Source organism: Anthonomus grandis, chromosome 5 (genome assembly GCF_022605725.1).
Source record: "Anthonomus grandis grandis chromosome 5, icAntGran1.3, whole genome shotgun sequence".
Taxonomy (NCBI): Eukaryota; Metazoa; Arthropoda; class Insecta; order Coleoptera; family Curculionidae; genus Anthonomus; species Anthonomus grandis.
Window position 1 is genome coordinate 19,625,617 of NC_065550.1, and position 60,948 is coordinate 19,686,564.

General features: G+C 32.7%; 4 protein-coding genes across 7 annotated transcripts in view; 2 read left to right on the forward strand and 2 right to left on the reverse strand.

The window, feature by feature from the left end:
- Positions 1–1,688, forward strand: part of LOC126736834 (protein ST7 homolog) — a 17,047-nt gene extending 15,359 nt beyond the window's left edge. For all 3 annotated transcript variants that reach the window (XM_050441387.1, XM_050441386.1, XM_050441388.1), the window contains one exon: positions 936–1,688. In XM_050441387.1, the coding sequence (XP_050297344.1) occupies positions 936–1,533 (598 nt within the window). In that variant the 3' untranslated portion in view covers positions 1,534–1,688. The remainder of the gene's footprint in view (positions 1–935) is intronic.
- Positions 1,689–8,507: 6,819 nt separating this feature from the next.
- Positions 8,508–15,832, reverse strand: LOC126736833 (venom allergen 3-like). Of its 2 annotated transcripts, XM_050441384.1 has the most exons (7): positions 15,652–15,832; positions 15,429–15,596; positions 15,278–15,374; positions 15,087–15,222; positions 14,784–15,037; positions 12,452–12,892; positions 12,183–12,401 (listed from the first exon to the last, which is right to left on the reverse strand). In XM_050441384.1, exons 1-7 carry the CDS (start codon positions 15,772–15,774, stop codon positions 12,205–12,207), a joined length of 1,416 nt encoding a protein of 471 aa, XP_050297341.1. In that variant the 5' UTR covers positions 15,775–15,832; the 3' UTR covers positions 12,183–12,204. The 2 variants fall into 2 exon arrangements, with proteins under 2 accessions (XP_050297342.1, XP_050297341.1); XM_050441385.1 differs by lacking the exons at positions 12,183–12,401; positions 12,452–12,892 and adding an exon at positions 8,508–8,668 and having other exon boundaries at positions 15,652–15,829.
- A 3,865-nt stretch (positions 15,833–19,697) lies between these two features.
- LOC126736835 (zinc finger protein OZF-like) lies at positions 19,698–45,296 on the reverse strand. The gene is made up of 6 exons (XM_050441389.1): positions 45,043–45,296; positions 36,667–36,966; positions 36,306–36,588; positions 35,963–36,256; positions 35,629–35,906; positions 19,698–35,574 (listed from the first exon to the last, which is right to left on the reverse strand). Exons 1-6 carry the CDS (start codon positions 45,175–45,177, stop codon positions 35,404–35,406), a joined length of 1,461 nt encoding a protein of 486 aa, XP_050297346.1. The 5' UTR covers positions 45,178–45,296; the 3' UTR covers positions 19,698–35,403.
- Positions 45,297–51,508: 6,212 nt separating this feature from the next.
- Positions 51,509–58,074, forward strand: LOC126736836 (mesoderm induction early response protein 1-like). Its single transcript, XM_050441390.1, has 2 exons — positions 51,509–51,646; positions 56,923–58,074. The coding sequence occupies exon 2, from the start codon at positions 56,981–56,983 to the stop codon at positions 57,899–57,901; it is 921 nt and encodes a 306-aa protein (XP_050297347.1). The 5' UTR covers positions 51,509–51,646; positions 56,923–56,980; the 3' UTR covers positions 57,902–58,074.
- The last annotated feature ends 2,874 nt before the right edge of the window (positions 58,075–60,948 follow it).

Below are 60,948 nucleotides of genomic sequence, written 5' to 3' on the forward strand. Positions count from 1 at the left end.
ACTGGATATGTCCTCGCGATTGCCCTTTTGGACTGCGGGAGTGTGCAGAGTGTTGTTGTGGATGAATCAAAGCAAAAACTGTAGAATATGCATTGCGAAACACTCTTCATACAGCTTAGAATTGTCACTTTGTGACTATCAAACTTTTTCCGTTCATGAAAGATGGATTTGAGAATTGCGATTTGAGAACGGCCAAGATATTGAGAATTTCATGCGCAATTGGTTGGTAACTCAACCTCTAAAGTTTCTACGAGCAAGGAATTGACAAGCTTCCAAACGGCTGGGAAAAATGTGAAGAGCGTAAAAGAGCTTTTTGTATTTTTTTCTTATTAAAAAAATCTGGCTTTTTTGTATTCATCCTCTTTGTCATATTCTTAGCAATGAGGAAATAAATAAATAATAAATACACTATTTAATGAAACAAAGATACCCTTGAAAATCTGAGCAAGGTCAACAACTCTTCACTATGGTCTTTCTCTCAAAGTAACTGCTATTAAAAATAGTTCTCTATACTCCAATTTTTCAGATATTAGTCTGTCTCGTTAAATGAACCAACCTGTATATCAAATAAATTAATTCAATTACTTAAATTGTAAATTTTTTGCCGTAACCCTTGTGTTCACAGTTGGTTCACTAAAATGTCTAAATGAAAAAGATGTCTTTTAAAACAGAATTGCCGTAAAATTAATTAGAGAAAACATAGATTATATTTTAATATTATATATAAGTTATTGCATAATTATCTAGCTCTTATTTTCTGTTTAGCACTGGAATATATTAATTTTGGGACGTCAATATCAACTATTAAAAGAGGATAAACAAATACGATATTTTACAAAATGTATTACTTGTTAAAGAAAACCTAAAATGCGCCATGTCAAACTACTTCTCATTGAGTATCGCTCTAATAAGAACACTGTCATATTCTCTTTTAGGAGCGTCGCAGATAAGTTCTCTCTTGACATTGCAAGTAAAAGAGGACTGTCAAGCGCAGAACTGCAAGCAGTAGAAGCAATTCACAGAGCCGTAGAGTTCAACCCCCATGTGCCGAAATACTTACTAGAAATGAAACCTCTTATCCTACCCCCAGAACATGTGTTAAAACGGGGAGACTCTGAAGCCATATCGTACAGTTTCTTCCATTTATCGCATTGGAAAGCTATTGATGGTGCCCTCAATTTACTACACTGCACCTGGGAAGGAACTTTTAGGATGTTGCCTTATCCACTAGAACGGGGTCATTTGTTTTACCCATATCCCACATGCACTGAATGTGCTGACAGAGAACTACTTCCGGCGTTTCATGAAGTGTCGGTATACCCAAAAAAAGAACTCCCGTTCTTTATTATTTTTACGGCGGGTTTATGCTCATTTACAGCAATTTTGGCTCTTTTAACCCATCAGTATCCGGAATTGATGGGAGTTTTTGCCAAAAGTGTTGTGAACTGGGTGTCGTTGCCCGTGTTTTATCTTTACGATAAAGTAGAGCATTTAATACCACCGAACTTGTTGCAGCAGTTTATGCGAATCTAAGTTTTCTGCTTGTTTGTTTTTATTTTTTTTGTGTGTTCCAGTACGCAGTACTTGTATACAGTGTTTCAATCGATTGATGTACTTTTTTGTGGTAAGAGATAATATTTTGAATCTCTATAACAGTATTGAATAATAAACGTTTGTATGATGCAGGAGTTTTTGTAATTATTGTTTATATATACTATATGCAAAAATAACGTAAATCAGCCCTGAAAAAAATTTAATTTGAACCCGGGTAAGTTCGTGAATCGTAAAATCTAAAAACAACAGCAAGTTTGCTTTTGTTTTGGACAAAAACAGTATATATTTTTACCCAAAAGGAAGTTTTTATTCTAATTTCAAAAATATATATTATATAGGGTATCCGCGAAAGGTTGGCAAATATTGATGCTAGAAATTCTACAGCCCAAAATATATAAATTGACCCAAACATACCTTAGTCCAAAGGTTGGTAGTTTGCCAGATACAGGGTGTCAAAGTTAAAATCTTATTTTCTATTTTATCATGAATGCTTAGGAAGCCTTTCAGATTTTGGCATAAAACTAGGCATGGGAAGGTTTTCTAGTATGAGAAACAAGGCTCTGTAACTTTTTATGGCCAAACTTCTAGACTCTACAAGGTGTTTACTATAAAAACCGCCAAACTTTAAGGGGTGATTAAACACGTCATTTACAACAAAAAAGTATAAAATTTTTTCGAAAAGTTGTTAGTTCTTCTGGTATTTAACATTTTTTGATTTTATCAATTTTTTTTGTTTTTTTTTTCATATAAACAATATCTCCGTTATTCTTACCACCACATAAAATTTAGATATACCATCTGAAAGAATTAAATTTGCTATAAGATGGATATATTTAAGTTTTTGAGTAATTTTTTTTCTACCGGGTGTTATCAGAAGTTAAATGTAACATTTGGAAAACGTGCAAAATTAGTGGTATCTTCTTCGTTGTCGTTTTTCTAAAATTTGGTAAATAGGGACATGTTTTTTTTTAGCAAAAACTACTGCATTTAATATGCTTTCTAATGATATACTTACTTTTGTGATAGCTATTTGTTTTCACAGCAATATTATGGGCAAAAGAAAGAAAACCACAAAAATTGAAAATTTTCAAATTTTATATTTCTTGATTGACCAAATTTAAAAAATCAAAATTTCATTAAACAAACCTAAAATTATAATATTTGTTCAAAATGTCTTCCCTCTTGTTCAATATATTTGATGCATCTTCTTCTGACACTATCAACAACCCGTTCAAGTTTAACGCGTTTTTGTCGCATTTCATTGCAAACACACACTAATTCGATTAATTAGTCCATCTCGAACATTAATGTTAATACTATAAACATTAGATTTTAATATGTCCCCAGACATAAAAGTCAAGGCGTAAGGTCAGGGCTTCTGGGCGGCCATCTTACCGGACCGTATCTTCCGATCCATTTCTCCAATGTGGGGAGTACTTCTAGATCTATCTTCTGTAACAGCTCTCATAATCTCAGGTTCTTGTCTCCAGCGTTGACCATTTTTTGACCACCTTCTCTAATCCGCAAACCTCGAAAGGAACCAGTTTCCCCACAGCGTCTGAACATTTCTGAAAATGTATTTCTATGGGGTTGCCGTCTATTAGGAAAACGAAGCGCATACTCCCTTGTTGCCTCCCGCGAGTTTCCACTTGCGACACCGTAAATAAATAAGATGTCCCGATATTCAATGTTTATGAAACCAGGCATTATTTTTTTAAACATTTTTCAATCAAATTACTTATTTGACTACTTTAATTCGAAGTGAAAACCTAATGACAGTTCTTGTCAAATTGTAAATATCTATACTTTTGTTTTAAAATCAAGTAATACATGGTTTGTGAATTTCCTTCTTTTGCGGATTCATTGCCATTTACAAAAGAAGGAAAACCTGCCTTTTTTCTTAAAGAATGAATATCGCGATATGTTATTTGTTTACGGCTTCTCTAATGGAAATTTATGGAGTTGTTGTGTTAGAGAAGATAGATCTACAAGTACTCACCGCATTGGTGCTCAAAAGATCAAGAAATATAAAATTTGAAAATTTTCAATTTTTGTGGTTTTCTTTCTTTTGTCCATGATATTGCTGTGAAAACAAATAGCTATCACAATAGTAAGTATATCATTGGAAAGCATATTAAATGCAGTAGTTTTTGCTGAAAAGAAAACATATCCCTATTTACCAAATTTTAGAAAAACGACAACAAAGAAGATACCACTAATTTTGCAATTTCCCAAATGTTACATTTATTAACTTCTGATAACACCCGGTATAAAAAATTACTTAAAAACTTAAATATACCCATCTTATAGCAAATTTAATTCTCTTTCAGATGGTATAACTAAATTTTATGTGGTGGTAAGAATAACGGAGATACTCTTGATTATATGAAAAAAAAAACAAAGAAATTTGATAAAATTAAAAAATGTTAAAGAACTAATATAACAGCTTTTCGAAAAAATGTTATATGACTTTTTTGTTGCAAATGACTTGTTTAATCACCTTAAAGTTTGGCGGTTTTTATAGTAGACACCCTGTATATTAATTATCATATTATATTAATCTCTTCTTACAGCACTATTTCGGTAAATAATTTATCATAACTTTTTTGTGCTACGTATGTAACGTATGTAACTACAAAACTTGTTCAAAGTGAGCACCACCTTGCCTGTTACACTCTCGAGCTAGGTGATTTAATCCTTGCTATACTCTTCAAATACTTTGGATCTTATGTTTCATTTTCTAGCTATGGCGGAAAATTCTTATTGTTAATTCTTATTGGCGTATCGTAAACGCATCATTTTAAATCGCCCTAGAAGGAGAGATCCATAGGATTTAAATCTGGTGATCTAGCCGGCCACGAATACAGAAACTGATCGGTCTATCCACTGGTCTGGCGCCGTCATGCATAAATCACATATTCATGCGTGTTTGTAATGGAACATCTTTCATCAGAATGGGCAGTTGTTCTCAAGAAATTGCAAATACAGTTAGTCTAGTTGGTATCTCAGCGGGTCTTATTAAATATTCTTCAATTATTCCTGCCCATAAATTAATTTAAAATTGTACTTAGTGGCGGGTTTGTCTTGCGGATTTTCGTCTGCATGAGTGTGAAGATTATGCTGATCGCCTCTTCGAAATTCTTTTTCATCCGAAAATAATATTAACGAAATAAATCCATTGTCGTGGTTCAACTTCCTTAAGAGCGATGACCAAAGTTCTACCCTTGCGGGGTAATTATTCGTAATTAAACCATGTTCTTTTTGCAGGTGGTATGGATGAAGCAGTTGCTCTTGAAAAATGGAATTTACTGTACATTTGTAAACTTGATATTCTCGAACTACATTCCTAACCTAAATTGTAGGATTTTCATAGCGTCTAAAATATTTTCTTCAACTTCTCTGAAGATTTTTTTTTAAAATTATGAAATTTTTAGCTTTTGCTATTAAATCGGTTGAAAATAAAAGTTTGATACGTCATAGGTTTTATAAAAATATAGGTCAACAAAATAAGGTAATAGAATCCAGGGTCGTATTTGAAAAAAAAAGTTGGTATCTCAAAAACGAAACGTCGTATTTTAATTCTGAAAACGCCATTTTGTAGAGGAGAAAAAGTGCCCTTAACAAAGTGCTATTTATTTTATTATACGATTTTAAATAACGTCATAAAAAAAAGATTTAAGATTTCGGGTTTTTCCGGATGTCTTCGAAACTATTCAAAATTTTTTAAATTTTAAAACGGCATTTTGTTAAGTATCAAATTTAGGAACTAATTGAATAAACTAAGCCATAATTTAACCGATCTTGTATCTCTTACGGTTTCCGAGATCCCAATAATGAGTGTCGAATTTGGGCCACCCTGTACGTACAGCTTTGGGAGATCCACTATGTCGGCCCATATTTTGAGCACAACTACCTAAAATCCAAATCGTTTTTACTACTCAAAAAAAAATGACTCTAAATAAGGCTATAATCATTTCTTATCACTTTCTCTAAACCGCTGATCCATACGTTGGAAAGTTTTTAGAAGAAGAATTTGGCAGGTGTCTATTAGGGAATCTGTCACAGCGTACAATCTTCGTGCTTTTAAAGCATTACATCTTGCCAATCCGTACATTAAATGCATATCAGAATATTCCACGAACGTATATTCCATGATATTAATATTAATTCCCATGTTATTATTATTATTCTAAATTATGACAAACATTAGAAACCATAGCAGCAACACTAGCCAGATAATATCCAAAGTAAGTTGATTATTATACTATAAAAATATTTTATCATGATTCTAACAAGTGGACCTTTTTTGTTGTAAAAATACATATGAGAAAATAAGATGTTTTGGTCAGTTGTATACAGGATAGCACCAAAACCTTCCTATATCGAGTTTTATGTCAAAATCTGAAATGCTTCTTAAGCAATAAAGAAAAATAGAAAATAAATTTGTAACTTTGATACCCTGTATCTCGCAAACTATCAACTTTTGGACTCCAGTTTATAGATTTCCCAAATTTTCGCGGACACCCTGTATAATCTGTACACCAATTAATTAATTTTACTAATTTAGTTTAATCTAACGTAACTAATCTAGTAACCTAGCATTATTTTCAATATATAGACCACCATTTTTAATAATCTTTAAATATCGTTCGTTGGTGGCATTTAAAATAAAATCTAGATGATATCTGTTGAGTAGTCTAAACTCTAAATTGAACGAACATTTCATGTTTAAATGGGTTTCTTAATATGGAAAGATTTTGAGATCTCTTATAATAAATTTTATTTTTTAGATGTAAGTACAAAGTCTTCCATTTCGGGCTGAGTAATATTGATTATTAATATTGACATTAAGATTTAATATAACAAAAAAATACTTCTGTTCTTGTTCGAAAAAAAACTTCTTTTTCCTTCTTGCAATCGTTTTTAAATTTTACGTTGCGCATTGGGTATTTTTTGGCAAAAAGGTAATAGAGGATAATCAACTTTTGTATAAAGAGTTTTGTTTTAATAATTATAGTAACCCCTGTAAGGACTTGGTGGCTTTATACCAAGCAGTAAGATCTGTATCCAGATGTAAAGATTACACGATTTATTTGACCAAGAGACTCGACACGAATCTGGACAGTTTCGCAAAGGATTGGAAACATCTTTGTCTGGACGAATTGAGCAAGGCCAAACTTTTTGGTGATTTTCTCTTGACTCACCTCGTACAATATACCCTTGATATCTTGTGCTTTTTCTTAATCGAACAGAACGTGAAACGTACCTGCAACAACAGGTTTAATATTATCAATTTTTAAAGCATACAGACTACAAACCAGTCGACAAATCATCAAAGTACAGGGTGATGTGTCCCATTTTGGATACTTTTGCGCGATATCTCCGTTATTTTTACAGATAGAGTTGCGATTTTCGCGACACTGTGCTGTGCTACTTTTTCGTAAAACTAAAGATGCTGTTAACAAAATTTTCATAGCCCTTTTATTTTTTAAGATACAGGGCATTTTTGAAATTTTTGCATTTTGGTACGCCCGTCGTATCTCCGGTATTTTTACAGTTTTTGTAAAAGTAAAAACTCATTCTTAGAGATTTTCCATAGAATCTAGTGGTATAGATATATTTTTTTTTGATTAATAGTTTTTGATTTATAACCCAAACTTATGTTTTTTTAAATGGACACTCTATATATTTATAGTTCAAAAAATTGGGTTTTTTTACCTTTTCAAAAATATATAACAGTATGGACTTATTTGCAAAAATACGCAACTAACTAAGAGTTTTCTAAATTAAATGCATAATTTAATAGTAGGCCATGAATAACAATATTATGCAAATAAAAAGTTACAAATTAATAACGACGAATGGGGAATTGCATCATTCTTATTTTTTTTGGTAATAAAAGAACATAAAAAGAAAATAAGAAAACAATTATATAACAAAACAAAAATGTAACAAAACAACATTTTTACAAGAGATGTTTAAAATGACCACCATTTTCTCTGATACAAAATTGGCACATCTTTGTAACCCTTTGAATAGCATTCAAAATAATAATTTGTCTCCTTTTAGATTTTGAAATGCTAAATGTTTTTGTTGTGTTTGTGCAAAATGCTTGTTTAAAATTTTACAAAAATTAAATAATACAAAAGATACTAATATTAATTCAACTTAAGCTTGATAATAGTATGACATAAATCAACGTTACCAATTAATTTAAAGAAACATGTTAATTTAATAAAAAACAATTTATTTGTAATTTTTTTTTGTTTCTTGTTATAAATAGCCATGGCCTCCCATTTAAATTATGAATTTGATCATTTAAATTTAGAAATTTGTAATTTTTTTGCTTTTTTTTTGAAAATAAGTTCGTACTCATATATATTTTTGAAAAGGTAAAAAAAGGGCTAATATTATGAACTATAAATATACAGAGTGTTCCATTCAAAAAAAACATAAATTTAGGTTATAACTCAAAAACTATTGATCAAAAAAAAATATATCTACACCACTGGATTCTACGGAAAAAAATCTATAAGAATGAATTTTTACTTTTACAAAAACTTTAAAGATAACGGAGATGCGACGGGGATCCCAAAATGCAAAAATTTCAAAAATGCCCTGTATCTTAAAAATAAAAGGGCTATGAAAATGTTAACAGCATTTTAGTTTTACGAAAAAGTAGCACAGTGTCGCGAAAACCGCAACTCTCTATCTCTAAAAATAACGGAGATATCCCGAAAAAGTACCCAAAATGGGACACCCTGTACAATTCGTATTCATAGTTTTGTAGTTTTTGAAATATCTACAAACATTTTTGGCTATTTCTGACTGATAAGGTTGAACTTTCTAGCAGTTTTTCAAACAATTTTCTGTGTACTTTGGGAATATTCATAATGGTAAGGTAAATCGCCTTGTGCTCTTAAGCTAAGTAATATAACTCACTAATAAACATATTATGTATCAAAATACGTTATATTATTAACGATGATTTACTTAAAATTTTTTTAATCTATTCTATACAAGCAGTTGCACATATCTCCATCAAAGTACCTTTCAAATTTGATCGACTCTCCTACAGCGTGAAGCCACTGGAAAATTTCAGGATCGTTGAGCGCTGAAAATTACACAAATTATTAGCACATATTAAACTAGCTTGCGTTACCTAGCTCCATCTGTAATATTAGCAGTTCGATTGATAACTGGATAATAAAAATGTTCAGTTGAGGACCAAATTACAGCAATCTGTGGTAAAAAAAATGAATATATTTGAAGCCACAATAAAATGAACTCTTAATATCTCATTTTTGGTAGGTTAAAATAATAGCAGTAGTTAAAAGAAAACAAAAAATAGGGGGACGGGGGCAGGTTGTAACAATTTATGGTTTATTTTTATTGTAGCAAAAACTTTTATTCTTACAAATTTCGTATTTTCCTACCATATTCTACAAACCTTAATAAATGTTATAAGAGACTTAATTTTTTATTTACTATAGTATTATTTTAAAAGTATTAAAAATAAAGCAGGCATGATTTTGGTACAATTTACCCCGCCCTTGGGGTAAGTTGTACCATTTTGGGGGTAAGATGTAACATCGTTTTCTACTTTAGAAAACTAGCTTAAATTATAGTTAAAGTAATGAGTATGAACATTTTGCTTAAGAGGAAAAAATAAAATGAAAATAGCTACAAAATAAACATTTATTTTTATTAAAAAAACATGTAATAGTCTAACAAAAGAAAACAAAAATAAAATTCTAACAAAATTTCAATAATATAATCTTCTTATATTAATAGCTTTTTAACGTAATAAGTAAAAAACATAACTCAAATAAAGATAAAGTTCAAAATATGCATTTGTAGAACGAACAAACAATGCAAATTGTATCGTCTTCATCAGATTCATCGTCAGAAGACTGAAGAACCTTTCTTTTGGCTACTTTAACCTTTGGCGCCAATGCTTTCCCTTTTTTTACAAGCTTTGCTTTATTTTCCGACTTTAAAGCCTCCAGTTCGGGCGTATCAGTTAAAACAGCAGACTTTCGTTTTTTCCGGCCTCTAGTTGTTTGTTTTTTTGGCGCAGACTTTGGAAATGGTCTCACTGCTGCTGGAGAAAAACTCAGCATCTAAGTAATTTCACAGGAAACGTGATTAGATGGTACAGCATGAGAGGTAGAAGGCAAGTCTTCAATTGCAGGTATTAAACCAGCCAGATGAAGAGCTTCATTCGGAGGATTAGTGGGTAAAGAACTTTGATTTCGTAAGGCACAACCATCATCAGGTACCGGCGGGACAGGTGGTACTTCTTCTTGTATGTACGGTCGATCAGTTACACTGGATAGCAAAAAATCATCTTCCCCAAAAATGTTCCTGTTAAATGGTTCAATTCCAGTACATTGAAAGCCTTTGTTAATGTTATTTTGTGAAAGTGCTAAAGGAAGTGCCTCACGAGCAAGTCCTGGAATATCATATATTGTCATAGATTTTCCAGGATGATTACGCATCCAGGAGTCTTGTTAGGACGTCATATATTTTTTTAAGGGACCATAAACTGACCGGTCAAGAGGCTGGAGGCGATGGGAACAATGAGGTGGAAATGATAATAACACAACTCCATTTTCTCTGTCAAATTTAACAGTTTGATATGCCGCGTGAGATTCATGGTTATCCAGTAGTAGTAGGATGGGTTTTTTGGTAGAAGGCCGAACATGTGAAATAAAGTGTTGAATAAATATAAAAGTCATCAACAGTCATCCAACCTGATCCATTGCCAGCTCCAATGCACCCTGGCGGACCATCTCGAGCGCTTTCGAGGAATGGTTACATCGGCGGGACGTGGTTACCAATAGCGCTTACTGCAATGCATAGAGTTACTAGAACCCCTCTTTCACTGGATGTTATACCCCCAACTTGTTTTGCGCCTTTTTCAGCTATAACTTTTCCTAGCCTTTGAACTGTAGTCAGCCCAGTTTCCATATGTCAGATGGAGTAAATTGAAATCTGTCCCGGACATTAGCAAGTTTGTCATAAAACAAATCAACATTTGTCTTATTAAAGTTTGTCACACGTCCAATACTGGTTGCCTCGGGAACTCGAATGGATAAATTAGGATGTTTTTTAAGAAAATTCGTTAGCCAATCTTCGCCTGCTGTCTTATTTTTAGACCATGACTTAGGCACTTTAACTTTAAATGCCATAGCACAATCATAAGCTAATTTTCTTACCTCTTTTGGAGAGAGACCAAAATAAAATTTTTGCGCACCGCAATAATGCTCAAGTTCATTCATTTGGGCATCTGTTAAAATTCGGCTACTGTTTCAACTTACCCCGTGTTGCAACGTACCCCGGTCTCCCCTATTTTTGTATAAGAATAAAGCGTTTTGTATTTAAAATTAAGATAAGACTTTGATGCTTATTTGTAAAACCTTTATTGGAAACTGCGACTGCACATCTTCGTGAAAGAATTCACAAAATTTTGATAAATAGATAATTATATTAACTTAATGTTCTGCTATAAATTTTCAATAGGATTAAGATCTGGGCTCTGTGCAGGCAACTCTAGCATATTATGTCATGTCCTTTCCAATTTTTAAATAATTAGGACATTTACATGTCCTAATCATTTAAAAATTGTTTACAAATGTGACTAGGATCTTTATAACGTATGCATACTTATTGGAATAGCATTTAATATTCTGCATAAGGGAGCATAATATTCTTATTTCAAAATATGTGTCACCATATTTAGTCGTTTTAATGATACATTTAGCCTGATAAGCGGTATTCAAAGGATGTTTTGCATATGTTATAGGCCACATAATGTTATTTATGTTGTCTTATTTAGTAATAGTACCTTTCGCGGACTTCTGGTGAACAAATTAGCATTTCTAAATCGATGCCTTCTAGTTCGAAAGATAAAATCCAGTCTGACTGTTCTGGAATTGTAAAGAGGAAGTAAATAGAATTTGCTTTCGCATTCTCGAATTAAAGTTTCATCATTCTTTTGTGTAGTTTTGCGCTTAGGTGTACAAGTTTTGTACTTGGGCTGCCATCTTAAAGTATTTTCAATAATTTTAGCTGAGATCTCCAATATTTCTTGCATTTGAAAATACAATTTTCTCTAAACTGGTAGTTTTCTTATAAATTCATGTTTTTCTTGAGTGTGATTTTTTTAACCATTCTTCTATAAAAAAAAATAATACAATATAAATATATAATATATACCTTTCGTAGATCCTGAGAAAAGTTATAGGATCATCTTATGTGGTATCATCCCTGTATATTGGCGGGATTAGAATTAAAATTTTTTAATCTCAAAGTTTTAACAGTTTTCTTTTACGGTTATTTTTTAAACTTTATTGCTTACAAATATTATCCAATACCTATGATTTAGATCCTCGGCTATGAAATTTTTTTTTTTAATAATTGCTAATACTCCTATTAAATTAGAGGAAAACGCCTTTTTCAAAAATGTAATATTACAAGCTGTGATATATCATTGTGTTTTTCTACATAAATATGCATATCGATTTTTAAATTAAAACCTGTCCGGTATGGCCAAATATTTACCCTTTATACCAAAGCTATTAAGGTAGTACATTAATAATAGTAATATCTACATAAGCAAATAGTAATGTTAGAATATTTTATTTATCAAATCATCTCAAAAATAAAATACATCATCAGTTTAATCACAAAAAATTTAGAACTTTTCCACTTTAGCGAATGCGATCTGTAAACATAGTTACACCTGCACTTTCCATGAAACCAAATACCTTCAATTTTTTTATAAACCATCTTATTGGGTAAAACAATATATTCCTTTGGCGTAGCTTGAGTAGTACTTTCATCTGAAAATACTAGCTTTAATAAGTCATTCAGAAATAAAACTCTTATATACCTTCGTACTGGCATCGTTCAACTTGATTTTGACAACCATCTACTATGACTTTTCCTTCTTCTAACTCATATAAGCTTTTATAGAATTGATGGGTAATTGGATCATGGTACAAGATATTTGATGTTTTCTTTAAATATTTTTTTTCCTCGTTAGATAATTGGGCATTTGCTAATTCCTTAGTTAATTCTACCACATTAATCTTAGCAAGTAAATTAGCCAATACTTGAAGTGTATCTGGTAAACTCGTCTTCTTTGCATTCCTACTTATATCAGTGTGAACAGCAACCTTTTGCAACACGTTATTAATTACATGCGATAGATTGTTTTTAAGAATGTATCCGAGGCTTAGAGTGCTAAACAAGGTTATCGGCATATCTATATGAAACGATATTCCTGGTGGTAGGGAGCTTTTAAATTCTTTTGAATACGGCTGTTCTATTGCTAGTTTTATAAAAATAAAAAAGTCGCTCATGAATGAATATTAATTATCTGATTATAGAACTCTAGGGACAGTTTGCTATTTCAAAAACCATACTTGATACGATTTTTTTAATTAGAAAAAGTAAATTATAAAAACGTAAAATTTTTATTTATTAATGCAAAATACCAACTTTAAAAACGTCCTTAAACTAAAAGCAATTATTAAAATAACTCGAGCTCAAAATATACTTTATGATAACATTAGTATAACATTTGTTGACAAATCTAATAATTTAAAGGCAACCAAAAATATCTCGTACTTTAGTATCACAAAACAATTAAAAAAGAAGTTGATAATAATTATTACATATAACTTATTAGTATTAATAGATTAATACTAAATCTAACTCCCGTAAAGAACAACTAAAAATAAATGATAATGTCTAAAAGATAAAGCTACAAATTCTTAAAATAAAAGTTTTTAACTTTTTTTTAAAAACACTTACTAAGACTCTGACATATACACATCTAAATAATTGTTTATGCAATCTGCAAACCACGTTTTTATTAAATTGGATTGGTTTCTTTATTTATTCATTAAAAACATATTTTTTTTACCGTAATTTTTTTTTGCATGTGCAATTTTATCAATATTTTATGGATACATTTCTAGAATAACTTACCTAAATATATTAAATAAAACTAATAATCGTTCAGGGAATATACGACCAAATTTATCAATGTTTAAATGTTTTATAAACGTCTTTAACATTGATGAAAAGTTTCTAAACCAAACAGGTCAACCGTATACAATTTTTTATGATCAACGCTTTTATTCCTTAACAAATATAATTGACCATACCTTGGGGACCACCTAACATATTGTTAGTATAACTTTGGTATAAGTAACATTAGTATAAGTTACTGCTAGCAATTTTGTAATCGCGAAAGGGTCATTTTGTCATTAATTAGTAACCATCTTTTTTTAATGCTTAATTTTTTCGTATTTGTATTCTTTTGTCGTTATTCTTTTGAGTCCTGAGGATACACTTAAGGATAAAAACGTAATTATGGGCATCATACAGAGGTAAGAGTGGTAAAACATATCCTAAATGTTTTACCACTCTTATTATATTTGCACTATTATACTTGCATATATTTCAGAACATACAATATTTCTCAAGTTCTATGCAAATATTTGGTATAATATAAAATATATATGAGGTATTGATGTATTTTTTTACATTATTTGTAGTCAATTTTATCCATTGCTTTAAGTATGAAGTATAATGGAGATACAACCAAGATATTTTATTTCAGAAACAAATTTACTTTTTTCTGTATGAATACTTATATCTATCTTATTTAAGTTAATCTCCTTTAATTTATATTTTTTAATTAGTTTATAATTTTTCTTTGAATTTTTATCGAATTAGAAAAAGTGATGCCACCGCATGAAACTAATGTACCGGGTGACCCAATAGACCTCGTCCATATCTCAGAAACCGTTCGTTTTATGAGTTAGGAGTATAAAAAATATTTGGGTAAATCGATCCTAAAAAATAGCTGGAAAATATTTTGGTAAAAATTTGGTGTCGTTGAAAGAAGCATTTGGTATCGTTGAAAAGAGGAAAGAAAATATCCCTACGATTGGAATTTTAAAACGTTTTAACAGCAATATTTGGGATATAATTTCACACCATCTTTCTTATATTAAGTTTGTGTAAGGCACCTCATTTAAGAAGATAAAGTGAGCCGCAATATTCGCAAGACCGTAAGATTGGTAATAGTCCCAATAATATTAAATCAGTCATAAATAAGTCCACTGAAGCAGATTTCTAAAATGCTTATCTCAAGTATAGTTCCGAAATAGTAATTGTTCTCAGGAGTTTTAAAAGATACATTATATTACCTTGACATAAGCTAGTTCTAATAGTATCGCATCTTCCATAAAAGCATTTGGAACAAGGAATTCCACGATTGTAAACTGAACTTCCGATTAGATTTCCCCTTGGTCCGTAATTACAAACTAAGCGATGGAGATACTTGGCATTGGGATCTGTTAAGTTTCTGTTACGAAATGTTGACATGCCACAACCAACGAACCTTGTATCTCCCCATATTAATTGAGTGTATTGCCCTATGAGGTATTTGCCTCTCTGTATGCTAAAACAGACTATTTAAGATTTTGTTTTTGTTATATGAAGGTACTTACCCAGAAAATGTTTCTATATCCGATGGTAAGACATTTTCGACCTGTTTGTACCAGTTGAGTATAAGAATTGCAATTTCTGGGACATCCAAAGTAGACGTTACTGCCGTTAAAACATTTTGTCCTAGTTCAAAACGTTCTAAAATAAATATTGACAAAAAAATCCTGAACCTAAAAGTGTTCAGTGTTTTTACCCGTAGTCCTGCATTGATCGTGTTGGTTTTCCTCATCCAAATCAATGCACTGATCTGCCCATCTCTGCGCTATTTCACCCAACTCATTGTCCCATTGCTATATATATTTTAGTAAACATTACACGAGCACACAAAAATTAATTTTACCAACCAAAAGATTCATATTCGACGCAGAAGGTTGCCTTCCCAAAGCACCTCGGGTTTCTTGTCCTGATGCCACATGGTTTCTTATATCATTGTGGATATCAACAATGTACTTTTTAACGCTTGACGAAATTTCCGGTTTTTTGTATTCTACGCATGCATCTGCAGGACCCTCCTGGTAGACAAATGCAGTTAACTATTAAAAGTTTGGACCGGAGGTAGCAACTTACTTTATATCGGCATAGAGTATGGCTCAATCCTTTTTTACATATTTTACAATAATCAGTAGGTGACACTAAGAGAAAATATAGTGAAATGATTATGAAACTTAAATAGTTTTTTCTAAGATGCATTGTTTTTTGGAGTAAGGGAGATACATGACTGACATAATGGGAATTGATGTATAGGTTATAATATTTTGGGATGGTTCCTAACTGCCACACCTTGGGAACATACATATAATATCCTTTTACTTACTTATGAAAACCTTGGAAAGTTTTCTAAAGGAATAGATATTTTCGATTTAAACATTATTAGTAAGAAATATACATGAGTTACTACAGGGGTTAAAGATATCATAAAGGAATAGGGTGTTTGATGGCGTTGTTGGTAAGTCAAAGCTAAATACAGTGGAAGATGGGGAAACCTGTAAGACATCTCTAATACAATAAGCGGCTAAGGCAGGCAAAAATGAACTCTTGGAGGCAGTACTGCGAGCAACTGAAAAACGTTCCAGACTGTGCTAGACTCGAAATGGTTTTTGCCAAGGAGCAAGACTGCACGATTAGCTCTATACGCAATGACGATGGTGAGTATACAACCACAGGAAAATTGTTATTTAATGACCGAAGTTTTTCAGGTAAATTTACCTGGGTGCGGTATCAAAGACAACATAACTGGCAGTCAGGACAGTATAGAACGACGTCAAAATAACGCACGTCGAGAGAACTGGGAAGCTGCCAAAAAAGTTGTGACATATAAGAAGATCAAATGAGCCATCAACTCATTTGAGCTCTACAAATCTGCTGGCCCAGATGTATTAATAAATAAACTGACTGAGATATTAAGGGCTAGTCTAGCTTTCCTTTGAGATGGAGGCCGGTCCGGGTTGCTTTTATGCATTCCCAAAGCCCGGAAAAACTTACTATTCTCATGCCAAATTTTTCAGACCGATAAGTCTTATGTCTTTTTTTCTGACGACACTAGAAAAACTGCTCGACAGACACATTAGGGACGGAGCAATTGGTTGAAAACTCTCTGCTGCAAGACCAATGTGTTTACACCGCAGGCAAATCAACAGAAACGGCGCTGCATAGGCTCGTAACTATGGCAGAAAAGACTCTGGAAACTAAAGAGGTGTTACTAGCTGTCTCCCTGGACGTCGAAGGTGCTTTTGATAATACACCATACGTCTATTTCAAAGATCGCAGGAGAACTTGGAATAGACGCGCAGAGCATGCAGGTGATAGACTGCATGCTCACAAACAGGACAGTAAGATGCCGGATGCGAACTGCTGAATGCAACTCTGGGAGCCTTTGTAACTTAGGGATGTTCATAGGTAGGAGTTCTGTCGCTTAACCTGTGGTGCATGGTTATGAACTGGCTGCTATTAAAACTAAGGGAAAAAAGCTTTAGAAATTTAGGATATTATGCAGATGACTTTGTAATACTAGTCCAAGAAACATAGTAAAAAACTGGACAGAGAGGAAAGGTTTTAAGATCAGCCCCCTTTTACCAGCCAATTATACCATTTACCAAAATACGAAAGATTGAGAACCATGGACCACTATTCTGGTATGGTAAGGAAATTTCTATGCTGGGAGAGATAAAGTATCTGGGGGTTATCTTGGATTCCAAATTAAGTTTGAAACAACAGGTTGACAAAGTAACCAAGCGATCGGAATCAATTTTATTGACGATCAAACGCATACATGGGTAAACCCTGGGATTACAGCCAAAAATGGCACACTGGATCTATACCAGAGTAGTAGTGCCCACTATAGCTTATGCTGCACTAACGTGGTGGCCAAGAACCCTGCAAGTAGGAGCAAGGCTTTAAGGCAAGTTAATCAAAATATAAATGTTCGCATAATAGGAGGCATGAAATCTACTCCAACCGCATCCATGGAACTCATGGAAGCCCTTCTTAACCTCCCACAATTACACCTGGTGATTCAAGGACAAGCAAAGCTGGGACTGGAGCGAATGGGAATTAACAGTCAAGGTATGTGACGTGATAGAACACCAGACAAAACCAAATAAGATCACCAGACGGATATCTATTTGGTACATATCCATCCCAGACCGTCAAGGGAACGGCAGCTGGAATTTTTAAGAAAAACCTAAGAATGACATGTCCCATCTGCTTGGAAGACATGCCACAGTTTTTCAGATAGAAATATTTACGATACAAGAATGTGCTAGGGAAAACATTAGGAGCATATACTAATAAGCAGATCCTAATAATAAAAGATAGCCAAGCCTCTCTAAAGGCCTCATCGAACCCTAGGGTTACATCAAAGTTGGCTTTGGAATGGCCTTATAGAACTGAAAACTTTAGGAGACCGCAACTCAGGCTTATATGAGTTTCGGGACATACAGGTATTCCAGGAAATGGAAAAGCCGATGAACGAGCATGAAAAGGCCTTACGGCACCTTACACAGGATCGGAACCTGCACTGGGAGTGCCCGCGGTGAGATTAGGGACTGGGTTAAAAGAAAACATCAAGCTCACTGGACAGAAATGACAGAGCTCAACACAGAAAACACGTATATGAACTTTAAAATAGACGAAAAAATTACTAGAGACGTTACATTTGGGAGGAACAAACTGAGAACACTTACAGGTATCAGAACGGGACACATGGTCGTTAAAGAACACCTAAACAGAACTGGAGTGTTTAATGGAGACCTTAATCACCGATTATGTGAAAAAGAACCGTTTCTGGTTCATTCGTGTAAGTCCGTCATGTAATTTGCGATTGCAAGGGCTTATGCCGCACAAACCAACAAATATTTGGGAGAGACACACTGGACCCAGAAGCAAAAGACCTGTACCGGCTGATACAGGGCAACGAGGTGCAAGGCTGGGTAGTATAGATGAATATCGAGGCGAGCATAATAGGATAAATTGATTGGCTGATGAGGTATTTTCGGAATGGACGAACCTTAAAAGAAGAAAAAAAAGACTAAGAGTAACACAATTTATGAGAGGTATGCTAAGCCATATCATCTCTGTTTCTTCTATGTTCAAAATATTTGATAGCAAAAATTGTATTTAAGAAGTATTTTTTATGGTAAAAACCAACCAAGTTGTTAATCCATTATTTACTATTTCTAATAAGCTATCAACTTTTTTTAAATTTAGAGTTTAGTCAATACACGATTTTATAAATGCTTCACCAACAAATACTTATTTTTTAAATAATTAGACTAATAATAGATTAAAAACAATTTACTTAATTTGATAACTTTTTATAATAAGAACATAAGATACATTTTAATTTTTAACAGATTTTTTAATTAGACAGCGAATTCAAAAACAAAAGATAATTAAAAGGTACTCTAGACATCTACACAAATGAACGTTTCGGTAGGCATTACTCGGAGTGTGACGTTTAAGTTAGAGTGTGACGTTTAAGTTAGAGTGTGCAATTTTTGCGGTTGATTTACCGCGGCGCGCCTGATCATGTAAGTATAATATGTTTATGTTTTCTTTATTTATAGTTCTGTTAGTTACTTTAATATTTTTATTATCTAGTTAGAATTTGATTTTATTTTTGCGTTTAGTTAGTATTAGATTCAGTTGTTAGAGATGGCAATGTTGGATCGGCTGTAAATGACGGGCAGTGACGGAACCAACGCGGTGTGTCAACAGGCCTTGATTTCTCTTTTCGATAAATTGTATAATTTAGGAAGTAAAAACGAGTTGTAGCGACCAAAGTACCTTTCATTTCAAGAACTCAATGATCAAACGTGGTGGCAGCGGTGTAGTTTTGTCGCGCAGTAGCGTAAAAAAGCAAATTATTGCTTTTAGAGTAGAGGGTCGCTGTAGGTTCTAACCTTACCTATACATGTATTTTCAAGCTACACAACACAATCTAGGAACAGGGATACGTATCGAGATCAGCGAATGCGCGATTACCAGTTCCAGTAGTGTAGAGTATCATTGAACGCAAACCCTTGTTGAAATCAAACAAGGTATTTCTTTTGGTTAGATTAAAAAGTTATCATGGCCGGACAAAAAAATCAAGCAGGTGCAGAGGAAGCAAATAGTCAAGTCAAAAATAGCTTTATTGTTACATAACATAATATGTTGTTAACAACTCATTATATAAAACCTTAAAGATAGTTGACAACATAATTTTTTACAAAAATATAAAAAAATTTAAAATTCTTACATACATAGAATATAGAACACACGCAATACAATTAAAAAAGTAAAAGAAAAAGTAGTAAGAAGTCACATCACGCTAAGAAAATCTCGTCACTGTCAAAAAATTGTATTTAAATACTCGTCTAGAGAGTAAAATGCTTTAACAAGTAAAAGTTTCTTTATATTTTTCCTAAAACGTTTTTCACAATTTATAAGCCTTATATAAAGGCGTAGGTGGTTAAAAAGCCTTCTGCCCCCGTACACAATAGAGGACTTAATCTGCTCACTTTTTGGGATAGAGGTAAAGAGAAGCTTGTTCGGAGATTGTAACCCGAGGAGGGGGGGAGTCAAGCTGATGCCGATATTTTTTGTGGATAAGACAGTCTCCAAAATAAAAAGGCATGGCAATTTCAGGACAGAGTGTTTTAAAAATAATAGCCTACAGGGGCTACGAAAGGGAGCTACACACATGTAGCGTATGGCTCTTTTTTGCAAAATAAATAGAGAGCTGAACAAATACTGAGAGCACACGCCCCAAAACACAATACCATATCTCAGATGAGACTCAATAAGAGCATGGTAGGCAATTTTAGACACATCAAGTCCCAGAAAATGTGTTATTACTCTAATAGCATAACAGCTGGATGATAGCTTCCCTATTAAAAAGAAGATTGCTTCTTAATTGTCAGACCCAAAAATGTGCATGTTTCAGAAGGACTTATTATTTCATTTTGCGTGACAGTTGCGTGAAGTTACATTTAAAAGTTAAAATATTAGTTTTAGAAATATTAAAAGTTAATCTATTAGATTCACACCATGACTTTACAAGAATTCAATCAAAATGATATTATTTAACCTCTTGGGGTCAGTGTCAGGCCAAAGTATTGTTGTATCATCCGGAAAGATAGTAAATTTGTCCCTAATTGGAATTTGAGAGATATCATTGACATATAGCATGAACAACATCAGAACCAAGAACAGAACCCTGGGGTACACCTGCATCCGTATCCAGACGGGATGACATATCATTGTCAAAGAATACCCTTTGTGTTCCTCCAGATAGGTAAGAACGAAACCAGTCGAGAAAAACTCCTCTGAATCCATAGGTTTCTAGCTTCTGCAAATACATTCAGACAGTTTAAGGCTTCCAAGTGGTTACTGTCACAACTTCTGTTAGTGTAAGCCCACCAGACAAATTTCCTTTTTCTACTCCAGGTGCATGGACATTTTGGAGGAAAAGGTTTGAGAGATATATGACGGTATCCGGACAACTAAGCAAACCAGAAGAGGAAAAAATTACCATTTTGGTGTACATACTAAGAGAAGAATCAAAGCAACTTATGTCAGAATTTCCAACGCAGCCAGAATCTTATATAGAACTATTAGAGTGTTTTAAAAAATATTTCATTCCTCGTAGAAATATAATTTCTGAAAGGTTTCTATTTAATTCCATGGTTCAAAAACCAGGAGAGCCAATAGAGTCCTTTATAACAAATATGCATTCACTAGCTGAACATTGCAACTATGGCACTCTAAAAGTAGAACTTATCCGAGATTGTAGTTGAGATGTCGGATTCTAAGAGTCTAAATTCTGAGCGTCTGCCGCTAAAAGATCACTTGGATTTAAAAGAGTGCATTCTGATGGCTAAGCGAGCAGAATTACAAGCATCGCAGTCAAGGGAACTAATCTAGTCAAGTCCAGTCTACTAAAAATGAAAACTCAAATATTTCAGGTATTTCCAATCGAGGTAGGAAAAAAGCAACTTTCGAAAAGGCCAAGTTCGCACAGAGACGCACCCAATCCAACACCACTCTAGGGATCAATGCCCAGCGGCAAAATCTACATGTAGGAAGTGCCAAAAACCAAAATATATTGGTAGAACAGCTATAATAAAATTAAATTTGTTTACTCACATAAAAAGTCAAATTTTTCAAATTCAACAAGAGAATCTCTAAAAGTCAGTATCTCTTAAAGACAATGTCTTCTTTGGAAATATTTTCTAATCAATAGTAACAGACGAAATCTTCGAAACTTACAGGCACGCCCTTGTAGTGGAACAACATGGTTTTTTCGGATGGAGATCTACGACGACTAATCTGGCCATCTATCACAGTTAGGGTAAGCAGGGGTAATTGCGCTCAGGGGGTAATGCCGCTCACCCTATTTACTTGACACATACGTTGCATAGAAACACAGCACATGGGCTGAGACGCGAGGGGGTGATGTCGGTGCCGCCCAGCGCCATAATAGCAGTTTGCTTCCGTAGCCGTAAGAGTGAAGTGCGTTTGTTTCTTTTCGGCAGCTTTCATCTAATTTTTAGCGGTAAGTCAAGATTTTCAACACTTTTAATCACATGTATTATTATCTAAAGTACTAAGACATTCTGTTTTGTGATAATGTAAACATTGTTGTGCAATTGTATTTGTATATATTTTATGTTTTAAATCAAATATAAAACGGTCATTTGGGGTTATGGCGCTCAAGTGAGCGTCATTACCCCATTAGTAAAGGTTTTTTTTTCAGAATATGCCCAGAAAACGTGAAAGGACCACTGCCAAAGCGGCTTGGACCGAAGAAGACCTACTGCATGCCAGAACTGCGATTGAAAGGGGGATGTCGAAAAGACTAGCAGCAAGAACATATAAAATTCCATTTACTACATGAAGAGATAGGCTAAAGAATCAAAACATAGGCCGTCCACGACTGGGTCGTAAACCAGTTTTTAATCAACAACAAGAAAGTGAATTAGCTGAACAGGTTAAGCTGCTGGGATCAATATACTATGGATTAAGCGTTACAGATTTGCGTAAATCCGTTTACAAGTATGCAGAGATTAACAGTATCAAAAATAATTTTGATAAGAACAGCAAAATGGCTGGGTTAGATTGGGTGCAAGGTTTTATGCGACGCAACCCTTCTGTTGCTGTACGTAAAGCTGAAGCAACAAGTTTAAATAGGGTTTCTGCTTTTAACAAAGAAGAGATTACTCACTTCTACCAAATGCTTGGTGACCTAATGGAAAAGTATAGGTTTCCTCCTAATAATATATACAATGCTGACGAAACAGGGATCACAACCGTCACAGATCCGGGAAAAGTGCTTGCAGAAAAAGGGCAACGAAGAGTAGGCGCAGTTACGAGCGGCGAACGCGGCGGAAATATATCAGTCATGTGTGCCATGAGTGCGGCTGGGAACTTCGTACCACCAATGTTTATTTTTCCCAGGCAGAGGATGACACCGTTACTAGAAAAGGATGGACCGCCTGGTGCATTTTACACCCACTCCAAGAATGGCTGGATAAATGAGGAATTATTTGTAGAGTGGCTTAAACATTTTGCAGCATATCCAATGTCCTACAGAAGATTCTCCTGTACTCGTAATACTCGATAACCATAGCAGCCACATCTCCCTTCCAGCTTTTAACTATTGCAAAAAAAATCACATCGCCATGCTTTCCATTCCACCACCAGTGGCGAAGCGTACGAGTAGACAAGGTAGACAATGTCTACCCAAAATTATCCAGTTATTTGTCATTAATTTATTACGTAACTATTTCATGTAATTGTTGAATTACAATTAAAAAAAAAATTAACACAGAACGTAGTCGCTCCTTACTATTATTATATAGTATCTAAACGGCTATAATATCTATCTATCTATAATATCTAAGGCGCGCCCCGCCTGACGCACCAATTAAAATAAAAATGCAGGGCTGACACCCAATTGTATACGAGCCCCAGAAAGACACATTGATATTTGTCTTCCGAAATTTAGAGCAATTAATCGAACCATATATGCATCAAGCAGGTGTCAGAGGTCCGGCCTTATCAGCAATCAGCCTATTACGTATGCAAAATTTACTCACGGGAAAGACATTTGAGCTTTTGTCTATCGAAGTCGACCAGCTATTTTATTATGCTGTTGAGGGTATTGTTTATGGACACGCTTGATCTGGTTGGCCGCAATACATCTTACAGGTTTTTTTAGTGGTTATTTATGAACGACTGTTCGATATTAGCAATAGTATTTTAGTTGTGTTTTTATTTGTCTTTAATTAATTTCAAAATAATGGATATTATGGATTTATAAGTGATAGTTATACCTATGTTGTGTTTTTTTGTAAGTAGTATTTATTTTTATTTATCTATCTTTTTATGCTAGTAGTAATTATTTTTTTCTTTTTTATATCACTACATAATTTTCTCTTTGAGTTAATATTTCATGCGCTTTCATTCTCTATTTCATTAAAATGAATAATATTGAATACACATTTTTTTTAATTAACGATTTTTATTGTTTGTCTACCCGAAAAAAAAGTTCACGCTTCGCCACTGTCCACCACACAGCTCTCACAGAACACAACCTCTCGATGTGTCTTTTTATGGTCCCCTGAAAGCTGCTTATAAACACGAATGCAACATGCATATGAGGACACACTTAATGGCTACAATAACTCCATATGACGTCGCCTGTTTATTTAACAAGGCATATGCACAAGTTGCAAACATAAGCAAAGGAGAAGCAGGATTCCGAGCCACTGGAATCTACCCTTTAAATCCAAATGTTTTTACTGAACAAGACTTCTTGGCAGCATCTCTGATGGCTCAAAACTCAGAACAACCCACTCAAAACGAAAATGAAACTGGCGATAATCTTGGAGCTGCGCAAACTCATCACATAACGATCAATCAAGCACCTGCATCTCCAGTTACTGGTTCATCGCTTGATATGTCAAACCACCAAGATCATGAATCTCCTGCTCCTGATCCACTGATGGAAGCGCCAAATCAAAATCTTGAAGCTTCTGTACATGCTGCATCTAAGTCCCAGTCTATCAAAAATAAATCACCCAATTCTGGTCCATCTAACCAGGCACTTTTGGGTGAACAAAAACAAACTTATGTTTCTTTTTCTAAGATAGCAACAACACCACCAACTATTGCGTCAACTTCAAAGCCAGCTCAAAGGAATAGAAAACAACATTCTACCATATTAACATCGACTCCAATGAAAAATATATTAGAAGAGAAAGAAACGAACAAGAAAAAAAAACTCAATAAGACCGGAAGAAAAGATCAAACAAGAAGTAAAGTCACAGGAAATAATAGAAATAAAAATAAAAGTGGAACATCTTGCAAACGTAAAGTTTTGCAAGACAGTTCATCAGATGACGATGAACAAATTGAAAATGTCTGTGACGATGACAGTGATGATGAATTGAGTGTGGAAGGAAATGAATATAATAAATGCAATATTTGCGAAGAATTTGGAAGAAATAATGAAATGTGGTATCGCTGTACCTATGGCTGAGCGGTATTACCCATAGCCAGGGGCATTGACGCTCAACCCTGATTTTTTTTTGAAGTTTTCCTACTGTTTTTAGGTAAACTATAATTACGTTTTATGTTAACATATTGACACACAAAGAGGTAAACTTTTGTCATTTGTTCTTTATATCGTCAAATATTGCGTTTTTTCCTTAACTGAGCGGCATTCCCCCTGCTTCCCCTACACAGTGGAAAACACTGAATCAGGACTGCAAGTCGATGCATCTCTGAGATATACTGATATCTCAAAGGCATTTGACTGTGTGCCACAAGGCTCTCACCTTGGTCCAGTTCTCTTGTTATTTTTAAAATCTATAGTATCAGTGTTTAAAGTTTGTAAATGTCTACTTTAATGTCATAACATTGATTTAAAAATTTTTTGTTGCGCTAACAGCGTTGACGACTGTGTACTTATCAAGGAGGATCTTTCAAGATTATCTAAATGTATCTAAGTGTAAGATGAGATTTTATAGACGTAGGCAACAGGTTATGTACGAGTGTCTTAACAACTCTTTAGTCAGACCCTTCATGGAGTACAACAGTATAATATGGTCACCAGCATCAGTATCAGCAGCATAGGATCGAGAGTGTGCAAAATAGGTTTGCTAAGTTTTTATTATACAAACACCGATTTCCATATGGAGACATTCTCTATGCAACAAGAATACAATTAGTACGATTAACCACTTTGAAAAAGTGAAGAGAAAATGCAATAGCAATTTTCCTTCTAAAATTACTAAACCAAATCATCGACTGTTGCAGAAGATCACCGAGATGCTTGCAGAAATCCATATCAGAATACCACTAAGGTCAACACGAACTCGTAGCCTTTTTTACGAGCACCCACATCGAACAAATTATGGTCTCAATTGCTTTTTGGATCGGCTTGCTAAAAATTACAACAAAAATTACACAAATGTTAATTTAATTTCCTCATCAATTGGAACGTTTAAAAGACTTCTAAATTCATAGTTATGTCTAGCTTTAGGCTTATTGTTTTTTTTTGTAGGATACCTATTTGTACCATTTGGAGTGAGTAACTATGTAGAGTATGTTAATAATAAATAAAAATATTTAATTAAAAATGCAATATTCTAGTAACGTTGCCCATAATGTGAAAAGTAACATTAACCCATCTAGCCTAAATCCCCTATGTTTTAACGTTCGATTGATTGAGGGGTGCGAAGAGTTTGTTTCGAGAGGTTTTACCAAATGAGATCTGGGACATTTCGACGGGACTAACTAGCAAGAAAAAAAGACTTTTATGGTTCCTCTGTAAACTTAATTATATCTGTGGCCCTTTAGCCAAACTCATTAATCATTGTCTTGACGAGGGCTTCTTTCCTGATACTCTGAAGAGAGCTGTGATTGCTGTGGCTGTATTTTCAAAAATAAATCAGATTCCTCTAATTATAGACCCATACCACTTCTTTCTATAATTTCGAAGTGAGAATCTTAACATGTTTTAAATCTAAAAATTGTTTCACGGCCTTTAGAAAGAACCGTAGTACAACCTTGGTAACACTGGATTTAATTACATGGATCCAGGATGCATTTGAGAATCATTGTTACCTGGCAAAGTGCCAAGTACATTCAGTGAGTTAAATAAAGCGTCTGACTGCGTCTCCCACGACTTCATTTTAAAAAAATAATAGAAATATAACCTAAGCGAGAACACCATTAAAATGCTCTCCAGCTACCTTACAGAGTGCGGGTGATGGTGTGGACTTAGCTGAGAGAATGATTAAAGTGGGACTTCCTCAAGCCTCAATACTCGGATCCCTATTCTTGCTTATACATACCGGGTGGTGCGTTGCCGAGCGGAACATAGGAAATCCCATGTAAATTTTAAGGGGGTCAATTATTGGCTTCCCTGTAAATTTTACAGAAAAAATGTAAGATAACTTTTTGAAGAGACCAATCTGGCAAACCTTCGTGCAAAGTTTTAAAAAATTTTAATAAGCAAATCTTGAATTATTCAATTAAATGTAATTGCAAAATTACCAAATTTTCGGTTCGAATAAAACCAGACACCAGCCACCAGCAAACAATTTGTTATAAGGCTTTGTCAAATCTGACGTACACTCGAATACAAGAAATGTTTTTTTTTTTCGTTTTATCAATCTCATAACCATACATTCAAAGTAAGACACGTTAACATTATTTTTTTATCTAAACTTTTATTTAATATAACGATGAAGTTAAACCAATAACATGTATTATTATCGATTATTAAAAAAATTATTTTATCATACTTAGAATTTAATTAAACCAATAGCAGTATCTGAAATATTTTCAATTCACTTTCCCATCAAGCCTGTCTGGACAATTCAACCATTAAACCTATTGTTAGTAAATTCGAGTCCAAAGACATTGCAATAAATAATTGTAAATGTTTAACTCAGAAGATCGAAAATAGATCCGAAAGAAGAGAGAACAGAACTCTTAATATCTTACTAAGTGTGGAAAAATAAAATAAAATAACTTTTTTAAAAATAATAGAGAATTACATAAAAACATAAAGTTAATACATATTGGGAAATTTTATTACATTCTAACGAAATAGCGTTTTGTAACTGGTTTAGATTCTCAAATTTTACACTTTTATAAATGACACTTTTTAAATGACCCCATAAAAAGAAGTCATTCGGTGAAAGATCAGGTGACCTGGCTGGCCAAAGTATCCGGTGCCGTGGACCAATAATATTGCCGTTAAAAGCATTTTCCAAGCACTCTCTAACCATACGGCATTATGGGCCGGGCAACCATCCATTTGGTACCAGATCATTTGATCTTCCTGAACAACTTCTCCCAAGGTGGGTCCAATTTGATTTTGAAATAAGTCCAAATAGGTTTCAGCTGTTAGGTTATAGTCCATAAAAAAGGGTCCAATGATATGGTGTCCGATACTTCCCACGAATACATTTGTTTTTTGGGGATATTGTGTCCGAGTATGAACAAAGCGATGTTCATTTTGTTGGCTCCAATACCGGCAATTCTGAACATTTGGTTCATTGTTGAGGGTAAATGTATATTTATCGGTAAAACAAATATTTCTTAAAAAATTCCTATCATTATTTGCTCTTTCCATCATTTCAAAACAAAATGCCATTCTTCGCTCTTCATCTCCTTCCCGCAGCTCTTGATGTTTTTCGAATTTATACGAATAATATTTGTGTTTTTTTAAAGTGCGCAATACCGTTGTATGATGTTTATTTACCTCTTGCCCAAGAACCCTCGTACTAACCATCTTGTTTTCTTCCACACGCAGTAGAATATTAAGATCTCTGTTCTCTTTTTCTTCGGCTCTATTTTCGATATCCTGAGTTGAACATTTACAATTATTTATGACGGTACCTTTGGACTCGAACTTATTAACAATACGTTTAATAGTAAATGGACGGAATGGGCTTGGTGGGGAAATAAACTGAAAACATTTCAGATACTGCCTTAAAACTGTTTCCCGCATAATGCCACTTAATTATGGCTATTTTTTTGTCGATTAAATAATTCATACTTGATACTTGTTTTCAAATATCGACTGGCACTGATTTATTGACACTTTTCCTCACGTCAGTGACAATATTCATTTTACTGGTGCCTGTTTGGTTTTACCTGAACCGAAAATTTACTAATTTTGCAATTACGTTTAATTGAATAATTCAAGATTCGCTTATTAAAATTTTTTTAAACTTTGCACAAGGGTTTGCCAAATTGGTCTCTTCAAAAAGTTATCTTACATTTTTTGTATAAAATGTACAGGGAAGCCAATAATTGACCGCCTTAAAATTTACATGGGTTTTGCTATGTTCCGCTCGGCGACGCACCACGCGGTATATACTTAAATGATCTACCACAAGTTTATCAGGAATGATTTTTCACTCTCTTTGCGGACGAGAGAACTTTCACTTGTGCACATATCGATTCGACTACTGCACCGCAGGCGTCTGGGGAGGCACTCTTGAGGCCTGAACAGTGGTTTGCAAATAAGCCTCTCCTTAGTGCTGAAAAAACACTGAGCATGATTTTTTCCATAAGAGCCCTTCCAAATGGACCTGGTATTGAGGATGTAAAATTCCTAAGGATGCAGACGGAATCTACCACTTTTCTCGTATGAAGACTTTCTGACGCGTCTCTGGTTCCGTTCTCAGATAGGCCTATTTTTCTCTTTTCCACTCCAACAGAAGTTATGCCATCCTCGTCTGGGGTCATTGTGCTAGTGTTCAGGCTGTGTTTTATTTCAGAGGAGGATGGTGCGAATTGTGACAGATTTAAAGCATAGATGAATTATTAAAGATAATATTTTAAGCACATAAGTGACAAATTTAAAGCATAATCTATTAATGATAAATATTTATCATGTAAATATTTTTTGACGACGTCTCTGGTAAAGATTACTTGAGAGTCGGTGAAATCAACAATGCGATCGAGCGGTGTTGCGATGTTATTGCCTTTTTCTCTAATATACGTTATCTACATTAATTTAACTTTGAGTGTTGACTGCTTTATAGAGCACCTTATTATATTTTATTAAAAAAAAATGCGTCGGGATGAACCGAATTCTTATGGCATAACATTCTTTAATAAATTGCCATCCACAATATGTGAACTACCTCTCATAAAGCATAACAAATAAATAATATCTTTATATATATATATATATATATCTTTATATATATATATATAATATACAGTAATGGACAAAACTTTATAGACAAACAAATCTCTTTACCTAACATAATATTTTGGTAAATCATTAAAATATTCATTTATATTATAAAAATTGTAAATATCAATAAAGATAAAAATATGTATAAGTATTTGTCTCATGTAAACAATAGACCAGAATGTTATTTAAAAAGATTAAAAATACTTTTTCTTGAGACAAAAGTATATAGACAATATTCCTCTAAGCAATATTTTGCTTCAGTTTGATGTGAACCTTAGTTTGTTTCGCACTTAAAACATAATTTAAAATATTTTTAAAGTATTTGTAAGGATACCGCGTGGTTTCGAAATTTCTTTTGAAATAAAAACAAAAATTATAGAGCAGTTTAAAATGGGTCAGCGACAAATTACTATTGCAAAAAATTTAAATTTAAAACGCAAAGCCGTTTGGACAATTATAATTAAATGTAAGCAGAAAGGAGTTATTAAGGAGTAGACGGCCAAAAAAACTTAAATCGAGAGCGATGCGACTCATAAAATAGATTTCTTCAAAAGCTCCGTTTAAAACAGCAACAGATATAAAAAAGGATATTCAAGGGAAGGGACTACCAGAGGTTTCTACTAAAACAATACGGCGAAGGTTAGATGACCTTGGTTATTATGCACGCCGCCCCAGCAAAAAACCTCTTCTCTCCAAGAAGAATCGGATGGCCCGTTTAGAATTTGCCCGTCAACATCTTTATTGGACAATAAGTGAGTGGAAACGAGTATGTTTCAGCGATGAATCCAAATTTAATATTTTTGGAACGGATGGTATTCGGTATGTCAGACGATATACATTAATATATATAGAACATGGCGGCGAATCTGTGATGATTGGGGGTGTTTTCCGGAGTTTGGAGTAGGTCCTATACATAAAATTGAAGGTCTTATTGAGAGGTTTTTATATGTCAATATCCTTAAAAAAATAATGCTACCCTATATGGATGTAGCACATGCCACTGAGATCAACGTTTCAACAAGATAATGACCCGAAACACACCTCTAAGATGGCTAAATGATTTTTCAGGGATGAACAAATAGTTGTCTTGAAATGGCCGTCACAGTCCCCTGATCTCAATTCTATTGAGAACATGTGGGAACACTTGAACAGGAAAATTAGAGATAACAAGTATTCCAATAAACATGATCTTTTCACGGCTTTGGAAGAAAAATAAAAAGAAATATGTGGCATGGACTCTAAAAGATATTTCACATATCTTTTAGAGTCATGCCACGAAAATGCCAGGCAGTTATTAAGAACAACGGTTATGCGACAAAGTATTAAGTATGTTATTTTAGAAAAAACATATTTGTTTGCAGAATTTCATCCAACTTCTTAATTTTTTTTACATTTGTCTATATATTTTTGTCCCTTAACATTTAACAATTTTTTTTGTAGTAAATGAGTAATTTGTTTATGAATTTGTATTTTATAACAATTAGGTACTGAGGAATTATTGTTTTTTTATTTGGGTTTAAATAAAGGTATATTGGGTGAAGCATTGTGTTATAATCCTTTGTCTACTTACACATTACACTATTTATTTTACACATATATTACACTACTTTACACTCATTTTCAAAATTCAAAAAGAAAATTTTTAGCTATATATCAACATATATAATAATGTTAATTTAACTTATTGATGTTAGATTTTGGATTAAGAATAAAAACTAGAAATAGATAGGGAAGAATGTTCCACAATCAGACAAAGCATGTAATTTTTAAATTCCCGCCGAAAGTTTGACGTTTTTCGTTCGGATAGTGCGGTTATACACGCCGATGTGGTAAACAAAGTTTGAACGCTGTTCTCTTGGTTTTGTGCATTTTTTAATAAAATATATATATAATAATCGTTTTTCAAGGTAAGTTTTTTCTATCGTTGATATGATATTATATGCTCTAATTTTTCTTCTGAAACTAGTAATACAAAAACAACCTTTACGACAGATTTTGGGCTATTTTGTCGATATTTTATAAGCAAGTTTACTTTTGTAGGTTATGTATGAAGGTCACAGTTAAATTTAATTTTGTATTGTAGGTTGTGTTCCACCTTCTGACAGATGAAAAATGGCTCGAGGACGTCAGCGAAAAAGCGATAAAGGGCAATTTGAGAAACAATCCATGAGAGCTGCTGTTAGAGCAGTCATCGAAGAGAAGATATATCTTTAAGACAAGCAGCTAAAAGATACAATTTAACATTTCAAAGGGTTTATGAATATGTAAAAAGGAAAAAACAGAATCCCACCAAAGAGATTAAAATGGCTCCAAATTATGCTTGTAGAAAAGTTTTTTCTGAAAATCAAGAAAAAGCTTTAGCCGATTACGTATTACCTGGCTCAAAAATGTGTTACGGACAAACGGTCATTAATATCAGAAAACTGGTTTATGAAATGGCAACTATTAATAATTGTAAAATTTCGGAAAATTCGCAAACAAACAAGGAAGCTGGACGCGAATGGTTCCTTGGATTTATGTCCAGAAATGCAGAATTAAGTCTTCGCCAGCCGGAAGGATGTAGCCTCTCCAGAGCGACATCATTCAACAAACACAATGTTGGACTTTTTTTCAAAAATTTGGAAAAAGTGTTTCAGAACCATGGAAATTTTTACAGCGGTACAAGAAATTATAATTTAGATGAAACTGCCACCACAACCGTCCAAAAACCGAAAAAGATTGTTGCTCAGAGAGAGATCAAGCAGGTCTCTTCCTGCACGAGCGCCGAACGAGGTTTACTGGTCACCACTTGTATTATATTAGCATCCAAGAATACAATACCACCAGTCATGATTTTTCCACGAAAAAAGTTTAATCCTCGAATGACTTATGGAGCACCGCATGGTACTTTGGGATTGGTTTCCGATTCTGGATGGATGACTGGTGAATTGTCTCCGAGCGTTGTAAGGCACTTCATTAAACATACGTCCAGCACAAAAGAAAACCCTTCTCTCCTAATTTTTGACAATCACAAGAGTCATCTAACGATAGAAGGAATAAATCTAGCCAAGGAAAATGGAGTGATCATTTTGACCTTACCGCCACATACTTCCAACAAGCTGCAACCATTAGATGTCTCGGTGTTTTTTTCTTTTAAATCATTCTACAATACTGCCTTACAAACATGGCTTTTAGAGCACCCTGGGATACCTGTTTCTATTTTTGATATCGCTGGCTGTGTTGCTTATGCATTTGAAAAATCGATGACACCCGCTAATATCAAATCCGGATTTCGAAAAACTGGGATTTATCCCTTCGATAAATCCATATTTACAGATGACGACTTTGCAATTAGCAGCGTAACTGATAGGAATGTGGATCAAAACAATGAAGAAGCTCAACGACTTATGGATCCAAATCAACCATCAACATCAAAATGAATTGAAGAAAATATAATATCAGACTCCTTAGTTTCAGTATCAGTTAGTTTAAACACAACACCTACACAAAATCACAAAGAAACTTTCGTAAGTCCACAACAATTTAAAGGATACCCAAAAGCTGAAGAACAAAAAAATCAGAGAAAGAAGAGAGAAAAAGCTAAAAGTATTATCGCCACGGACACTTTAGAAAAGATCGCCCTAGAAGCGATTGAAGCTAAACAAATGGAGCGAGAAAGAAAAAAAAGTGTTAAGAATAAGGTCGTGAAAAGAAAAGTAATCGATGAAGACTCAACAGACGAAGAAAATGAAGACGCGGCGATGCTTGTAACCGAAAGTTCCGATGATGATATTGATTTTGTAGGAGAAATCGATCCACCACCACTTCTAGATAAGCTTAATAAAGAGCCAGAAGTTGGCAATTTTAATTTGATAGAATTTATGAACAAAAAGAAAAAAATTTATTACATAGTTGAAGTGTTCTGTAAAAAGGATAAGGAATGCGAGGTCAAATTTTTGAGAAAGTCCGTTAAGTATAATAACAGCTTCATTTACCCCGAAATAGAAGACGTCTCATTGGTATGTTTGGAAAACATTAAGATGGTGTTACCAAAACCAGCACATGTGGGAACAACAAAGCGGCAACAATCTTATTTGAAGTTTGAAGTAAATTTTTCAGCTTTAGAAGTTCGTTAAAACATTATTACCTTTTGTCTTATTGTGGAACATGCAGTGTCTGAATGTGCTGAACAGACAACTGTCCTTCCTTTGTTAAACAAACTTTTTTTTTAATTAGATTTTGGTTTATGATGTTTGTTCTACCATAAAAACTTATGTTTAGCCTTAATTTATTTTAGTGATAATCATATTTTGGTTGGTTCAATAAACAAGGTCAATACTTAGCAAAATCTATTTTGTGTCCGATTGTGGAACACTCTCCCCTATATGTTATTCTAAGCGCAAAAATAACATCTTCAAAGCAAAAAAAAATTATTAACATTCTTATTCCTAAAACCGCGTCTAAAAAATTTGAAATGACAATACCGCAGACAAAAGCTGATGTCCTCTTGCGAAATGTCGTCTTGACAAACGACTTTGTGTTTACATTCGACATTTGTGAAGGTCTGTTTTTTCTTTACTTTCTGGTTGAAAGAGGAAAAAGATTGAGTCATTTCAGTGTTTTTGTGAACTGCTACGATAGTAGAAACTTATGCCGTTTGTGCCGCACCATGGCAAAAGGCGATTTAAGTCTAATTTTCCACAAGTAAATATTGATATGTTATTGTCATCATATCAAGAGACAACCGTCGTCATAACCGTAGAATAATAAAGACTTATTAAGAAATCTTAATTTCTTTAATTTAATTTCCATAAAAATGCTTTTTATTAGATATATACTCTAATTAAGTACGTTAAAAAACGCACAAAGAGTTCATAAACGGTAATATTGTTTAGAATTTAAAGCATAACGTCACTGGTAAATATTACTTGTGTCGGTGAAATCAACAATGCGATCGAGTGGCGTTGCGATGTTATTGCCTTTTTCTCTAATACACCTTATCTACATTTATTTAACTTTGAGTGTTGACTGCTTTATAGAGCACCTTATCATATTTTATGAAAAAAAACTGCTTCATATTTTATTAGAGAGGAATAGTATTGTTTTACGCCTGTCAAAATAAGTGAGAAATTTTTATGATATTATAAAGTCTGTTCTTTCCATTTCTACGTAAGCATTTGGCATCATTGCATCAGAGACGTTGCAAGCAAACTGCCCATGGTTCCATGGCAATGCTAATTCTAGCCTTTTAATGTTCTAAGTTTGTCTATATACTTTTGTCCATTACTGTATAATACTGTCTCATCAGCAAGGCCTTTTATGATATTAAAGAATTTCTAGAATTCCAATTTTAACTATATTATTTTAGATTGTATATTTGAATTTTATCTTAGTGTAAGTTTTATTAGAGTTTCGCTTAATCTAACAAACCTCTTGTAATATTAGTATAATTTTAAATTTAATTGTAATGTCTTATCATGTTTTTGTTGTTTTACCATAGTTTGTAATTACTACTATATCTGACTGACTTGTGTAATCACTATTCTGTGTTATAACACCAATAAAGAATTCGAGTTAGTGAAGACGTTGGACACCCTGTACAAATAAATATGAATACTTTCAACTAATTTTTATGTTTCTTCTTCTTTCACCGCATCTGCCTTATCTTCTTCCATATGCTCATCAGGTAACCCAACCAGATGAGTTTTTGAATGCTTTTTCAGAGTAGTTGAATCACTAAATGCTTTAGAACATACCGTACAAACATATGGCCTTTCTCCTGTATGATATCTTAAATGAACCTGTAAAATTGTAAATTTTAACACAATAATCTATCAATTTACAGCTTTACATACCTTTAAATTACTGTTGGAAGCAAATGTTTTATCACAAAAACTACAACAAAAAGGTTTTTCGCCGCTATGCACCCTCATATGTGACCTTAGATGTCCAGCTTGTGTAAACTGTTTGTCACATAAGTCACACTGGTATTGTCTGATACCAGTATGAGTAACTTGATGGTTATTATAAGCACTTTTATGCTTAAACCTTTTACCACAGTGCGGACACTCAAAGGGTCTGTCCCCGGTATGTACTCGCAGATGTGACTCTACTTGATGACTAGTATTGAATCCTAAAATATTTGTCTAAAAATTATTTAGGATTATATGGAAGATTAAAATTTTATACCTATGCCACAAAAGTTGCACAAAAACCTCTTAACTTTTCCTGAATCATGAATAGGCATATGGTTATCCAAGGCACCATTACTAGCAAAAATTTTATTGCATATATTACATTGTAATTGCAGGTATTTTTTATCTGTTGTCGGCTCAATATCTCCATTGAATAACTTATGACGATACACATGAATAAAATGATTTGCGTATCTCTTAAATCCTTTACCACAATAATCACATATATATGGATTATTTCCTGAATGGATATTTTTATGCTCATTCAAATTGTGTGCTCTGGAAAACTCTAAAAAATTAAAAGATTCCTTTCAAGTAGTACAGAAACACTATATTACCTTTTCCGCATTCATCACATTTGAACTTTTTGACTCCAGTGTGAAGCGCAATGTGTCTTTTTAAATTCTGTTCAAAACGAAATTCTTTTTCACATTCAGTGCATTTAAATGGTGTTTCATTGGTGTGACTTCTCATATGATTTTTTAATTTATATAGGTATTTAAAAGATTTTCCACATTCTGAACAATTCCACTCAACTAATTCACAATTGTTATTTTTCATGTGAATTTTTAAGTCTGCCTTTTTACCAAATTGAGTTTTACATTTCCGGCACGTAGGCTTCTATAATAAACTTATGAGATATTACAGATATAAAACTCATTACATTGTTAAAACATCATTTTTCAAAGTTGTACTTGCCTTAAATTTTTTATCAATATCCTCACCAGATAAATTAAAGCGTTTAATACATTTCGTTTCTACAACATTATCTATAGAGTTTTCATCCTTAATGTCATCAAAAAAGGATAAATCACATTCATAGCTTTTTTCAATAACTCCCTGGCTTATTTTTTCCCATTTAAGTTTTTCTTTCTCTTGGAATTCATTAAATGTTTTAATATTGTTTTGTGCTTTCTGAATAAAACTTAGAAATGTATGAACCAGTTCAACACAGGTTTCACAAATATTTTGGGATTCATGTGGAATATCCTCAGGCAGCTAAAATATAATTATATAAGCATTTTTAATATATCACTTATTATTATATGATCAATATAAAGAATAATTAACTGTCCAACATAAGGCATTCGAAAAGTTTCTACACTCATATTTTTCTTAAGATCTGTTTTATCTATTAAATTATTTTATAAAAAATTAAAAATTCCAAGGATATGGCCTAAATTCAAAAAAGATTCCAAAAATAACATTTATTTTATCTAATATCTTTAAACTTTGTGAAATAAGTATATGTTATAACACGTAATAAATGAGAGGGGGCTATTATATAATTTGTTTAGACATTTTTAATAAAGATAATTTCCCATATATTTTAAGATATTCATCCTATATGCAACTTAATGTATTTCACCCAGCGTAAAACTTGGAGTCACTTGATAAAACTAATAAGATTATTGACCAATTTAAAATATTTCAATTAAATTAATCATCTACTTTATGGTTTCAAAACAAAGCTCTAAAAGCAAGCATCAATAAAGTATCTGCAATTTGTTCAAATACAGGGATAGTAAAAAATATGTTGTACTCAGAACTTCACATGGAATCCAGGGTAAATATTATATTGTGTTTGCATTACCTCTGCACCACCATAAGGTATGTAGGCCTGTGACCCAAAGAGGTATGTTGTCTTTCTTTGAACTGGTTTCCTCATATGTGTGTGTGTCTGGACAGTACAAAAACAGAAATGTTGAGAGGGAGTTTAAGGACTTTCAAAAAGTTTATAGAGCTGCTATACAGGAGGCAAAAATAAAACCCAATGATAAATTCATCTCATCAGCTTCTAATCCAACTAAGGCCGTATGGCAAGTTGTTAATAGTAGTGTAGGTACGTCAAAAACGAAAAAATCTCATGAAAGTACTTTAACGGCTGACGATTTCAATAATTTTTTTTCACGTATTGCCCATAATACTGTTAGAGACATTCCACTGTCGCGGGGTGACCCAATGCAAAGTCTCTCTGTTCTGGGTATGCCGGAGAATGTGTTCTCTTTCTCTCCTGTATCATTCATAGAAGTAAGAGAGATTATTGATGGCTTAAAAAATAAGACTAGTCAAGACATCTATGGGCTAAATGTCAAATTAATTAAGTCTGTTAAAAACATTATCATAGCTCCAGTAACAAAACTAATAAACAGATGCTCCAGTGAGAACACTTTTCCAGGTGTGCTCGGATCAGCCAGGGTAATACCAATTTTTAAAAAGGGTGATCCTGATAGGCCCGAGAACTACCTACCGTCCTATCTCCTTGCTGCCCATAATCTTAAAAATCTTTGAAAAATGTATTGCTGCTCAACTTGTGAAATTTTTTGAGGGTAACAATCTTTTCACATCCAGCCAGTTTGGTTTCAGGAAGGGTAAAAGTACCACTATGGCCATTTTAGATTTAGTTGATTACTTGTTAAATACTTTTAATAACTTGCAATATGGCAGTGTCTTGTTCTGCGATCTGAGCAAGGCATTCGACTGTGTTTCCTATAACATATTGCTGCAAAAACTTTCTAAATATGGACTCAGTCCCAACAGTGTTAAACTTCTCGCTTCCTATCTGGCCAATAGAGATCAAATGATAAGTGTTGGTGGGGTGTCATCAGCAAAAAGTTGGATAACCATAGGTGTTCCCCAAGGATCTGTTTTGGGGCCTATCCTCTTTTTGATCTATATAAATGATCTACCATTAACTGAACCATCTGGTAAATTCGCCATTTTTGCTGATGACACAAGAGTGGCATGTGCCGAAGATACTCTTGAGACCGTAGAGAGGAAATTGAGAGTATTGCAGGGGGGAATTCAGGAATGGTTTAACATGAACCGATTGCATCTCAACGCAGACAAGACCAACAAAGTTATTTTTACTCTGAGACCAGCTGACATATCAAAGGATTTTTCTATTACGTTTCTGGGAGTTTTATTGGATCCTCTACTTCACTGGCATTCCCACATTAATATTGTTGCCGGAAGGCTAAAAACATCTATATATGCCCTTCGTCGCCTAGCTGGATGTTTATCTGAATCTGGCTTAAGAACAGCCTATTTTGGCTTCCATCCCATAGCCACATATGCTATTCTAGCGTGGGGTCATGCCCCACAAACAAAAAGGTTGTTTTCACTACAAAGAAGGGCAATCAGAATTTTGGGTAGGCTGGGTTGCAGGGAGGATTGTAGATCTGTTTTCTCTATGAAGGGAATACTTACCCTACCTTCCGTATATAAATTGGAAAATCTTTTATGGGTACACAGGAATAGGGATCGGTATAAAGTAAATGGTAATATACACAACTATGGTACAAGAAACATAAATAGGCTAGTTCCAATTTACCAACGCTTAACAAGGTGTCAGAGTGGTCCCGGATTTCTAGCTATTAAGTTATATAATAAACTTCCTACCGACTATGTGGATTTAGATTTGGAACGTTTTAAGAATAAAATAAAACAAATTCTAGTCTCTAATGCCTTCTATTCAACTGAAGAGTTTTTAAACTTTACATTCTATCTGTGATATTGAGTACCTACCTATATATTGCATTTTATTTAAGACATATTGTGATTATGTATTATTCATAGTATGTATATCAATCATTGTGTTTTGGTTTTAATGCGTTTTATGTAGTGTTTTAGGAAAAATTTTATTATCAATTTTTATAAACAGTCACTCTATTTTTTAACTTTGTAATTCTTGACTTGTGTGAATACTATTTTGTATATTGGCATTAATAAATTGATTGATTGATTGATAACTAAGTATAATGTGCTGGTTCTGCTTTATGTATTATATTCTTTTGCTAATGAAATATGATTCCTTCATTTATACAAAAGTAGTTCATTATACTTTCATTGAGGTATTTTGAAAAATTAATGTATTCAGTAAAATCTATAGGCTCTCCAATAAAAAATACAACTTAAATTTCATGTTTTTGACACTAATAAAGTTTTACAATGAAATTTTGCTATACAAAATAATAAAAATATTAATTAGACTAATATTACACTAGATTTTTGAACATCTATTTTAAGAAGTTGAACCAGATGAATATTTATAATATAAAGTAGAATAGAATAGAAATGTGCTATATTATGTAAGGTATACAATCTTGAGTACAAGCATTTTTATATCTAGAGAATACATATATAATTTAAAAAAAAGTAAAGTAAATTATATCATGATAAGCTATATGAAAAATAAAATATACAGGATCTATTCAAATGTAGAAAAAAACAACTGGTTAGCAATATTATGAAATTGAAAAAGAGTTAAATAAGAACTGAAGCAAGGCTGAAAATGATAAAACTTAAACCTAACATATATGTTTATAGAAAAACAGAACAATCAACATTCATCTAAATTATAGACTTTACACACTTATTAAGACTCTACACAATAAAAAAAGCTTAAGTTTTCACTTGAATTACTTAGAATTAAATAGAAGAAATATATATTGTAATATGGTTGTAAATTTTCCAACTTAAGTACATACATATATTAGTGAGTTCCTAGTAAGTAAAGATGTAGGAATGGGTAAAACATCTCTTATTTCACAAATCACATAAGTGGTGTCATGTCATCTAGCAACATAAAACTTCTGGTAGTGAGAGTTCTCCATCAGGTAGAAAAATGTGTAAAGACCATATAACGCTTATGCCTTGTACAAATGCTTTTGTATAGAATAAACTTTGAATTTTTGTTAACGGAAAGGCAAAAAAGTCATGTGCGTTTGGTTTTACCATCCTTCCAGTTTTTATAGAGGCCAAAAAATGTGTGAGTTGATAAACAAATCTTTCCTGCATGGTTTAAGAATCAATTTGTATCTAGTGTAAGACAGTACCTTCGAGCTAACAATTTATAAAAAAAAGGTTTTGCTTTTATTAGACAATGCCCCAGTCATTCGTCAGAAGACGAACTTAAAAAGTGAAAATGGTAAGATTTTTGTCGTTTATTTGCCTCCGAATTATACGGCATTGATTAAGCCTGTAGATCAGAATATCCTCCAAAATATGGAAATCTGCTATCGCAAATAATTAGTGAACTAAATTGTGTCTCAAATACTAAAAAATATTAACTTACGAGATATAGTGTTTCTCATCTTGTTGGAACAATATTTCTAAGAATTTAATTAAGAAGTTATGGAAACCAGTAACGCTCACTCTTTTGCTCACTCAAAACTAAAGATTTTGATCCAGAAGATGACATCCCCTTAAGTGTATTATTAAACCAGATTACTGGAGACGTTTTCAATGAACCGGCTGTCCAAGACTGGGCAAAAGATGAAGAAGATGCTGAATTATTATGGCAGGGAATTACGGAAACAGGGAATCAGGAAGAAGATGACGGGGAAAATAATACAAATAATGACATACTGAAGTACTTAAAGCATTTAACAAGTGCATCCAATGGGCAGATGAAAATGGTATTAATACCCAAAATAATATGCTGCTGCGAAAACTGCACGATAAAGTTTCTATTCAAAAAATTGAACAGAAATCTAAAGTTGATTATGTTAAACAAAAATAATATATACATATATATGTATAAAAGTAAATACATTATGTTTAAAATATTATAACAATAAATAAATTAAATACAAGAATATGTATACCTTAGTTTTCATCAAAAAAATATTGTCTCGCATAACCCGACCGTTCGTTAAACCGGATGCTTCGAAAGTCCGGCTTCAATTGTATATTTATACTTTTTAGACATCTTTCCCTAGTTATCTAAATTTGTTTGGGCATGAATTCTAGACTTCACATGAACTATTTTACTTGAGTTGTTCTGTTTGATTGCTATGTATCGCGTTTATATTTGTATCCGAATATTTATAAATAATAGTATAATGCCATAAAAAAGGGAACAAATAACGTTATCAATAAAATAAAAAGCCGATATTATTAACCGATTAGACCAGACCGTGGTCATCGTGGAAAAATATTAGCAAATAAATACGAGGTAGGAACATCAACAATTTCGAATATAAAAATTTATTGGTAAATGTAATTCGATGCCCAAATCCCAAAAATCTTTACGAAAAGCCGAATATCCGAAAATGGAAAATCTTTTGTAATCATAGTTTTGTACCCAACGATCAAGACACATTTCAATTTCTTACGAAGTTTTGTCTGCAGAAGAAAAATAGTTTTATATGGAATCGTGAGGAAATGATTACTTTAGAGCTAGCAAGGGCTGGATTTCGAATTTTATAAACAGACATGGGCTTTGACCTTTAAAAGTGTGCGGAGAAAAACTATCTATTGACCAAAATGTCGTTAACACTTTCTTAATTGCATTTAAAGATAAGATAAAACAACTGAAACTTACACTTACACAAATATACAGTGCTGATGAGCTCTCTATTGGAAATTGTTTCCTGAAAAAACACTGGTTCGTTCCCCGAAAAATAAGCAAATAATGTTTTACTTTCCTAGCATATTGCAATGCTGGGGATTCACAAAAATTAAAGCTTTTGGTGATAAGAAAAGCAAGAACTCCAAGGGCATTTAAAAATGTGAACTTAACAGTTGAATACAAATCATCTACAAATGCGTGGAAGACTATACAGATTTATCTCAATTGGTTTCATTCTTCATTTATTCCTCAAGTTAGAAGTCATTTAAGAAGTTTTAATTTGCCTGAAAAAGCACCTCTAATCATCAATAATGTAGAAGAGCTTACTAGTGAGAATTTTTCCTTCCGCCAAATTGTACAGCGTTGTGGCAACCTATGGACCAAAATGCGATCAGGCTAACAAAGTTATTATATACGGTAACGTAACAGTCTTTTAGCCCATATTTTTTTCTAGCAATGAGGAGAATATTGTTAAGTTATTAAAAACTTTGAACGGTATGTCTGCTATTTAATGCGTGGAAAAAGGTCCCTCGTCAAGTCTTGGAAAAGTGCTGACACAAAATTATGGGTCATGTAGAAAGAAACATCGAAGACATTGATTATGATGCCTAAGATATAATTCCTCTGGGTCAATTTCAATGCAGATATTGCAGGGAATTTATTGTTTACGATTTTTAAATTTTTTTTTTTACAAATAGTATTTAGATGTTTCAGATATGCTAAATGTCCTTACAGAACAAGATCTTACGAAGATTGAAATACGCAACTGAAACGTGTTAAAAATGATGTGGAGGCAAAAAGTTTTAATCTGTTCATAAAGTGGACAGAGGAAAATAATATTGCACTACATGATATTTTGGTACTTCAAAGGTTAAAAGAAATGATATTTCTTATGAATCAGAAAGAAGCTAAGCAAACAAAAATTACAAATTACTTCACAAAATAATATAAAATATGTTAATTTTATAAAATCATTTGTACATTATATTTTCATAAATATCATTTTCTTTTTTCTTTTCAAGTACAATGTTTTCTAGATGTTTTATCTTAAATTTTTAATAAATAAAACTTTTTGCTTCAGTAATCCAAATTATTTACTTACTGGATCAACACGGTTTTTATTAGTCCGGATTAATGAGGTTGCATTGTATCAGATTAGATTTTTTGCCTTCCAATTGCACCACTGTGGTGCAATCAATAAATCAAGGCATAATAAAATGCCTTAAAACTTATTATCATCATATTTCATGTATTGCCTAATTCAAGGATTGGATAACGAGAAAACTTTCAACATAACAACTTTAGACTTGAAGAAATTAATTGCATAAGTAATTTCTTCAAGTTTCAATTTTCTTCTTTCTATCATACATAATTGCTTTTGGGTGGGTTTACTCTTGTTATATGCATAGTTTGTTAGTTGAGTTGTATTTTTTTTTATTACCATATTACTTATAACTGTCTTTTGTATTGGGATTTTCCTCTTGGACAATAAATGAATAAATAAAATAAAATAATCTTGGAATGAAGTTTCAACAAAACACAATTAAAAACTGCTTTCAACATGCTGATCTAGTGAAATCAACCGACAACTTTGATTCAGATGATCGCCGGCTGCTGCATCAGTGGTACGAGAAATACAAAAGTGTTGATGATGATGAGTGGGATGTCCCCTTAAGTGATTGGTTGCGAGGTCACTGCCCAGATATAACTATTGTAAAAAAATATCTTCCGGAACCAGATAATTTTGCCACTATCGACAATAATTTGGTAGCAAAGCAGACCTTAACAGATAGTGACATTAGGGTTAAAGTTGTAGAGTCAAACAATTTTATGAATGATCTTATAATTATATGAAGTTCTGATAATTAAACTGGAGAAGGTGATGGACAAGTAAACAAACCAATTCCAAGTTATTCTGAAGCATTTTGTGTAATTAAAACTAATACATTTCTTACAATTTATGGATTACAGATCTGACTATACAATTTTACAAGCCTTATTAAAAGTTCTTCATTCATATTATATCTTTTTTGTATTACTTCCCTAGTATGAATTTTTAGTTAGTTTGGTTCTTTAGTTAAACCAAACAAAAATTTACATATTCATTTTTATGGGTTTCTTTTATAGCAATATCTCCAGGTTAAAAAGTACTTATTTTTTTCTCTTTAGATGGTACATTAAAACTGGAGCTCACAGTTGTAAATACTTCATAACAAAATTAAAAATTGTGGAAACCTGTTTTAAATGATGTATTTCTTATCTATTTGATAAAACTTATACTAATACTTGGTTTACACACCCTTATCTGGATACAAAAGACCTTGAAATAGTATAACATAAATTTGTAAACTTCTTCTTGTGCCACACTGTTAATTGCAGAGATTAATTGTCTTTCAGTACTATTATTATTAGCTTTTATGCTCTTCTATATATTCTAGTTGTAGAAAAGAGATGAATATGGTTGCCTTTATATTATTCTAATTTGCAATTTATTTGGTAACTGTGCCTTTAAAAGGCTGTGCCAGAAGCATTTTTAATGAATAATGATAAATGAGACCACAAAATAAATTATTAGTGACAGGAACTATAAATACTTATTACTTAAGTAAATATATTTTATATTGCAGTACTTGAGTATAGAGTATAGTGTGGCCTTTAGAGAGTGCAAGTATTGTACAGAATAAATCCTAAATTCTAAATTGTGAAACAAATATACCAACCTTTTCTTCCGTGATTTTTTCAAATAAAGCCCTTGTATAGGGCACTTCAGAAACATTATTAATTTTTAAATTAGTGGATAAACAAAACATGCAAATTTTAGAAAATTTAGGAACTGTTTCTGCTGTTACATCCATTTTGGTTAAATCTATTTATATAAGATAAATTCACACTACATTTTAGATAGTTTGATAAACAAGGTCCCGTAGTAAATAATTTATAATTTTTTTTTTACTTTCTGTTTACTTGCTTTGACATTTCATATTTTGACCCCAGTCGATGGGACCCTGGAGATGAATTGAGGGGGTCAGAAGCCAAGGGGTCCAAGTCGAGTTTTTTTCAATATCGAGCATAGAGTAATTAAAAGTATATATTTAATATTCATTTCTCTATGATATCGAGTTAAGTGCAGAAATCAAAACTTAATATATACATTTACTTGGTGGCAAAGAGATCCAAGCATAAAACGAGTCTTAATGGATCCATCTATCAATAAGAAAATGTACTACTTACCATATCTTAACAGTTGTTCAGAGCTAAACGGGTCCAAGTATACTTGGATCCATTTGCAGCCAAGGAAACTGTTATATTCTGTTATTACTAACGATTTTGTCAGTCAGTTGTCGTACTAAAATCGTGAAAAATAGTGATCGAAGTGCATTTTTAATTTCAAAATGCTTACATCAGACGATGAAAGAGGTAAGTACTTATTATAGCAAGAAAAATTTCTATTTAAAACAAAAATTAAGGTACATATTTTATGATATCAATTTTTTAAGGTTATGATAATACAAATCGAGTTTTCTTTTCATTATAGCGTTACAAATTCATATAGAACTAAGAACATAATCATAATAATTGCATTCTTTTCGTTATTATTTAAATACCTACAACAGATTTTAATAAAATGACTCTTTTTCAGAGCCATTCTCCGACAACTCTGATATAGATGGAGATTATGTTCCAAGTAGTAGTGGTGGCGATGATGCTGAAGTGCAAAACTTGAATGAAGCTGGGAAGTCCAGAAAAAGGGTTCGTAAAACTGCGACATGGAAAAGAAATTGTTCAAAAAACAGTGGCCAGGAATACGTTGGTCGCAAGGGTGAACTACATCATGAAAAATCTGTTAAGGCTTATGACCATACATGCAGATACAAGTGTACAGAAAATTTTACGGAGGAAGTTAGAAACACAATTTTTAATGATTATTGGAATCTTGGAAACAAAACTAATGGATGGGATCTACAGAGCACCTTTATTGCATCATGCATACAAAATAATGCTCCAAAAATGCACCGTCTAAAAATCACCAGACAAAAGAGTATTAGCACTGTGATAAAACGTGTATGCAAAATAAACGTGAATAAACGTGTATGCAAAGAGTTTTTTCTGAGAACTCTAGATATTAGCCGCAAACGGTTTTATAACGTCACAAAGAAAAAGAAGGAGTCTGGAGTCGTCCAAACGGATCAAAGGGGAAGACGATGTCCCTAGCAATAAAATAGACGATGAGACTTTAAACTTAGCAAAACAGCATATAAACTCATTCCCAAAATTTGTGAGTCATTATACTAGAAAAGACAATCCAAATCGCAAGTATTTGTCTCTCGAGTTAAATGTAACAAAAATGTACAAGCTATACAAAGAATTTTGTCACGAAAAAGAAGCCCGACCATTAAAGCTGAGCAAATACCGCGACATTTTTAATACCCATTTCAACTTAGCTTTTCACCGACCATATTCAGACACATGTACAAAGTGTGACACGTTCATTACTCAGAAAAATTCTTGTGATGCAGAATCTGAAGAGAGCTCCCGCGTTGCCAGAGAATATGATCGTCATCTACGTCAAGCTGAAGCAGCCAAAAATTTAAAAAACGCCGCCAAGGAATCAGCAAGACAGTGTCCAGAAAAACGTGCTATTTGTTTTGATCTACAACCTTACCCACTCCGCATTTGACATGCAGCAAAGTATATTATTTGCGCCAGCTATGGACTTACAATCTAGGAATCCACGATTTATCATCCGGAATTAGTAATATGTACATGTGGCATGAAGGTGAAGGGTCGAAAGGTTCTCAAGAAGTCATGTCATGTTTGCTGAAGTATATTGAAAGTTTGCCAAAAACAGTGACCCACATCGATGCAATCAGTGATAACTGTGGTGGTCAAAACAAGAACAAGAACATAATAAAATTTTGGATGTATATTGTGCAATTTACACATATCGAAAGTGTTGACCACCGTTTTTTGGTTTCGGAACATTCGTTTATGGAATGCGATCAAGATTTTGTCATTATTGAAAAAGCAAAGAGATGGCTAACTCACGTTTTTTACTCCCGATGATTGTGTTAATTTTATAGCAGGAGTCAGTAGAAAATTTTTTTAGTAAAAATGCAGCCTGAGGATTTTAAATCTATATCTCCCATGGACAACATCATGAAATCAAATCTTACAGGAATAAGTAAAATGCAATGGCTACATTTCAAAAAAAAGTATCCAATGAAACTTTTTTATAAAGAAGTTTATAATAGTGATTTTCCTTTTGAAGAAATGGATCTTTCTAAAAAAACTGCCTTGCGTGGTAGACCTTATACCTAGACAAAAATTCTTCTACCTGCTCTATATGACAGTCTTCCAAAAATAAAATTAGCAAAATTCAATAACTTGATGCAGCTTCTACCATATGTTTCACCAATACACCATGATTTCTATAAGTCGTTGAATCCAGAACAGACGTTGAATGCAGGACATCAAACAAACGGGCGAAACGATGAAGATTATACTCTCGGTGACATGGTTGAATCGGATGATGATTAATATTAATAAAAAAACTTTTGTAACTATTTTTTATTACCTATCGAAAAATTTATTACAAATCGAAACCTAGACAAACAATAACCAAGTTTTGTTATTGTTTAGAATTTGTGTATGTGTTAAGTATCTCAAGTCTGATGATGGCAAGAACACTTGCCGAAATGCATCACTCCTGAAATTAGAGGATTGGCATTTTATTTATGGAGAAACGACTTCCCCTACTAACTTTTCAATATTATATTTACTCCACTTCAGAATGGACTTTTTCCTTAATACTAAATAATGCAATTGACAAAGCTATCTGCTATACAGTAAGAAAAAATTCATTTATTAGTTACAGCATTAATAAGCTGCAATTAATATGAAGTCACGCTATAATATTAAGACATTTAAATGAGTTTTTGAAATTTCAAAATCGATACCGGGTAGTTTTTTTTTGAGTTTTATTTGTTGAACGTGTATGTTTTTTTTTGTAATGTTCCGTATCTGATGATGACACAGCCAAAATGCAAAATACATTTAACTAAATGACGTACATGCATTTTTCTTGGAGAACTTCCCTAGAAAGGCTTCCCCATTTTGTAATCTTTATTTAAGTTTTAAATATTTATGTCATAGATAAGGTGAGGTTACATCTAGTGAGAATATAAATCTTTGATATATTAAATGTGAGCAAGGATATGAAACCAATCCTTTATTTAGAAATGAGTAGTGATATTATTTTTCAATGCCTAATGGTCAAAATGCTATCAGACTGTGCATCAGAGAGTATCAAATGGTCACTTATACCCACGATGCAGATGTCATTTATATATGAAAAGAACACCACGATCCATAGCCCTACTATTTGAAATACAACTCGCAAAAGATCTGAACCAACTCCCCATGATACACTCCTAAGCCTATTTCAAGCTTGTGAAGCAGTATCTAATGATTGATACAGTCAAAAGCTTTTATCAAGTCACATAGCATAGCTTTCCCGACTTATAAACTATTTTTTACTTCTGACACTGAACGTGCCCATATAACTAAACACATGTATTTTATATTTGATGTCTAATTTGTATGTTCGTTTAACAAATGGAAAAAATCAGCAAAAACGGCCGCATATTACATTTATGGTTCCCTACCGCGGGGAAACATAGGAAAGCAGAAATTTGGATTTCTAGCAGAATTCATATTTCTGATCTATAAAAATCTAAAATGAAATATTTGTTTATCCTAATATTTAGGTATAATTGAAGTCTATTTTTTATTTTCTCGAACAGCATACTGTGGGTTTCTCGATTTAAATTTCATCAAATTAACATTGTTGAAAAATTTTGTTGAAAAATTTTCTTTTGGATTATCGTTTTTAATCATGTTTATAGAAAGACGTATAGTACATTACTTTTGATAATTGGTACTAATGATGCCCTGAGCCGAAACCGCTCTATCAAACTATGTAATAAAATTTGCTTCGCATTTTCGAAATTAAACTATTAGGTAGGTAGATATGTTGCTATAAATTAAATAACTTAGCTTACACTATCTATTTAATGTCTTGCAAAATTCTCATAAATGACTGTTAAAAACAAATATGAAATTATTGAGAAACCGTTTGCAATTTGTAGATTGCAAATAGTTAAATTTACAAATGATACTAACGGCGACATTTATATGGGTACGTAATATCACATCACGTTTCCTAGTCTCCTGTAAGAGTTGTCTATTACGCCATCTATTGCTTGAGAAGAAACTAGTCCAAACAGACTAAATGTTATCGGCAACGGAAACCGCTAACAACTGTTTAATACAAATAACCGGAAGTTATTTCTTTTTAACATAAGCTTATAGTAGCATCCGTTCGTAGTATATATCAGCCTCTGCTAATATGTTATAGGAAATTATAGTAAGGCAATCTATGTATAAATATATCTTCTTAAAGTGCGTTCAGCCGAAGCTAAACAAAAATTACAATTTGCGTTTCAATCATATCCTATTAGTAATACACATAGCATTTCAGAATTGTGAATATTACAAATGATGTAAGACACGTACAGGTAAAATATTATTATATCTGACATAGTATGAAATCACAAAACATAATTATTATACATATATTTCTGAGTACGTATGTACGAGTATAATCGTGCCTTCACCAATAAAACAATTGTTTTCTGCCTAATCCTTGATAAGGTGTATAAAATTATTGCATCATCTCCTTCCATTTGAAGAAAAGCGAATTCTCAGAGAAAAGCTTAATAATGTTGCCAAAAATTGACAATATAGGCGGCATGTGTACTGGTGTCATATAAATAGTAAGAAGAAACTTCATTACACTGTACAATATTACGCTTTTAGAATTGCTTACCTGCAGGCTGTCAAGAATTATTTTGCATTTCTTGATTAAGACTGCGTATTAGGTGAGGATCGAGTTAATTCAGCGTGTCAAAGTTTTTATGACTGTATTAATTATGGATTTAAACTTTATATTCCTATCAAAACCTATAAAAGTGGTAATTTTTCAAGCTGGTTCTCTCCAGAACTTCGGAGAGCTACCACTTGCAAGAAAAAAAATGCATGCCTAATATAAAGTAACAGTAAACTTTTAGTTATTCTTTTTCTTTGAGTTTTCTTGCCTTAGAACAAAGTTCAAGGTTCATTATCAAAATTGTTATAATAACAATATTAACAAAAGAGAATTGGGACGTAAAGAGCAACTACAGCTCATGGCATCATTTTGGAGACACATGGCAAATATGAAAAGCTCTACTGGTAAGTTCCCTGAAACTATACAACTTAATGAAGATACTGCCTCAAATGTGCAAACAGTTGTTAACTAATGTCTTTTCTGCTCTTTTTTTACCTCCGACTAAAAGCTTCATTTCGGCATGGAGGGATTCCTCCATACTTATTGAATTTGAAGTTTTATTGCTATACTTTATCTAAACCTTTTTTTATTCTATATAATTTGTCATTAAAAACGGGAGTTTTCCCCTTATTTTGGAAAAATACCTATATTTGCTCTATTTTTAAATCACTCCATAGAGCTAATGTATAACACTATAGAGATATATGTTACGTACGTGATTGACAATTACATCTTTTACTATTTGGTTTACCATACAAAAATAATTTTTGACAATAGCAACAGTAATTAAAAATGTAATTTAAACATCAAAGATTATGTTACCAATTGCATTGTATTATATTCTGTGGCAGTGGGACCTTCTTTGAATAAAGAATCTGCTCGCAGATTACATTACTTGAGACTTAAAGTTCTGCATTAGAACTTCTCTAAGTATTTTCCTTCTCGTCATTTTTTAAATATTCTTTGGTTTTTTCTTTTACAACGTCACAACGCCTTATCCCCGTTGAAAATAAATTTAAGACGATTGTTATTAAAAATTCTCTTTTTGAAAATGTCATATGGACGCGAGTGAAAATAAAAAACACCGTGCATAGAGATCAATCAGAGTGAGTTACACTTCTGACCAACTGCGCCCAGGTGGCTACTTTGCGAACACAATTATCGTTCAATATTGTGTACACGTTATCTCATTTGGGAATCGCGGAGATCAATCTCCTTATATCCAGTCTCCTTGGATTCAATAAATAAATAAATATTCGTCTTGGGGTCACCCTTTTTGACGTTCGGTAAATGACGTTCTCGCTGTCTGTCAAACTGTCAAGAAATGTCACTGCACTACAATAAGATGGCGATTTGTTTACATTTTATAATTGTGATTTTGTTGTGTATTTGAGTTTTCTTTGTTATTGTTACTAAGTTACAATATCTTACTTAAGGTACTAGCAAATTATATTTATTATTTATTTTATAGAACTGTTTACTGCTTGATCATGTTTCATATAGGTTTCCTACAAAAACCAATTGGAATGAACTTGTTTTTCACAATGTTATTATTTTGCACCCTTGTTTTTATTCAGAATTTGCTAAACTACTATAGTCTAGCATTTATAATAATATGTTAATACTTGTTCTAAAAAACCACAAAAGACAAAGATGTAATCACAAAATCTATCTCCATAAGATGAAACTCAAAGAAAAATAACAGGAATAAAGGTAGGTTCATAAATTCTGTATGGTATGCAGTAAGAAGTAACACATAAGAAGTAAAGTCCCTGCAGTAAGGATTGTGCAAAGTCATAATATAAAAACATAATAAGTAAAAAAATGTTGCAAAATTCATCCTGTCTCTCTTTCTGAATATTTTCCTCTCTTAACTCCCTACTAGCCTACCCCTTTTGATTGGTTATATTGGCAAACATTGACGATCACTTACGATTCTGTAAGAAGTATGATGCAAGAAATAAAATTAAACTATTTCATGTGTCTTACTTCTTAGGGCTTCCGGCAAATTATGATTAGCTCTATTTGAATATTAGTAGTTTATTTTCCTTGTGTCATATGTGTTATATCTTACTGCTTACCATATAGAATTTATGAACCAGGCTTAAGTCACAAGTGAGTTATTGAGACTAACTTAAAAAAAGATACTAATTTATTCCAATACATCCTGTAACAACACTTTGCAGTAGTTACAACAGATTAACATTACATTCACTATATAATAATAATAATAATAACAATAATAAGCTTTATTTCCAACAGGTTACATATACCCTGTTACAGGAAAATCAATTAAATATATAAATGTATAAGTATGAATGCATGAACTGTATTAGATCCATGCAACTAAACTATAAAAGAATTGCTATATGATAAAAAAAGTAGTGAGTTGTGAGAAAATAAATAATAAAAAATCAACACTAAATTAGGATAAGAATCATGAATTAATTTAAACCAAAAGAGCAAAAAAAATGAGTAAATAAATGTATTCAAACTAAAAACTAAATAACTAAGAACTAAATAACCTAGCCTCCCCCACCGACCATTCATATGTGACTCAAAATAAGTACCAGATTGTCATGGTGAATGTCACAAGAATCAGCAATAGTGTTAAAGTTTTGACACATAAAGTGAATAGGTCTCTGGTACAGAATGTTAAAAGCTGGACACTGTCTAGATCCTGGGTATGGTATATAAAAGCAAATCCTTTGCAAAAGGGATGGGCAGTCAATTTTATGGTTAAGTAAGTTAAACAAGAATTTCACCGAATGAATTTCTCTCCTCTTCGCAAGTGACCATTCAGTATATCTAGAGAGCAGCAGGTTATGGTCAAAACCCCTTGGAGGATAGATTCCATCATCCTTAAATGCCAAACATTTAAGGAATCACCGTTGGACTGATTCTAATAGGTGAATGTGCTGGTTGTAAATGGGAGACCAAATGAGGGAGCTGTAGTCCAGCCTGGATCTAACAAATGCATAGTAGAGAGTTTTGGCAGTGGCAGTGTTCGAAAAAAGTTTGCAATTTCTAATAATAAAGCCCAGCATGCAAGTAGCCCTAGAAATAGTATCTTCGATGTGAGGGATAAAAGTAAATTTTTGGTCAAAGGTACTCCGAGATCCTTAAAACAGGTAGACCTTGCCAGAGACTCTCCATTAACTGAGTAATTAAAGGCAACTGGACTTTTGATTCGAAAGTAGCTGGCCAGATTACACTTGGAAACATTAAGGTTAAGTCTGTTCAAAGTGCACCAATGGGGTACAGTATTGATGTTCTCTTGCAGTTGACCACAATCTGCTATAGAGTCAATTCTATTGAAAAGCTTTAGGTCATCAGCATATGCTAACCGAGAGCAATTGAGGGTGGAGATCAAGTCATTAGCGAAAACGTTAAAGAGAAGGGGGCCCAAGTTAGAGCCCTGAGGAACTCCAGAGGTGGGTGAAAAACAAGCAGATCTAAAGCCTTTGACTACTACAAACTGAGAGCGCTCAACTAAATAGGAGTTAAGGAGCTTTATCAAGAGATAGAAGAATCCAAACTGGCATTCAAGCTTATTTAATAGAATGAAGTGGTCAATCTGGTCAAAAGCCTTTTGAAAGTCTGTGTAGATAACATCGATTTGACCTCTATCATTAAGTGCTTCACACACAAATAGAGAAGAATGCTAGGTTTGTAGTACATGATCGACCAGAAACAAACCCATGTTGATCGTTGGCCAGCATGGACTTAACCTTGGGAAAAATTAATTTATAAAGATCCAACTCGAATAACTTTCAGAAATTGCACAGAATGGATATAGGGCGGTAATTCTCTATTGTTCCAGCATCGCCCTTTTTAAAGATAGGGCAAACTTTGGCTTGCTTCCAGATATTGGGAAAAATACCAGTGTTAAGGATCAGATCAAAAGTTTGGAGCAGAGGGTCTGTAAGTGCAACAGAGCAGTCCTTAGCTAAAAAACTAGGAATTAGATCTGGGCCATAGATCATTTTGCTTTTGAGACACTTGCTCGCCGTTATAATGTCGGTAGCCGCGAGCGCGACGATGTCTATGCAAGTTAAAGGAGGTTCAGAGACGACAGGATGATCGCTGGGAAGCGAGGTCGTGTATACACTCCTGAAATAATCTCCAAAAGTGGACACAATATATAAAGCAAATACACAAAGCAGACACTATATAACATACTATTACCGTATATTTTATTACAACATACAATATTCTATACACTCCAATGTAATTTTTAAACACCTTATTAAAGTTATTACATTATGTACAACATTCATAGAATACCTCATTTTAGGAAAGACAATTTTAAAATTATTTCTTACTCATTGAAGTACGCTAATATTGAAAGTTTCTTTCTACATATAGTTTTGCAATGCATTGGTAGAAGATTTAATACTCTCATCCCCACAAAAGAAATGTGAATTCTATAAAGTTTTGAACAATATGGTAATTTGTTAATACGCTAACAGATCTTATGATAATATTTCGCAGAGGAATAATTTTATAAGAGTTATATTTTTTATGTAGGTGAATATATTTCTTAGGTAGACTTACTGTCTAACTTTTCAAAAATAAACTCAAAGAAGGAAAAATTTTTGCTTTTTTTATATAACTTTAGTACATATTTTTGGGTTATTATTAAGTTTGATAAAATTGTGCTGCAAGCACCACCCAAGACTGTTATGCCATATTTCAAGAGAGATTCTACTAGAGTTTGATATCATAACTTTAACAGTTTAAGCAAAAAACATTAAACCCCAAAAGTACAATATGTTCTGTAATATGTGGAATAAATGCCCACAGCAATCTTATTGAAAATGGATATCCTGAATAAATGTCTCCATGGAAACAATTACCAAGAATAGATGGGTCCCAAGATAAAACCACTTCATCTTTAGAAGCCAACTCTACCAAACATTAATCCTACCTGATCTTGGGAATAGCAAGTTTAGTGACTTATTTTTCTTACAAAGATTAAATCTCACACCACCAGCAATCTAGCCCTCACAACAATGGACTTAGTGTATTATATTACTTATTAGTAGATATTATAATCCAAAATTTAGGAAATAATCTCCTTTTTTATATATGATCATAAATATATGGATTTTTTTTTAACCTAAGAGAACTGGGGATTAAGAGAAAACAGGGATTGAAAACTTCACATCTAGTGCTCTAACTAAAGTCTAAAACCGTTTAAATTAACTCTCATAATCAACAACTAATTCAGCCAATTGCACGAAGATCCATTTTCCATAAGATTGGTGGGGAGTTTTTTGCTTGGAAATAGTCATCCTGCTTTTTACAAGAATATATTATGCCATTAAGGCCAGTCTATGCTCCAGACTAAATTTTCAAATTTAGTTCCTATTCACAGAAATATCCCAAGCTATGATATTCATGCACAGGTTCAGAATTATTATAACACAAGGTTTAGAAATGAATCTTGTTTCAACTTTCAGTGTGTTAAAAATTGAGGTATTAAATTTTTTAATAGGGTAGTGTCTACTTTGATTATGACATAATAATAATCTGTGTCTAAATTATGATTTTATTTTATAAGAGTGAGCGATAACGTTTTTTGTGAGATTTGAGTGATTTAAAACTTTTACTAGGGTGATATAAAATTATTTTTAATAATAATGTATTAAAATATTATTGTAAGACAAAATTACAAGACAACTTATTATCATTACACCTTGGTGATAATCAGTATTGCTTTACTGTATTTATGGTAAGTGAATTGTGTAGGAGTAGGAAGTTAGGTAGTTTTCATATTTAGTAATAGTAGGTCTATTTTGTATTGTTTTTCTAGAAACTTAATTTGTGATATGTCATAAGGGACTTAATTGTGTATTGCTACCTTTGATTCTATTTCAATTATACTAAGATAATTTAATTATAAGTGTCTGTTTGTAGTAATTTTTTATTCTGTATGTAGAATATGGTGGTCTTCAGGATAGAAATCATGTCCCCTTTAAACGTATACAATATCTGTCAAATAATAGAGAATCTTGTTAAAAAAAAATCGGAAATATGATCTAACAAATACTTCCTACCAATTTATTCCATAAGTTTTAGAAATGGTGAGGTGAGCCTACTGGATTTACTTTTATCTACTATTTTTTGTTTCCATTTTTCAGAACTAATTACACATTTAGAAACCTGATTCACACTTTACCACGTTTCAAAAATAAATAAACAAAGAGAAAACAACAAGAACATTTTAAGCAACATACTGTTATAAAAGTGGACTATGTTACTGCAATACATTTTTTATTTCTAAGCTTTCATATTGTAGACATAGTCTTAAAAGTGGTGCATCTTTGCATAAATAAATTTTTATTGGTATCATGTAAAATAAATTTGCATTTTTTAACTCTCTGTACCTTAATTACTCAAAAAATCTCATACCACTTGTAGCACACCAAAGTGTTGATCAAAATTATTCTCCATATTATCAATGATTAAGAGGCCACTGCAGATGTTTTTGTAAAACTCTACATGAAAAACCCAAAAGTTCAAGAAAATTATATTTTGTACATATTATCTTATTAATATCAGTGTTGATAGGTTCAGTGTTGATTGAATAGTTAATTATACTATTGTCAATTCTATTAGATATTTTAATATATATTTATCAGTACTTTTTCCTTTCAATTTTATCATTTGAATTAAGATGGTTAATCTTTCTTTCTTTTTTTTGCAGAGCATTCAAGAGGTGTGTATCTCTAAGATGGCTCGACATTAAGTAAACCATTCATAAGATGGAAATATACCGAACTTCAATTGCTATTAATTCAAGAAGTGGATATATAAAAGCAAAATCATCTGTAAGTCACCTTACAAATTCCGGTTTTAGTGGGGAGCTTGGTTTGGAAGAGTTTGGAGATTCAAGTTCTAGTTCAGACATGTCAAGTCAAAATTATTCAAAACTGTTCTTTGAAAATGAAAACCTGGACCATGATTTGCCCAGGAAATATGAGGACAAATATCCTGATGCATCAAGGCTGCTCAGGTCCAAAGTTATTGAAGAGGAGGAGGACAGATATCATCTAAAACATTCTGATGAAGCTGCTCCAATGATTATGAAGACTATCATGGTTGGAGGGGATTACCAAGCAGTTATTCCAGAAGGGTTGTCTAATTATGGAGATGCCTTACCTTATGAAAACGATGACAAATTGTTATGGGATCCAGAACCATTAGATTCAGAAGCCATTGATGACTATCTTAAGCAAGCTAACTCCCTGTGTAAGGGTTCTCTTCCAAATGGAAAGCATGTACGAGATAACGAACCAGCTCTTCACTTGCTCCAACAGTGTGGACACAATGTTGAAGAAGCTTTAAGGAGACTTCAAATTAACAAGCATCTGTATGAGGATGACAATATGCAAATTTGGTCAGAAGAAGAATGTAGAAACTTTGAAGCTGGCATAAGGCTTTTTGGCAAAAACTTTTGGATGACACAACAAAATAAAGTAAGGACTCGATCAGTGGGAGAATTGGTGCAATTCTATTATCTATGGAAGAAAAGTGAGAGACATGATATGTTTGCTAATAAAATAAGATTGGAAAAGAAAAAATATGTGTTGCACCCTGGTGTGACTGATTTTATGGACAGATTTTTGGAAGATTCAAGTGATTTCCGAGATAGGAGTTCATCTCCTAATGTTGTCAATATGTAAGCAATTATTTTTTAAAACTCTAATTATAATGTTACTATAATAGCTTTAAAGGAACGTTTTAAATATTAGTTATAATAGATCGATTTATATTTTATATTGTATCAAAACTTTGGACTTTATATATGCCTGCTATGTATTATGTTTTACATCTAATAAAATATATATATAGAGTTCTCCTGCCACTATTTGCATTGATTTAATAAAACTTTTAATATGAAGTTTTGAGTGTATGTTTGTAATATTATCTTGATAATAATATTTTGGTGCTATTTATAACTTTCAGCTGTTTTTATTATGTCAAAATGATTTTTGAATGAACTGGCTGGTCATTGTATTTCATGTAATTCATTTACGCTTTCATTTACTTTGAAGATCTTCATTCAGCTTCTGATTTTGCAAACGATTAAGTCAATAGTTGTAAAATTGCGACTAATAACGTTTTAACAAAACTGCTATATTTTTTATAATTATTTGTTTTTTAGCTCAATTTATATTTGGGTCATTTTCAATAACCTTTAATATTTGGGAAACTTGATTACCACAAACGTATTTCGTATCTTATATCCAATAAACATTTCTTTTTTCTTAATTAAAGTGGGATCTCTTCCATTAAAGCCAAAAGAAAAAAGTAGTCAAAAAACATTTCCGTCACTTATAACTATTGCCTTTTTTAATGTTTTAGCTTACTATTCACAGTTACAATATCATCTTTTTTAATAAAACCAAATATTTTTTTATATCTTAAAAGTCTGATTTTATCAAAAACTCGGTGTTTTATCCGCCGCACGGCCAGTAGGTGGCGAGGTGAGTGGCAGTGGTTGTCCACGTTTTATTTAGTTCCATGCTGTCGACACGAGTTGAATACAGAGTGTTTTTCTTGTAAAAATTAGTTTTTTTTTAGTTATTTTCGTCAAAGAACCGGTAAGTTTTTAATGCGTATTTTTTCTCTTTAACATTTCTGTCCCATGGGTCTGTATTGATATGGTAAAAATTAAAAACAGATTCAATATTTTCCAAAATTAGTTAAGCTGTTTGCTTTCCGAAATTACCTCACTTTACCTTGTTGTTAATACAGAGCCGTAATAAGCCCACTTTAACCGAAAAAACATTTCCATCACTTAACATTTCTGTCACACCGCCAGAAATCTAGAATGTGACGGAAATGTTATTAATGTGACTGAAATGTTTATTTTTCATAATTTTTATTATATTTAAGGTATCATGATTTTTTGAATCTAAAAATTTAATTTGATTTAAGAAATAATTTACTGGACTACCTTTGATTATATAAACGCCTTTTAGGAAGATTGTTTCTTACAAATAAAATTTTTATATTGGATAATATGATAGGATTATACGACCTAGTTTTATTTTCTTTTTTATTGTTTTCAGTACTTAATATGGATCGTTCTCCAATCAATGAGAAAGGGATGCGAACAACGTTACAGTGATTGTTAACATAAATGAATCCCCAAATAAAAAGCATCCAGAATCTCCAAATAAAAAATCTCCAAAGACCTTGTTAAAAGAGAAACTTAAAGTTATGAAGGAGAACGCCGAGCAAAAGAAAAAGCCGAAGAAAAAAATAAAAAAAAGCTAACCAATTTAAAAACCATAAAAACTAAACCTCTTAAAACTATACCAAAAGTTGTGCATACGGATTCGTTGCCTTCAACATCTAAGTGCACTTTAGATGTAAGACATACGATGGAAGTGAAAGTAAAGGAAGTAAAAACATAGAAAAGCAAAATCAGCAGCGAAGAACTCAAGTTCCGCAGAAATTGAAAGAAAACGTATGTTGGCCAAAGAGAGAAAAAGAAAACAAAGGGCAAGAATTAGAGAAAATGCTGCAGAATATGAAGAAATGAAGAAAAAAGATCGTGAAAGATATTATAAAAAAAAGGAAGAGGGAAAAGTTAAACCTATTGCTGAGCTTTCCAAACGTGACCAAAAACAAAGAAGAAAAATGTGGAGAAAGAATAATCACACATACTATGATAAAAAGAAACGGGAAAATACTGAAATATCAGAAAGAAAAACTACAGTTAAGGTTCTAATGGGACGAAAAAAAGTGTTGATAACCCGATCAAAAACTTCCAGGACGCTAACAAAAGAACAACAAGAACGAGTTAGCAAAAAAATGGAAATTAAAATATTATAAGTTGAAAAACAAAATTACTGGGAACGTTCAGTGTACTTTTCACTTATTGAGTCTCATATTCGGTATGGCTTGCCTTTTTGGGGTTTAACCAATAAGGGGCTACTTAACATTGTCTTTGTTATTCAAAAAAAAGCAGTTAGATACCTGTGTTCTGCTAAGTTAAGAGATTCTTGCAAACCCCTCTTCATTTCTGAAAAAATCCTAACTCTTTTTTCACTGTTTATCTTAGAAACAGCTGCTTTTATTCACAAAATTCCCAAACTACTCTCTGACACTGGCCATTTGACTCGTCGTGTAAATGATGTTCCCCTACCTATTCCTACGTCTTCCCTTACTAAAAACTCATTAATTTACATAAGTAAAAAAATGTACAATCATGTTCCTCTATGTGTTAGACATATATCGGATGTTATTAGAGAATTAAAGACGCTTTTATTGGCTAAGGCATATTATAACCTGGATGACTTTTTTAATGATAGGTTTTAACCTTGGACATGTTGGAAAGTTTTTTTTCTCTAGTTTTGTCACTAAGTTTACCTTTATTTAGTAATTGATTGTTTTATTTAGTTATCTTTAATTCAAGTATGTACAAGAAGTTTTGTCTTCTTGTATTTAATTTTGTTCATTGTTTTGTCAATTTTTGAAATTGTATTTTTGTTTTGATTTTTTAGCTTGTAGGATGCTTGTACACAAGATTATTCTTACGTAATATAGCACATTTTTTCTTTCTTTCTTTCTTTCAAGCAAAGTAAAAATCTTACTCCAACAAAACGTGTTGATAAGATTATGAAGAGACGCAGGATATCAAAAAAAGACTGCTTATTGGAGAGGTACTTAGTGAGCAGATTCAACAAAACAAAGCAGATTGTAGAACCTTACAATAGCA

Coding starts and splice junctions, on each gene's coding strand:
- LOC126736833 (XM_050441384.1), bottom strand. CDS start 15,774: ATGCATCTTAGAAAAAACTATTTAAGTTTCATAATCATTTCACTATAT. Junction 15,597..15,651: donor ATACTCTATGCCGATATAAA/GTAAGTTGCTAC, acceptor TTTGTCTACCAG/GAGGGTCCTGCAGATGCATG. Junction 15,038..15,086: donor GATATAGAAACATTTTCTGG/GTAAGTACCTTC, acceptor AGTCTGTTTTAG/CATACAGAGAGGCAAATACC.
- LOC126736835 (XM_050441389.1), bottom strand. CDS start 45,177: ATGGATGTAACAGCAGAAACAGTTCCTAAATTTTCTAAAATTTGCATG. Junction 36,589..36,666: donor ATATTGATAAAAAATTTAAG/GCAAGTACAACT, acceptor AGTTTATTATAG/AAGCCTACGTGCCGGAAATG. Junction 35,575..35,628: donor CTTCCAACAGTAATTTAAAG/GTATGTAAAGCT, acceptor ACAATTTTACAG/GTTCATTTAAGATATCATAC.
- LOC126736836 (XM_050441390.1), top strand. CDS start 56,981: ATGGAAATATACCGAACTTCAATTGCTATTAATTCAAGAAGTGGATAT.